The sequence below is a fragment of the Desmodus rotundus genome, chromosome 12 (assembly GCF_022682495.2).
Source record: "Desmodus rotundus isolate HL8 chromosome 12, HLdesRot8A.1, whole genome shotgun sequence".
NCBI lineage: Eukaryota > Metazoa > Chordata > Mammalia > Chiroptera > Phyllostomidae > Desmodus > Desmodus rotundus.
Genome location: NC_071398.1, coordinates 33,598,874 through 33,670,962, shown reverse-complemented (window position 1 = coordinate 33,670,962; position 72,089 = coordinate 33,598,874). Strand labels below are relative to the sequence as shown.

General features: G+C 40.9%; 1 protein-coding gene and 1 pseudogene across 1 annotated transcript; both read right to left on the bottom strand.

Annotated features, from left to right (window-relative positions):
• Positions 1-36,913: 36,913 nt before the first annotated feature.
• Positions 36,914-39,353, bottom strand: LOC139440425 (lysine-rich coiled-coil protein 1-like). Its single transcript, XM_071219946.1, is given in 3 exon segments — positions 36,914-36,981; positions 38,692-38,957; positions 38,959-39,353. Coding segments are annotated over 3 exon segments (729 nt in total).
• On the bottom strand, positions 37,117-38,546 carry LOC112320177 (tubulin alpha-1A chain-like; annotated as a pseudogene).
• Positions 39,354-72,089: the final 32,736 nt, after the last annotated feature.

Here is a 72,089-nt window from a genome sequence, read left to right as displayed (position 1 = left end):
TTTGGATGCCTTTTATTGCTTTTTCTTGTCTGATTGCTGTGGCTAGGACTTCCAATACTATGTTGAATAGGAGTGGTGAGAGAGGGCATCCTTGTCTAGTTCCTGATCTTAGTGGGAAAGCTCTAAGTTTTTGTCCATTGAGTGTGATGTTGGCTGTAGGTCTCTCATATATGGCCTTAATTATGTTGAGGACTGCTCCCTTTATTCCCACTTTGCTGAGTGTTTTTATCAGAAATGGGTGCTGTATCTTATCAAATGCTTTTTCCGCATCTATTGATATGATCATGTGATTTTTGTCTTTGCAGTTGTTGATGTGATGTATTATGTTTATTGATTTGCGAATATTGTACCATCCTTGCATCCCTGGGATGAATCCCACTTGGTCATGGTGGATGATCTTTTTAATATATTGCTGGATGCGGTTTGCTAATATTTTGTTGAGAATTTTAGCGTCTATGTTCATCAGCGATATTGGCCTGAAGTTTTCTTTCTTCGTTGTGTCTTTATCTGGTTTTGGGATTAGGATGATGTTGGCTTCATAAAAAGAGTTTGGGAGTCTTCCATCAGTTTGGATTTTTTCGAATAGTCTGTGAAGGATAGGGGTTAGTTCTTCCTTAAATGCTTTGTAGAAATCTCCTGTGAAACCATCTGGTCCAGGGCTTTTGTGTGATGGGAGTTTCTTGATGACTGCTTCAATTTCCTTTGCTGATATTGGTCTGTTCAGGTTTTCTGCTTCTTCTTCATTCAGTTTTGGAAGATTATATTTTTCTAGAAATGTGTCCATTTCATCTAGGTTTTCAAATTTCTTAGCATACAGGTCTTCATAGTAATTTCTTACGATCCTTTGTATTTCTGTGGTATCAGTTGTAATCTCTCCACTTTCATTTCTAATTCTGTTTATTTGGATCCTCTCTCTTTTCTTTTTGATGAGCCTACTTAAAGGCTTGTCGATTTTGTTTATCTTTTCAAAGAACCAGCTCCTGGATTCATTGATCTTTACAATTGTGCTTTTAGTCTCTATGTCATTTAGTTCTGCTCTGATCTTGGTTATCTCCTTCCTTCTGCTTGCTCTGGGCTGTCTTTGTTGTTCCTCCAGTTCTTGTAGGCATAGGGTTAGGTTGTTTGTTTGAACTGTTTCTAACTTCTTAAGGTAGGCCTGTATTGCTATGAACTTCCCTCTCAGGACTGCCTTTGCTGTGTCCCATAGGTTTTGGGTTGTTGTGAGTTCGTTTTCATTTGTTTCCAGGAAGTTTTTGATTTCTTCCCTAATCTCGTTCTTGACCCATTCATTGTTTAATAGCATGCTATTCAGTCTCCATGCTTTTGAGTGTTTTGGGTTTTTACCCTTGGCGTTGGTTTCTAGTTTCAGACCCTTGTGGTCAGAGAAGATGCTTGATATGATTTCAATTTTCTTGAATTTGTTGAGGCTTGCTTTGTGTCCTATCATGTGGTCTATCTTTGAAAAAGTTCCATGGACACTTGAAAAGAATGTGTATTTTGCTTCTTTGGGATGAAAAGCTCTGTATATATCAGTTAAGTCCATTTCCTCTAAGGTATTGTTAAGTGACACAATATCTTTGTTGATCTTTTGTTTGGAAGACCTGTCCATTTTTGATAGTGGGGTGTTAAAATCCCCTACTATAATTGTGTTGCTGTCAATATCTTTCTTGAAATCCTCCAAGATTTTCTTTATGTATTTGGGTGCTCCTATGTTGGGTGCATATATATTTACAATGTTTATGTCTTCTTGGTGGATTCTTCCTTTGAGTATTATGAAGTGACCTTCTGGGTCTCTCTTTATGGCCCTTCTTTGGAAGTCTATTTTGTCAGATATGAGTATTGCTACCCCTGCTTTTTTTTCCTGTCCGTTTGCTTGGAAAATTTGTTTCCAGCCCTTCACTTTCAGTCTGTGTAAGTCTTTTGTCCTGAGATGGGTCTCTTGTAGGCAGCATATGTGTGGGTCATGTTTTCTTATCCATTCAGCTGTTCTATGTCTTTTGATTGGAGCATTTAATCCATTTACGTTTAAGGTTATTATCGATAGGTAGTTATTCATTGCCATTATTTCCTACCTGTGTTCCTCTGTCTTTCTCTTTTCCTTCCTTTCCTTAAAGCAGTCCCTTTAGCATCTCTTGCAGAGCTGGTTTGATGGAGCTGTATTCTTTTAGACTTTTTTTGTCTGGGAAACTCTTTATTTGGTCTTCTATCTTGATTGAGAGCCTTGCTGGGTAAAGTAGTCTTGGTTGCAGGCCTCTGGTTCTCAGTACTTGGAATATTTTTTGCCATTCTCTTCTGGCTTGGAGCGTTTCCATTGAGAAGTCAGTTGCTAACCTTATTGGGGCTCCCTTGTATGTTACTTCCTTTTTCTCCCTTGCTGCCTTTAAGATCCTCTCTTTGTCTTGGAAATTTGCCATTTTAATTATGATGTGTCTTGCAGTGGGTCTCTTTGGGTTCCTCTTGCTTGGGACTCTCTGCGTTTCCTGGATTTGGGTGACTTTTTCTCTCCTCAGATTAGGGAAATTTTCCATCATTACTTTTTCAAACAGGTTTTCTATCCCTTGCTCTTCTTCTTCTCCTTCTGGTATTCCTATTATACGGATATTGTTACGTTTCATGTTGTCCTGCATTTCCCTTATTGCCTCTTCATTCTTTCTGAGCCTCTTTTCCTTTTCTTGCTCCTTCTGGGTGTTTTTTTCTACTTTATCCTCCAGCTCGCTGATCCGATCCTCTGCTTCATCAAGTCTGCTTTTAATTCCTTCTACTGTGTTCTTCAATTCAGAAATTGTATTCTTCATTTCCGCTTGGCTCTTGTTGATATTTTCTATTTCCTTTTTCATGTTGATATAGTTTGCAGTGAGTTCATTGTAGTTTCCTTGTAGTTTCTGGTAGTTCTCTTTGAGCTCAGAGAGCTCAGTGAGTTTCCTAATGACCATTGCTTTGAACTCAGTATCTGATAGTTGACTTGCCTCTTTTTCAGTTAGTATTCTTTCTGAGACTTCTTCCTTTCCTTTCATTTGGGAATTGTTTCTTTGTCTTCCCATTGTTTGTGAGGCTCTTCTTGTTGGTCTCTGCGTCTTAAATTGCTTTGTTCTGACTCCCTGGATTTATGATATGAACTTCTATGGTAGAATGCCAATGGGATTCGGTGGTGCTGTCTCCTTACTCTCCTGTGCTCACTGGTCTTGAGCTGACGTTTATGTGTTTAACACGGTCTAACTCTAGTCTTTTCAGCACTCCAGGTTTTGTTGTCTCACCTGTGGGAAAAAGAGAAAGGGGGGGCGAAAGAAAAGAAAAAAAAAAAACACACACACACACAAAACAAACCAAAACAAAGATGGGAAGGAGGGAAAAAGGAAATAGGAAAGGAGGAAAGGAAGGAAGGAGGGAAGAAGGAATAAAGAAAGATCGGAGGCAAGATAAGAAGGAATTTTAACAAAAATTAAAACATAGAAATAGATAAAAGAAGGCAGGAAGAAGACATAAAAATGGTAAAGGATGGGAGGAAGAAGGAGTGAAAAAAAAGAAAAAAAGAGAGAGGAAGAAGGAACTCAGGGGGAAAGGAAAAAAAAGAAAAAGGATAAAAAAAAAAAATCTTCTGTTGGCTTTAAACCGGTCAGGTTATTTCTTCTGGTGTCCAGTCTGTGCAACGGGAGGGGGTGGTTGGAAGGATTGGTTTCACTTTTCTCTCTTCCTGGGTCACACTCTTCGCTGTTTTGTAGGTGTGGTCCCTGGCAGTCAATCAGTCCGTTGATTAGCCAATCCAGCCGCTTTGGCTTGTGACGCGTGCGCGCGCAGCAGGGGAATCCAGCCGCTTTGGGTCTGTGACGTTATTTTGTGCCCTGAGCGCGCAGCCGGCGGACCAATCTAGCCGCCAGGGCTTGGAACGCTGGCGCGCAGGTGGCAGATTCAGCCGCCTTGGGGTTAGGACACTCGCCAGCAGCTTTGTATTTGGAAAACAGGCACCCAGCCGGCCCTGAGCTTGGTGAGCGCGCGCAGCCCGCTGAGCCACAGGCTCTGTGCTTGGGGGCCGATCCAGCCGCCCTGGGCTTGAGTCTCTCGGGCGGGCGGGGCCGCCCTGGGACCGAATCACGCGGCACTCGGTTCCGAGGTTTTGGGCCTGTGGGTGGAGCAGCTAGACTCTGCTCCAAATTATCTCGGAGGTTTCAGGTGTGGGCGCCCCTCCGGGGTTTCAAGTGTGGGTCCCGTTCGCTAATCTGCTCGCGCGCGCGACCGGACCTCAGGTGAGCGTAGCAGTCCAGGGGTGGAGGGGGAGGGGCGCCAGGGGCCTCGGCTACTACCGAGAGTTCTCTAATTAGCCCCTGAGTGTCTCTATTTTCTTTTTCTTTTTGAGAAATTCCTCCTTTTCAAGCCCCCCTGGTCTAATCAAGCACCTGGCTGCTCACAGCGCAGCCTGGCCCTCTCCCAATACTCCTGCTGCAGCCCCTGCGCCGGGGCTGGCGCTTCTGCCGCCCCTGTACCGCGCGGTCCTGGGTCCCGTGGACCTTATTGTCCTTGAGCACTCTTCTTACCGTCAGATCTTTCAGTGTCCTCTATCTTTGGTCTCTGATCTTCGTATATGCTGGAATACTGTTGGCTGTTCGCTCTGCTCCTCAGATCAGCTAGGTATTTCCCTGGCGTTGAGGGGAAGTGGACTCCGCTCCCACCTATGTTGCCGCCATCTTCCGAAGTCAGCCGGTAGTAAACTATTTTAAAGCCACAATTATTACCATTTCATTGAACCTAAGACCCTATCTATTTTAAGATGCATCATGAGCCCATGTTGCTAACAAAAGCACTGCCAATTAATTTATGACTTGTGAGATGCATCCTGACTCAAAAATCTTACACATGTGAAAAAACATGTGCCTTGGGATGGTATTGGTACATGGATTCACTGAAATTAACAAAACAATAAACACACCAGACACAGACCTAAAGACACACTTGATTTTAGTATTAGATTAGGAGCCAACCTCCAGGTCTGGATTGGAGCCTGAGCATCCCAGGCACTTGTGTCCCCAAAGGATGCCCATCAACCCTGCTGCCACCCCACACTGCCGGACAGAGAGGCCAGATATGCAGACATCTCATACTTGCACAACCACTTGTCCAGACCTAAATTTAAGTCCAGTCTCATATCAGGGTCAATAAATTGGAGCATGGCTATGATGTTCCATTGAAACAATGATTTTGTGGTTCTGAGCAATGACATCATTGCAACCAGTGTTACCAATTCCAGTCCCCTCACCCCTGTGATGGACCTTGCAGCCCTGTAGCTTATTCCCAAAGAAGTACCAAGAGCAAAATTGAGTCCAAATGGATGCCTGCAATTAAATGGCACAGTGAAATCATCCTTTCTGCCTTTAGACAACCAAAGAATGACTCAGATGTTATCTCAATGCTGCCATTCTTGCCTATGATTATTTAACTAGCCATAACAGTCACCAAAAGTGCCATTCTGAAGCTTGCTCTGAACTTCTTTGGCCTCATGTTGCATGCAGCCCCACTCAGAGTACTCTGCATTTCATTGTCCACACCATGCTCCTGCTTATCAGAAATGTAGGAAAATATAGAATACAAGCAACATTAACTAACCAATTATCCCTTTACATATTCAGATGAGCAAGCCAAAAGCCATAGGAGTAATAGATGGTCAGATTACAATTATGAAAAAAATATATAAGGTGACTAAAACTTGCACAACACAGCTTTTTCTGCACCATTCCAAGTGACCAATATTCCAGAGTATTATTTACTTCAGCTGAAGGGGAGATTATGGAATTACCAGCAATTAAATTGATGTGCAATGTAGATAATTCTAGGGGATGTAAAGAAAAACTGAAATAAGTTTAGCACAAATAATGTGATCTTTTTTATCATTTTTTATTTTCAATTACAGTTGATATATATTGTAATATTAGCTTTATGTGTACATCCAGTGATCAGACATCACATAACTTACTAAGTGATATCCTGATAAAACTCACACACATCTGACATCATAAATTATTAGAATATTATTGACTATTTTTCCTATGCTGTACTTGATACTCCCATAACTATTCTGTAACAACAAATTTGCACTTCTTAATATCTTCACTTTTTCACCCTTCCCCCAAACCCCCTCCCATATGTCAACTGTCAAAACATTCTCTGTATGATTCTGTTTCTGTTCTGCTTGTTTGTTTATTCTGTTTTTTAGATCCAATTGTTGATAGATATGTATTTATTGCCATTTACTGTTCATATTTTTTATCTTCTTAAAGTGGTGATAAACTCCTCTAGCTTTTTCTTGTCTAGTAAGCTCTTTATCTGTCCTTCAATTCTAAATGATAGCTTTGCTGAATAGAGTAATCTTGGTTGTAGGCCCTTGCTTTCCATCCTTTAAATATTTCTTGCCCTCCCTTCTAGCCTACATATTTTCTGTTGCAAAATCACCTGACAGTCTTATGGGAACTGTAGGTAACTAACTGTTTTTCTCTTGCTGATTTTAAGATTCTTTCTTTGTCTTTAACCTTTGGCATTTTAATTATAACATGTCTTGGTGTGGGCCTCTTTGTGTTCATCTTGTATGGAACACTCTGCACTTCTTAGACTTATATCATCTATTTTCTTCACCAGGTTAGGGAAGTTTTCTGTCACTTTGAAAATATTTTTCTTTGTATTTTTTAAAATAGGTTTTCAATTTCTTGCTTTCTTCTCCTTGTGGCACCACCATAATGCAAATGTTGGTATGCTTATGTTTTCCCAGAGGCTCCTAGCACTACCCTCATTTTTTAAAAATCTTTTTCCTTTTTTCTGGTCTTATTGGTTCTTTTTGCTTCCTTATATTCCAAATCGCTGACTTGATTCTCAGCTTCACCTATTCTGCTGTTGATACCCTGTAAATTGTTATTCATTTCAGTTAGTGTATCCTTCATTTCTGACTGGTTCTTTTTCTAAAACAAAGATTTTATTTATTTATTTATTTTTAGATACAGGGGAGGGGAGAGAGAGAGAAAGAAACGTCAGTGGGTGATTGCCTCTCATGCACCCCCTACTGGGGACCTGGCCTGCAACCCAGGCATGTGCCCCAACTGGGAATCGAACTGGCGACCCTTTGGTTCACAGGCCAGCACTCAATCCACTGAGCCACACCAGGCAGGTTGACTTATTCTTTTTTATGCCGTTCAGGTCTTTATGAAGTACATTGAGCATCCTTATAACCAGTGCATCTAGTGGATTGCTTGTCTCCATTTTGTTTAGTTCTTTGGTGGAGGGGAGGGGGGGAGTTTTGTTCTGTTCTTTCATTTAGGCCAAGTTTCTTTGTCTCCTCATTTTGGCATCCTCCCTGTTTGTGTCCATGTATTAGGTGGAGCTGCTATGTCTCTCAGACTCGGTAGTGTGGTATAATGTAGTAGGTGTCCTGTAGAGTCCAGTGGCACAGTCTCCCCTGTCATCCAAGCTGGGTACTCGAGATGTACCCACCATGTGGGCTGAGTACACCCTCCTCTTGTAGTTGAGCCTTGATTGCTGTTGGCAGGTCAATGGGAGGGATTTACTGAGATCGATCAGCAGCAAGGACTGGCTATGACCATTGATAACCAACCTTCAGCCACCATGGAAAATCAGCTGAGCAGGCGCCCACCCCACAGAGCAAGACTTACTTCAGCAGGGCTCTGGTGTTTGCTGAGTCTGCCCCTTGAGTGTCTTGCTTGCGGAGGTGGTTGGGTGTGAAACTTCAATGTGGTCTGTAGCTGTCCACTGGGTGCACTAGCTCTGGGGTTTCCTGGGAGGTTCAGGCCAAAGTCAGCCACCTGTGTGCTGCCTGGGGCCACCCAGCATAAGCTACAAAGCAATCTGTAGATGGCTGCTTCTAGTGCTGGGCTTGGAGGTGTCCCAGCAAGGCCAAGCTGTGAACCAATGCTGGCTCCTGCAAGTGTTAGGCCTGCGACTACTTAGCAAGAGGTATGGAGCTCACTGAGGCAAGATGCTGCTTATTTGAGAAAATTTAGGAACATGTGAAGCATGAGCCAAGACAAGCCATTCATATGGAAAAGTCACTGTAAACAGTTTGGTTGGATCAGGGCCTCATGAGTCACCAGGGTAGGGCAAACAGTACAAGCCAGGTTGATGGAGGCTCAGATATGGTGCCTGCCTGCTGACTCTGTGGTTGGAGGGCTCATCAAAGGAACAATGGCCTCTGCCCACACTTCCATCTGAGAGGAATCTGTCCCTCCAGCTCTTGCCCTGATGTCAAACAATTCACTTCCTCCTACATATATCTGGTGCCTTTCAAGCTTCTGCCCTATGCTAGAGTCCAGAGGGTGTGAGCCTGAATAAGTTCATGCATGGGCCCTTTAAGAGGAACTGCCTGGGAATCCCGAAGCCTCCATCATCCTTAGTCCCCACTGATTTAGCAACCAGAAATTATGGGGACTTCTTGGCACTGGAGCCCTGTGCTGGGGGCATGGTGTGGGGCTGGGACCCTTCACTCTACAGGTGGGATCTCCATAGCTGAGATATCCTTCCTGACTTTTATCTGCTACATGTGGGTGTGGGGCCAACCCATTCTGCACCCCTCTTTCCTGTCTCAATGTGGTTTCTTCTTCAATCCTTTAGTTGTAGAACTTCCATTCAGCTCAATTTAGGTATTTCTGAATGATGGTTGTTGTATAATTTAGTTGTGATTTTGAGATGAGTACTATGTTTCAAGGTGATGTTTTTGAAACTCCTCTTACTTCTGAGCTGGTGAAAATACTTACCAGGCTTACCTGCTGAGGAGTAAACACCAGCAGGCAAGCTTATCCGGCCCTGCAAAAGCTTTGCCTTATAGAGTAATCTTGGATATAGGTCCTTGCCTTTCATGAATTCAAATACTTCTTTCCAGTCCCTTCTTCCCTGCAAGGTTTCTTTTGAGAAATCACCTGATAATCTAATGGGAACTCCTTTGTAGGTAACTGTCCCCTTTTCTCTTGCTGCTTTTAGGATTTTCTCTTTGTCTTTCATCTTAATGATGAAAGGTAACTTAATGATGATGTGCCTTGGTGTGTTCCTCTTTGGGTCCAACTTCTTTGGGTCTCTCTGGGCTTCCTGGACTTCCTGGAAGTCTATTTCCTTTGCCACATTGGGGAAGTTTTCCTTCATTATTTTTTCAAATAAGTTTTCAATTTCTTGCTGTTGTTCTTCTCCTTCTGGCACCCCTATAATTCAGATATCGGAACATTCAGGTTGTCCCAGAGGTTTGTAAGACTCTCTTCACTTTTTTGAATTCTTGTTTCTTCATTATGTTCTGGTTGGATGTTTATTTTTTCCTTTTGTTCCAAATCATTGCTTTGAGTCCTGGTTTCCTTCCTGTCATGGTTGGTTCCCTGAATATTTTGCTTTATTTCATCTTGAGTATCTTTCATTTGTTTTTTTCATTTTTCGACCAAGCTCAATCAGATCTGTGAGCATTTTGATTACCAGGGCTTTAAATTCCATCAGATAGGTTGGCTATCTCCTCATCGCTTAGTTCTCTTTCTGAGGTTTTGCTCTGTTCTTTCATTTGAGCCATATTTCTTTGTCTTGGCACACCTGATAAGTTTAAGGGGGCGGGGCCTTAAGTATTCACCAGGGCAGGGCAACCCTCTTTGCTGTGCTGCAGTGCTGCCTGTGGGGAGGGGCCAGAGAGAGAACAATGCAGCTCACCTTCTCGTCTGCAGCGCACTTTCCAAGGGACTCTTGTGTGAGACTGGGAGTTTCTCATACCACAGCAACTGCCATAGTTCAAAGTCAACTCTGAGTCTCAGTTTCCGCTCAAGTAAGCCCCACCTGTGCAGCCTGCTGCCAGGCCACAGCCAGCCCCACTCACCCGCGTTTTTTCTGAGCCAGCCCAAATGGTCCTCCACCTTACCGGTTTGGTTGTTCTGGTTGATTTTTTATTTAATTCCTTGGTTGTCGGAGTTCCATGCAGTTTGATTTTCTGGTGCTTCTTGTTGTTTATTGATTTTAGATTGGTTGTTATCCTCCTTTTGGTCGTGTGGAAAGCAAAGGGTTTCTACCTATGCCTCCATTTTGGCCAGAACTCTCCCTGTTTGTTTTATTTACTCAGTTATCTATGTGCCCCTTCACTAATAGTTCCCAAATTCTCTACGTGCATATATTTCCATGCATATTGATATCACACTCTTTTTTTCTGCTTACTAGGTCTTGAAGATCTTTTCCTGTTACTACTGAAGATCTTCAACACCAAATGTCCTGTACTCCATTTGTGAATAATAGCCTGTCCTCTTCTGGTCTATAGGGTAAATACCCAGTGTTTCAGACCTGCCTTTTCTCCCATGGGATTCTAGCACATGGCATAAACTTGTGGGCCTTTATTCCTCCTGGTTAAAGAACTCTAAGCGAAAGAACCTATACACTCCAATGTTCATAGCAGCACAATTTACAATATACTGGAAGCAACCTAAGTGCCCATCAGCAAATGAGTGGATCAAAAAACTATGGTATATTTACACAATGGAATTCTATGCAGCAGAGAGAAAGAAGGAGCTTATACCATTTGCAAAGCATGGATGGAACTGGAGAGCATTATGCTAAGTGAAATAAGCCGGGCAGTGAGGGACAAATACCATATGATCTCACCTTTAACTAGAACATAATCAACAAAAGAAAAAAGCAAACAAAATATAACCAGAGACATTGAAGTTAAGAACAATCTAACAATAGCCAAAGGGGAGTGGGGAGGGGACAGTGAGGAGAGGGGATTACAAGAACTACTATAAAGGACACAAGGAAAAAATCAAGGGGGAGGGTGGAGCTGGGGGAGGGAGGTAGGATTGGCTGGGGTGGGGTGGAGGGATGGGGAGAAAAGGCACACAACTGTAATGGAATAATAATAAAAAATAAAATTTTTAAAAAATACAGACAATTGTAACTGAATAAAAATAAATTAATTAATTTAAAAATAAAAATAATAAAAAAAACAAAAAAGACATTATCCTGTAAATTATTTGTTCTTGTAGTCTTTTCTTTGGCTTTGGTATCAGGGAAACACAACATCACAGAATAAGTTAGGAAGTGTTCTCTCTTCAATTATTTTGGAAGAGTTTAAGTTGGATTTGTGTAAATTCTTTAAATATTTGGCAGATTCTACAACATGGTAGAACCCATCTATCTAGTCCTTGGCTTTTCTTTCTTAGAAGGTTTTTGATTGCTGCTTCAATCATCTTACTTGTTAAATTTCTTTTTTGACTTTCTATTTCTTTTTTATTCAGTTTTAGTACTCTGTGTTTCTAGAAATTTGTCTATATCACCTATGTTATCCAATCTGTTGACTTTAAAGAGTATGTGGTTTGACTTCTACAAATTTGTGAATTTTCTAGTTTTCCTTCACTTGTTGATTTCTAGTTTCACTCCATTGTGAACAGAATAGCTACTTTGTATGATCTCATTCTCTTTAAGTATATTAAGATTTGTTTTGTGTCCTAACACATCATCTTGTCCTCATGTTCATGAGAATGTTCCTCATAAATTTGAGAAGAATTGTATTCTGCTGTGCTAGAGTGGCATGTTCAGGAATATCTGTTCATTTTAACTGGTTTACAGCAGTGATTTGCAACCTTTTTCATTTCATGGCACAATTAACTAATTACCAAAACTCTGCAGCACACCAAAAAGTATATTTTTTGCCTATCTGACAAAAAATAGGTATAAATTTGATTCATTCACACCATACAGCTATTGTGTTTTTTTATTTGACTACCTAAGGGAAGAGAGATCAGTGCCTGATTAAATAGTCAGGTATTGCATGTTTTAAAAATTCTTTAAAAATTTTTTTAAATGGTAACATTTTATTATTTCTTTAATATATGTAAAAGACAGTAATTTTAGGAAAGTCAATAGCATAATCCTCATACAAATATAAACTTAACATATTTTAAAAATTATTTATCTCATTAATGAAGAATCCAATACAACGATAAAGTTGGTTCCAAGAACAATCAGAGAATTGGGTGTTTACCAGCATTAAAAAGAACTTTGGGACAAGATTACTAGATTAGATATACACCTGGCTGATAGCCTACAGCAGTGATTTTCAACTGGTGGTCTGCAAGAATTTTTGAAACATATAATACACCTGACTACTTAGTCAGGGGCACTGACCTCTGATTAAAAAATGACAACAGCCAACACAGCAATAGCTGTCCAGTGTGAATGAATCAAAATTGTACCTATTTTTTTGTCAGATTAGCAAAATATATATATATATATATATATATATATATATATATGTGTGTGTCATACAATTTTATTTTATTTTTTATTGTTATTCAGTTACAATTGTATGCATTTTCTTCCCATCCCCCCACCCCAGCCCAGCCAATCCCACCTCCCTCCCCCCACCTCTACCCTCCCCCTTGATTTTGTCCTTGTGTCCTTTATAGTAGCTCCTGTACACCCCCCTCCCCACTATCCCCTCCCCACTCCCCTCTGGCTATTGTTACATTGTTCTTAACTTCAATGTCTCTGGTTATATTTTGTTTGCTTTTTTCTGTTGTTGATTATGTTCCAGTTAAAGGTGAGATCATATGGTATTTGTTCCTCACTGCCTGGCTTATTTCACTTAGCATAATGCTCTCCAGTTCCATCCATGCCATTGCAAATGGTATAAGCTCCTTCTTTCTCTCTGCTGCATAGAATTCCATTGTGTAAATGTACCATTGTTTTTTGATCCACTCATTTGCTGATGGGCACTTAGGTTGCTTCCAGTACTTGGCTATTGTAAATTGTGCTGCTATGAACATTGGGTGCATAGGTTCTTTTGGATTGGTGTTTCAGGGCTCTTAGGGTGTAGACCCAGCAGCAGAATTGCTGGGGCAAAAGGCAGTTCCATTTTCAGTTTTCTGAGGAAAGTCCATACTGTTTTCCACAGTGGCCGCACCAGTCTGCATTCCCACCAACAATGTACTAGGGCTCCCTTTTCTCCACATCCTCTCCAACGTTTGTTTGTTGATTTGTTTATGTTGGCCACTCTGACCAGTGAGAGGTGGTACCTCATTGTGGTTTTAATTTGCATCTCTCTGATGGCTAGTGATGCTGAGCATCTTTTCATATGTCTCTGGGCCCTGTGTATGTCTTCCTTGGAGAAGTGTCTGTTCAAGTCCTTTGCCCATTTTTTAATTGGGTTGTTTGTCTTCCTGGAGTGGAGTCGTGTGAGTTCTTTATATATTTTGGAGATCAGGCCCTTGGCTGAGGTATCATTGGCAAATATGTTTTCCCATACTGTTCGTTCTCTTTGTAATTTGGTGCTGTTTTCTTTAGCCTTCAAGAAGCTTTTTATTTTGATGAGTTCCCATTTGTTTATTCCTTCCTTTATGTCCCTTGCTTTAGGGGATGTGTCTGTGAGGATGTTGCTGCATGGAATGTCTGAGATCTTCCTGCCAATGTTTTCCTCAAGGACTTTTATGGTGTTACGACTTATATTTAAGTCTTTTATCCATCTTGAATTTATTTTTGTGTATGGTGTAAGTTGGTGATCGAGTTTCATTTTTTTGCACGTAGCTGTCCAGATCTCCCAACACCATCTGTTGAAGAGGCTATTTTTGCTCCATTTTATGCTCCTGCCTCCTTTGTCAAATATTAATTGACTGTAAAGACTTGGGTTTATTTCTGGCTCTCTTTTCTATTCCATTGGTCTATGTGCCTGTTTTTATGCCAGTGCCAGGCTGTTTTGATTACAGTGGCCTTGTAATACAGTTTGATATCAGGTATTGTGATCCCTCCTGCTTTGTTCTTCTTTCTCAAAATTGCTGCAGCTATTCAGGGTCATTTATGCTTCCATATAAATTTCTGAAATGTTTGTTCTATATCTGTGAAATATGTCATAGGCACTTTAATAGGGATTGCATTGAATCTCTAAATCACTTTCGGTAGTTTGGCCATTTTGATGATGTTAATTCTTCCAATCCATGAGCATGGTACATGCTTCCATTTGTTTGTGTCTTCCTTAACTTCTCTCTTCAATGTTGTGTAGTTTTCTGAGTACAGGTCTTATACCTCCTTGGTTAGGTTTATTCCTAGGTACTTGATTTTTCTTGTTGCTATATCAAATGGGATTTTTTTCCTGATTTCTCTTTCTGCTGTTTCATTTTGGTATGCAGGAATGCCTTTGATTTCTGAGTATTGACTTTGTACCCAGTTGTTTTGCCAAATTCATTTATTAGGTGGAGTTGTTTTTTGGTGGAGTCTATAGGATTTTCCATGTACACTATCATATCATTAGCAAACAGTGACAGTTTCATTCCCTTCTTTCCAATTTGGATGCCTTTTATTTTCTGTCTTGTCTGATTGTTCTGGCTAGGACTTCCAATACTACGTTGAATAGGAGTGGTGAGAGAGGGCATCCTTGTCTTGTTCCTGATCTTAGTGGGAAAGCTCTAAGTTTTTGTCCATTGAGTATGATGTTGGCTGTAGGTCTCTCATATATGGCCTTTATTATGTTAAGGAATGCTCCCTCTATTCCCACATTGCTGAGTGTTTTTATCAGAAATGGGTGCTGTATCTTATCAAATGCTTTTTCCGCATCTATTGATATGATCATGTGATTTTTGTCTTTGCAGTTATTGATGTGATGTATTATGTTTATTGATTTGCGAATATTGTACCATCCTTGCATCCCTGGGATGAATCCCACTTGATCATGGTGTATGATCTTTTTAATGTATTGCTGGATGCAGTTTGCCAATATTTTGTTGATGATTTTAGCATCTATGTTCATCAGCAATATTGGGCTGAAGTTTTCTTTCTTCTTTATCTGGGTTTGGAATTATGATGAAGTTGTCTTCATAAAAAGAGTTTGGGAGTCTTCCACCTTCTTGAATTTTTTGAAATAATCTGTGGAGGGTGTGGGTTAGCTCCCCCTTAACTGCTCTGTAGAATTCTCCTGTGAAACCATCTGGTCCAGGGCTTTTGTGTGTTGGGATTTTTTGATTACTGCTTCAATTTCATCAGATGTTACTAGTCTGGTCAGGCTTTCTGCTTCTTCTTCATTGAGTTTTGGAAGGTTATATTTCTCTAGAAATTTGTCCATTTCATCTAGGTTTTCAAATTTCTTAGCATACAGTTTTTCATAGTAATTTCTTACAATCCTTTGTTTTTAGTGGTATCAGTTGTAGTCTCCCCTCTTTCATTTCTGATTGTGTTTATTTGGGTCCTGTCTCTTTTTTCTTGATGAGCCTGCTTAAGGGCTTGTCGATTTTGTTTATCTTTTCAAAGAACCAGCTCCTGGATTCATTGATCCTTTGAATTGTGCTTTTAGTCTCTATGTCATTTAATTCTGCTCTGATCTTGGTTATTTCCTTCCTTCTACTTGTTCTGGGCTGTCTTTGTTGTTGTTTCTCGAGTTCTTGTAGGTATACAGTTAGGTTGTTTATTTGAGCTGTTTCTATTCTTTTTAGGTAGACCTGTATCGCTATGAACTTCACTCTCAGGACTGCCTTTGCTATGTCCCATAGGTTTTGGATTGTTGTGAGTTCATTTTCATATGCTTCCAGAAAGTTTTTGATTTCTTCCCTAACCTCATTTTTCACTCATTCATTGTTTAATAGCATGCTATTCAATCTCCATGTTTTTTAGTGGTTTGGGGTTTTTTCCTTTAGATTTGTTTCTAGTTTCGGTCCCTTATGGTCAGAGAAAATGCTTGATATAATTTCAACTTTCTTGAACTTGTTGAGGCTTCCTTTGTGTCCTATCATGTGGTCTATCTTTGAAAATCTTCCATGTGCATTTGAAAAGAATGTGTATTTTGCTTCTTTGGGATGAAAGGCTCTCTATATATCAGTTAAGTCCATTTCATCTAGGGCATTGTTCAATGCCACAATATCTTTGTAGATATTTTGTTTAGAAGATCTGTCCATCTTTGACAGTGGGGTATTAAAATCCCCTACTATAATTGTGTTGCTGTCAATATCTTTCTTGAAGTCCTCCAAGATTTTCTTTATGTATTTGGGTGCTCCTATGTTGGGTGCATATATATTTACAATGTTTATGTCTTCTTGGTGGATTCTTCCTTTGAGTATTATGAAGTGACCGTCTGGATTTCTCTTTATGGCCCTTTTTTCTGAAGTCTATTTTGTCTGATATGAGTATTGCTACCCCTGCTTTTTTTTCCTGTCCGTTTGCTTGGAAAATTTGTTTCCATCCCTTCACTTTCAGTCTGTGTAGGTCTTTTGTCCTGAGATGGGTCTCTTGTAGGCAGCATATGTGTGGGTCATGCTTTCTTATCCATTCAGCTATTCTGTGTCTTTTGTTTGGAGAATTTAATCCATTTACATATAAGGTTATTATTGATAGGTACTTATTCATTGCTGATTCTTTGTACCTGTGTTTTTCTCTCTCTCTTTTCCTTCCATTCCTTACAGCAGCCCCTTTAGCATCTCTTGCAGAGCTGGTTTGGTGGAGGTATATTCTTTTAGACTTGTTTTGTCTGGGAAACTCCTTATTTGGCCTTCTATCTTGATTGAGAGCCTTGCTGGGTAAAGTAGTCTTGCTTGCAGGACTCTGTTTCTCATTACTTGGAATATTTCTTGCCATTCTCTTCTGGCTTGGAGCATTTCCATTGAGAAGTCAGTTGCTAACCTTATTGGGGCTCCCTTGTATGTTACTTCCTGTTTTTCCCTTGCTGCCTTTAAGGTTCTTTCTTTGTCTTGGAATTTTGCCACTTTAATTATGATGTGTCTTGAAGTGGGCCTCTTTGGGTCCCTCTTGCTTGGGACTCTCTGTGATTCCTGGATTTGTGTGACCTTTTCTCTCATCAGATTAGGGAAATTTTCCACCATTACTTTTTCAAACAGGTTTTCTATCCCTTGCTCTTCCTCTTCTCACTCTGGTATCCCCATTGTACGGATATTATTACATTTCATGTTGTCCTGCATTTCCCTTAACCCCTCTTCATTGTTTCTGAGTCTCTTTTCTTTTTCTTGCTCATTCTGGGTGTTTTTTTCTACCTTTTCCTGCAGTTCGCTGATCTGATCCTCTGCTTCATCGAGCCTGCTTTTGATTCCTTCTACTGTGTTCTTCAGTTCAGAAATTGTATTCTTCATTTCCTCTTGGCCCTTGTTGATAGTTTCTATTTCCTTTTTCATGTTGATATAGTTTGCAGTGAGTTCATTGTAGTTTCCCTGTAGTTTTTGGTAATTCTGTGTGAGCTCATGAAGCTTCTTTATAACCAATTCCTTGAACTCAGTATCTGATAGTTGACTTGCCTCTTTTTCATTTAGCTCTATTTCTGAGACTTCCCCCTTTCCTTTCATTTGGGGATTGTTTCTTTGTCTTCCCATTGTTTGTGAGACTCTTCCTGTTAGCCTCTTCTTCTTAAGTTGCTCTGTTCTGACCCCCTCAGTGTTTGGTGTAAACTTCTGTGATAGAATACCTGTGAGATTTAGTGGTACAGTCTCCTTGATCTCCCGATCTTACTGTCTTGGGCTGTGGTTTATGTTGACTCTGTGTATGTCTTTGGTTTTTGGTTCTTGTTGGGTCTTTCTTTGGTGGGTCTTTCCCATCAGCTGGTTATCTGAGGGTCAGTCTGTCCCCCACCTCTTGTTTTCTGTTGTACAGGTGTGGGCAGGTTGTGTTGGAGCTGGTTCTTCCGTGTGTACAAGGTTTTGAGGCTTTTCTCTTGCTCTTGTTAAGTTGTTTCTCCTTAGTAATTTCTTCACTATTTATTTGTGTTTTCAGAAAGGTCCTGGGTTGACTTAGTGTGGCTTCCACTCCCTCCTTCACCTTCTTCTCTTCTTATCTGTTGGTGTTTCCTTTGTTGGTGGGTTTCCTCTTTCAGGAGGTATCCTGGTGTTCCCAGCGTCTACCCACTCTATTTTTATGGTAGGCCTCCTCCGGGCTATGGGTGTGTGCACAGAGCCTTCCTTGATTTAGTCTCCCCGGTGCCTGTGGTCTCAGTTCCCTCCGAGATGAGATGCGGACACTCCCCGGTGGGTGGGCACACTCCTGGTTACTGGGCACACTCCCGTGGTTGGTGCCTGTAGCCCCAGCTCCCTCCAAGATGAGGTGCAGACACTCCCGGTCAATGCGCACAGCCCCGGATGGGTGGTGGGGCGGAGAGGAGACTGGAGCTGTTGCTGCAGGGGAATTCCCCAAAGTGCCCCCGGGGGGCTTTTTCTTTTGGGGAAAATCCTCCTGCTCAATCCTGTGGCTCCCTCTGTACAAGGAAGGGCCTGTCCTCTCACACAGCCCACCTCTCCAGCTAGGCCAGGGACTGTCCGGGCCAGGGTCACACAGGCCCAACTTTCAACTCTCCCAGCCAGTGCCCACGGTCTCCCTGGGTTTACCACTTTGTCCTTATTCCCCTCCCTGCGACTTCAGGCAACCAGGTCTCTCACAGTGTTGCTTGGGCCTTGTTTGGCAGGGGAGGGGGCCGTTAACCCGGCTCTCTCCCAGGAGTCTTGCAGCAGGCCGGGCAGGGGCAGGCCTGGGCTGCAGCTGCCCTGGTCCTTGTGCTGGTCCCAGGGACCTTTTTGTCCTGAAGCAATCCCCTTACCTTCTGTTTTCTCAGTGTCCTTTGTACTTTTTGGTCTCCTATCTTCATAAACGCTGGGCTGCTTTTGGCTGTTTGCTTTGTTCCTCAATAGAATGGGTAGGTGTTTCACCCAAGTGCAGAGGGAAGTTAACTCTGCTCCCACCTATCTTGCTGCCATCTTCCTCTTTTGCCTTAAATTTTTTAATCAAGTATTTATTGATACCTATAGATCTTGTTTTACAATAATATTAACTGAAGAGAGAATCTTTATGTATGTATTTATTTATTTATTGTTCAAGTATAGTTTTCTCCTTTTCCCTCCTACTATTCCCCCCCACCTCACCCATCCCCACCTTCCACCCTCAATCCTATCCCCCTTTGGCTTTGTCCAGGGTCCTTTATACATGTTCCTTGATGACCCTTCCCCTTTTTCTCCTTGTTATCCCCTCTCTCTGTGTACACTCCCCCCATTACTCCCCCTCCCCTGAAAGTTTGTTCTTTATTTCAATATCTCTGGTTATATTTTGCTTGTTTGTTTTGTTAATCAGGTTCCTGTCATAGGTGAGGTCATATGGTATTTGTCTTTCATCACCTGGCTTATTTCACTTAGCATAATGTTCTCCAGATCCATCCATGCTGTCTTGAAGGGTAGGAGCTCCTTCTTTCTTTCTGCTGCATAGTATCCCATTGTGTAAATGTACCAGTTTTCTGATCCACTCATTTACAGATGGACATTTAGGTTGCTTCCAACAATTGGCTGTTATAAATTGTGCTTCTATGAACATTGAGGTGCATAGGTTCTTTTGAATTGGTGTTTCAGGATTCTTAGGGTATAATCCCAGCAGGGGAATTGCTGGATCAAAAGACAGTTCCATTTGTAGTTTTTTGAGGAATTTCCATACTGTTTTCCACATTGACTGCACCAGTCTGCATTCTCACCAACAGTACACTAGGATTCCATTTTCTCCACAACCTTACCAGCACTTGTTGTTTCTTGATTAAAAAAAAAAAATTTTAGGAGTCCCAGCCGTGATAGAGGCACAGGTAGAAACCCTTCTCTTCCTTGCACAACCAAAAGGAGGGTAACAACCAATCTAAAATCAATAAACAAGAAGCGCGAGAAAATCAAACTGCATGGAACTCCAACAACCAAGGAATTAAAAAATCAACCAAATCAACCAGTCCAGTGAGGCGGCAGCCCATGCCAGCAGGGCTGGCTGAAGGCAAAACTGAGCCTCAAAGCTGACTGTGGACTATGGTGGGGGTTGCCACCGTGGGAGAATCTCCCAGTCTCACACAAGAGTCCCTTGGAAAGTGCGCTGCAGACGAGAAGGTGAGCTGCATTGTTCTCTCTCTGGCCCCTCCCCACAGGCAGCACTGCAGCACAGCAAAGAGGGTTGCCCTGCCCTGGTGAATACTTAAGGCCCCGCCCCCTTAAACATATCAGGTGTGCCAAGACAAAGAAATATGGCTCAAATGAAAGAACAGAGCAAAACCTCAGAAAGAGAACTAAGCGATGAGGAGATAGCCAACCTATCTGATGGAATTTAAAGCCCTGGTAATCAAAATGCTCACAGATCTGATTGAGCTTGGTCGAAAAATGAAAAAACAAATGAAAGATACTCAAGATGAAATAAAGCAAAATATTCAGGGAACCAACCATGACAGGAAGGAAACCAGGACTCAAAGCAATGATTTGGAACAAAAGGAAAAAATAAACATCCAACCAGAACAGAATGAAGAAACAAGAATTCAAAAAAGTGAAGACAGTCTTACTCTGGGACAACCTGAATGTTCCAATATCTGAATTATAGGGGTGCCAGAAGGAGAAGAACAACAGCAAGAAATTGAAAACTTATTTGAACAAATAATGATGGAGAACTTCCCCAGTCTGGCAAAGGAAATAGACTTCAGGAAGTCCAGGAAACCCAGAGAGTCCCAAAGAAGTTGGAAACAATGAGGAACACACCAAGGCACATCATCATTAACTTACCTTTCATCACTGAGATGAAAGATAAGGAGAGAATCCTAAAAGCAGAAAGAGGAAAGGACAGAGTTACCTACATAGGAGTACCCATAAGGCTATTAGCTGTTTTCTCAAGACAAACCTTGCAGGCAAGAAGGGGCTGGAAATAATTATTTGAAGTCATGAAAGGCAAGGACCAGAGAACCAAGACGGCGGCGGAGTAGGTAGACACACTGCGCCTCCTCGCACAACCAGAACTGACAGAAAATCGAATGGCAAGGAAGTCTGAAACATACATCAAGACCGGTAGGAGGGGTGGAGATGGGCACCGGGGCGGAGAGGACTCACGTGGCCATGGCGGGACCGAGACTGGCAGAGTGTGGGACGAAAAGGGCAGGCAGTCTGATCACTTGCAGACCCTACGGCCCCACATTTGTGCACAGATAAACCCAGAGGGCTGGACTCAGAGTGGTGGAGAACTGGGCAGGCAAAGCGGCGGGTAGCAGACGCTGCAGCCCGACACTCGCGCACAGATAAACCTGGACGAAAGGCGGGGAGTGAAGCAGACTGCGTAACCCAGGGCTCCAGCGTGGGGAAATAAAGCCTCAAACCTCTGATTGAAAATGGCCATGGGGGTTGGGGTGGCAGCAGGAGAGACTCACAGCCTCACAGGAGAGGTCATTGAGGAGACCCACAGGGGCCTAAGGCGTGCACAAGCCCACCCACTCGGGAACCAGCACCAGAAGGGCCCAATTTGATTGTGGGTAGTGGAGGGAGTGACGAAATCCGGTGGAGAGTGGAGCGGGCACCATTGCTCCCTCTCAGCCCCTTCCCCACATGCAGCATCACAGCACAGCGACCAGCGTTACCCCACCCGGGGGAACACCTAAGGCTCCGCCCCTTTAAGTAACAGACTTGCCAAGACAAAAAAAAAAAAAAGGCCCAAATGACAGAACACTTCAAAGCTCCAGAAAAAATAAAACTAAGCGAGGAAGAGATAGCCTACCTATCAATGCACAGTTCAAAACACTGGTTATTAAGACGCTCACAGAATTGGTTGAATTTGGTCGAAAACTACATGAAAAAATGAAGGCTATGCTAAGAGAAACAAAGGAAAATGTACAGGGAACCAATAGTGATGCGAAGGGAACCAATAGTGATGCGAAGGAAACTGGGACTCAAATCAATGGTGTGGACCAGAAGGAAGAAAGAAACATCCAACCAGAAAAGAATGAAGAAACAAGAATTCGGAAAAATGAGGAGAGGCTTAGGAACCTCCAGGACATCTCGAAACGTTCCAACATCCGAATTATAGGGGTGCCAGAAGGGGAAGAGGAAGAACAAAAAATTGAAAACTTATTTGAACAAATAATGAAGGAGGACTTCCCCAGTCTGGCAAAGGAAAGACTTCCAGGAAGTCCAGGAAGCTCAGAGAGTCCCAGAGTCCCAAAGAAGCTGGACCCAAGGAGGAACACACCAAGGCACATCATAATTACATTCCCCAAGATTAAAGAGAAGAAGAGAATCTTAAAAGCAGCAAGAGAAAAGGACACAGTTACCTACAAAGGGGTTCCCATAAGACTGTCAGCTGATTTCTCCAAAGAGACCTTACAGGCAAGAAGGGACTGGCGAGAAGTATTCCAAGTCATGAAAGGCAAGGGCCTACATCCAAGATTACTCTATCTGGCAAAGCTTTCATTTAGAATGGAAGGGCAGATAAAGTGCTCCCAGATAAGGTCACGTTAAAAGAGTTCATCATCACAAAGCCATTATTATATGAAATGTTAAAGGGACTTATGTAAGAAAAAGAAGATCAAAAATATGAACAGTAAAATGACAACAAACTCACAATTATCAACAAATGAACCTAAAAGAAAAGAAAAGCAATGAAAACAAAAACTAAGCAAACAACTAGAACAAGAACAGTATCAGAGAAATGGACATCACATGGAGGGATTTCAGTGGGAAGAAGGAAGGGAGGAATGTGGGGGAAAGGTACAGGGAATAAGAAGCATAATTAGTAGGCATAAAGTAGACAGGGAGAGACAAAAAATGGTACAGGAAATGGAGAAGTCAAAGAACATATATGTACAACCCATGAACATGAACTAAGTGGGAGGAATGCTGGATTGTAGGGAGGCAGGGTGGAGGGGGGATAAAGGAGGAAAAATTGGGAAAACTGTAATAGCATAATCAATGAAAAATACTTTAAAAAAATTCTTTACTGTTGTTCAAGTACAGTTGTCTCCATTTTCCCCCCACCAGTCCCCACGACCCTAGCCATCCTCATGTTGATTTGTCTGTGATGGCCATTCTGACTGGTGTGAAGTGGTATCTCATTGTGGTTTTAATTTGCATCTCTCTCATGGCTAGTGATACTGAATGAAACTCGAACACCAACTTATACCATATACAGAAATAAACTCAAGATGCATAAAAGACTTAAATATAAGTTGTGACACCATAAAAGTTCTATAGGAGAACATAGGCAGGGAAATCTCAGATATTCCACACAGCAATATTTTCACCAATATGTCCCCTAGAGCAAGGGACATAAAAGAAAGAATAAACAAATGGGGTTTCATCAAAATAAAAAGTTTCTGCATGGCTAAAGAAAACATCAGCAAAATGAAAAGGGAACCAACCGTATGGGAAAATATATTTGTAAATGATACCTCAGACAAGGGTTTGATCTCCAAAATATATAAAGAACTCACACGATTCCACTCCAGGAAGACAAACAATCCAATTTAAAAAATGGGCAAAGTATCTGAACAGTTCTTCAAGGAGGCCATACAGAGGGCCCAGAGACTTATGAAAGGATGCTCAGCATCACTAGCATGTTTTAAAATTTCTTGCATCACGGTTGTTGAAAATTGCTGGTTTACAGTGTTGTTCAAGACCTCTATTTTCTTATTGATCTTACTCTATCCATTTTTTGATATATTTATTGATTATGCTATTACAGTTGTCCCATTTCCACCCCTTCACTCAACTCCATCCTGCCCACCCCCTTCCTCCCACATTCCCCCCCTATAGTTCATGTCCATGGGTCATACTTATAAGTTCTTTGGCTTCTACGTTTCCTACACTATTCTTACCCTCCCCCTGTCTATTTTCCACCTATCATTTATGCTATTTGTTCTCTGTACCTTTCCCCCCCCTCCCCCTCCCAATCCCCTATTGATAACCCTCCATGTGATCTCCATTTCTGTGGTTCTGTTTATGTTCTAGTTGTTGGCTTAGTTTTCTTTTGTTTTGGTTTTAGGTGTGGTTGTTAATAACTGTGAGTTTGCTGTCATTTTTACTGTTCATATTTTTTATCTTCTTTTTCTTAGATAAGTCCCTTTAACATTTCATATAATAATGGCTTGGTGATGATGAACTCCTTTAAGTTGACCTTATCTGAGAAGCACTTTATCTGCCCTTCCATTCTAAATGAAAGCTTTGCCAGATAGAGTAATCTTGGATGTAGGCCCTTGCCTTTCATGACTTGGAATACTTCTCGCCAGTCCCTTCTTGCCTGTAAGGTCTCTTTGGAGAAATCAGCTGACAGTCTTATGGGAACCCCTTTGTAGGTAACTGTGTCCTTTTCTCTTGCTGCTTTTAAGATTCTCTTCTTCTCTTTAATCTTGGGGAATGTAATTATGATGTGCCTTGGTGTGTTCCTCCTTGGGTCCAGCTTCTTTGGGACTCTGGGACTCTCTGAGCTTCCTGGACTTCCTGGAAGTCTTTCCTTTGCCAGACTGGGGAAGTCCTCCTTCATTATTTGTTCAAATAAGTTTTCAATTTTTTGTTCTTCCTCTTCTCCTTCTGGCACCCCTATAATTCGGATGTTGGAACGTTTCGAGATGTCCTGGAGGTTCCTAAGCCTCTCCTCATTTTTCCGAATTCTTGTTTCTTCATTCTTTTCTGGTTGGATGTTTCTTTCTTCCTTCTGGTCCACACCATTGATTTGAGTCCCAGTTTCCTTCGCATCACTATTGGTTCCCTGTACATTTTCCTTTGTTTCTCTTAGCATAGCCTTCATTTTTTCATGTAGTTTTCGACCAAATTCAACCAATTCTGTGAGCGTCTTAATAACCAGTGCTTTGAACTGTGCATTGATAGGCTATCTCTTCCTCGCTTAGTTGTATTTTTTCTGGAGCTTTGAAGTGTTCTGTCATTTGGGCCTTTTTTTTTTTTTTTTGTCTTGGCAAGTCTGTTACTTAAAGGGGCGGAGCCTTAGGTGTTCCCCCGGGCAGGGTAACGCCGGTCGCTGTGCTGTGACGCTTCATGGGGGGAGGGGCTGAGAGGGAGCAATGGTGCCCGCTCCACTCTCCACCGGATTTCGTCACTCCCTCCACTACCCACAATCAAATTGGGCCCCTCTGGTGCTGGCTCCCAAGTGGGTGGGCTTGTGCACACTCTAGGCCCCTGTGGGTCTCTCCAGCAACCTCTCCTGTGAGGCTGGGAGTCTCTCCTGCTGCTGCCTCAACCCCCATGGGCGTTTTCATTCAGAGGTTTGAGGCTTTATTCCCGCCCCCCCCCCCCCCCCCCCCGCGCTGGAGCCCTGGGTTAAGCGGTCTGCTTCGCTCCCCACCGTTCGTCCTGGTTTATCTGTGCGTGAGTGTGGGACCGCAGGGTCTGCTAGTGGTCAGACTGCCTGCCCCTTTCGTCCCACACTCTGCCAGTCTCGGTCCTGCCACGCAACTGGAGTCCTCTCTGCCCCGGCTGCCTGTCTCTGCCCCTCCTACTGGTCTGGATGAATGTTTATTTTTTATTTCCTTGGTGTCAGACTTCCTTGCCGTTCAATTTTCTGTCAGTTCTGGTTGTGCGAGGAGGCGCAGTGTGTCTACCTACGCCGCCATCTTGGTTCTCCTCTGTTTAATTTTCTTGTCTCAGGTTCCCTTTTCCACTTGCCCAGGGATTTTCCTAGCTTCTTACTATCCTGTAATAATATAACAATATGATTTTGATTGTTCATTTTGCTTATGTGGTGTATCATGTTACTGGACTTGTTTTAGTACCAACCTTGCATCCCAGGAATAGATCCCCCTTATTTATGGTGTGTGATCTATTTAATGTATTGCTGAATTTGGTTTGCTAATATTTTGTTAACCATTTCGCATCTATGTTGTGAAATTCCATTTAATCAGGAACGTTGTATAATTTTTTGTGTGTGTGTGGTGTCTTTATCTGGTTTTTGAATTAGGATATTGGTGGCCTCTTAAAATGAACTTGGCAGTCTTCCCTCTTCTTAAATTTTTTGTTCCAATTTGAGAAGGAGAGGTGTTCTTTCTTGAATGTTTAGTAAAATTCATCTGTGAAGTCATGTGGTTCAGGACTTTTGTTTGCTGGGAGATTTTTGATTACTGCTTCAATTTAATTAGTTGTAATGGGATCAGATTTTCTGTTTCTTCTTTTTTTTATTGTTGTTCAACTTCAGTTGTCCCCATTTCCCCCTATTACTCTCCCCTGCCTTATCCACCCCCACCTCCCACATTCAATCCTCCCTGCCCCCTGTTGTCTTTGTCCATAGGTCCTTTGTACATGTTCTTTGACAACCCTTCCTCTTTCCGCTGTTATCCTTCTCCTCTCTCCCTTCTAGTTACTGTCAGTTTGTTCTTTATTTCCATGTCTCTGGTTCTATTTTGCCCACTTGTTTGTTTTATTGATTAGGTTCCACTTATAGGTGAGATCATATGGTATTTGTCTTTCATCACCTGGCTTATTTTACTTAGCACAATGCTCTCCAGTTCCATCCATGCTGTTGTGAAGGGTAGGAGTTCCTTCTTTCTTTCTGCTATGTAGTATTCCATGGTGGAAATGTACCACAGTTTTTTGATCCACACATTTACTGATGGGCACTTAGGCTGTTTCTGTCTCACTTGACCTTGTAAATTGTACTGCTATGAACACTGAAGTGCATAGGTTCTTATGAGGTGCATAGGTGTTTCAGGATTCTTAGGGTATAATCCCAGCAGTGGAATTGCCAGGTCAAAAGACAGTTCCATTTTTAGTTTTTTGAGGAATTTCCATATTGTTTTCTACAGTGGCTATACAAGTCTGCATTCCCACCAACAGTGTACTAGGGTTCCCTTTTCTTCACAACCTCACCAGGACTTGTTTGTTGATTTGTTTATGATGGCCATTCTGACCTGTGTGAAGTGGCATCTCATGGTGGTTTTAATTTGCATCTCTCTGATGGCTAGTGACACTGAACATTCTTTCATAGATCTCTAGGTCCTCTGTATGTCCTTCTTGGAGAAGTATCTGCTCAGGTCCTTTGCCCATTTTTTAATTGGATAGTTTGTCTTCCTGGAGTGGAATCATGTGAGTTCTTTATATATTTTGGAGATCAACCTTCATCCAAGGTATCACTGGCAAATATGTTTTCCTATACAGTGGGTTCAATTTTCATTTTGATGATGTTTTCTTTAGCCATGCAGAAAATTCTTGATTTGATGTAATCTTATTTGTTTATTCTTTCCTTTATTTCCCTTGCCCTAGAGGTTGTATCAGAAACAATATTGCTGTGTGGGATATCTGATTTTACTGCCTGTGTTTTCCTCTAGGACCTTTATGGTGTCACAGCTTATGTTTAAGTCTTTTATCCACTTTAAGTTTATTCTGGTTTATGGTATAAGTTGGTGGTCATGTTTCATTTTTTTGCATGTAGCTGTCCTGATCTCCCAACACCATTTATTGAAGAGGTTATTTTTACCCCATTTTATGTTCCTGCCCCCTTTATCAAATATTAATTGACCATAGAGACATGGGTTTATTTTTAGGCTCTCTATTCTGTTCCATTGATCTATGTGTCTGTTCTTATTCCAGTACCTCACTGTTTTGATTACAGTGGCCTTTAATATAGTTTGATATCAGGTATTGTGATCCCTCCTACTTTGTTCGTCTTTATCAAAATTGCTGAGGCTATTCGGGCTATTCCACATACATTTTTAAAATGTTTGTTCTATATCAGTGAAATTTGTCATTGGTATTTTAATAGGGATTGTGTTGAATCTATATATTGCTTTGGGTAGTATGGACATTTTGATGACATTAATTCTCCCAATCATGAACATGGTATATGCTTCCATTTATTTATGTCTTTCTTACTTTCTTTCTTCAGCATTCTATAGTTTTCTTACTACAAATCTTTTACCTCCTTGGGTAGGTTTATTCCTGGGTACTTTATTTTTCTTGTTGTTATTAGTAAGTGGGATTTTTTTTCTGGATTTCTGTTTCTGATATTTTGTTGTTGGTGTACAAAAATGCCTTTGATTTCTGAATATTGACTTTGTATCCTGCTCTTTTGCCAAATTCACTCATTAGGTTGAGTAGTTATTTTGGTGGAGTCTATAGGGTTTTCTATGTACACTATCACATAATCTGCAAACAATGACAGCTTTACTTCCTCCTTTCCAATTTGGATACCTTTTATTTCTTTTTCTTGTCTGATTGTTGTGGCTAGAAGTTCCAAAACTATGTTGAATAGAACTGGTGAAAGCAGACATCCTTGTGTTGTTCCTTATCTTAGAGGTAAAGCTTTTAGTTTTTGCCCATTGAGTATGATGTTGGCTGTAGGTTTCTCATATAGTCTGTTTATTCTTGATTCAGTTTTGGAAAATTGTGTGTTTCTAGGAATGTATCCATTTCATTCAGACTTTCCAATTTGATAGCATATATTTGTTTATAATAATTTCTTATAAACCTTTGTATTTCTGTGGTGTCAGTTGTTAATTCTTATCTTCTATTCTGAATTTATTTATTTGGGTCCTCTCTCTTTTTGTTAATGAGTCTGGTTAATGGTTTGTTAACATTATTTATGCTTTCAGAGAACCAGCTCTTGGTTTTACCGACCTTTTGTGTTGTTTTTTTAGACTCTATTTTGTTTATTTCTGCTCTGATCTTTACTATTTTTTTCTTATACTCACTTTGGGGTTTCTTTGTTGTTCTGTTTCTAGTTCCTCTGGGCATAGGTTAGATGGTTTCTTTGAAGTTTTTCTTATTTCTTGAGGTTGGCTTGTAATACTGTGAATTTCCCTCTGACAACTGCTTTCTCTGTGTGCCATAGATTTTTCCTGTTGTGTTCCTATTTTCATTTGTCTCAAGATATCTTTTGACTAACTACAGAAATGATCCCTGAAAGAATAGGAGGTGGGACTGGCTGGGTTGGGGTGGACGGATGGGGAGAAAATGCAGACAATTGTAACTGAATAAAAATAAAAAAAATTAAAAGAAATAAATGATAAGGTTCCAAGCACGAAATGAGTTCGTTTCCCAAAGTTTTATAACCCTTTAGCTAACTGACCCTGACTCAGAATAAGCCCTCATAGTTCTTAGTATGTTATCTATTGTTTGATCATTACTGTCTGACAATGATTGATGAGCTTTATGTATATGCCCTGTATTCCTATGCAAATAAACCCAATAAAAGCCCATTGAGGGGAAAAAAAAGATACCTTTTGAATTCTCTCTTGATATCATTTTTAACCCATTCGCTGTTTAGTAATGTGTTATTTAGCCTCATGCATTTGTATGTTTTTTAGTACGTTTTCTTGTAATTGATTTCTAGTTTTATTTTTTTAGAATATATTTTATTGATTATGCTATTACAGTTGTCCCATTCCCCCCCCTTTATTCCCCTCCACCCTTCACACCCCTTCCCACCTGCATTTTACCCCTGTAGTTTATGTCCATGGATGGTACATATAAGTTCTTTGGCTTCTACATTTCCTATACTATTCTTAACCTCCCCCTGTCTATTTTTCTGCCTACCATTTATGGTACTTATTCTCTGTACCTTTTTCTCACTCCCCCTTCTCCTCCCACACTGGTAACCCTCCATGGGATCTCCATTTCTGTTCCTGTTCCAGTTGTTTGCTTAGGTGTTTTGTTTGGTTGGTTGGTTGGTTAATAGCTGTGAGTTTGTTTTACTGTTCATATTTTTGATCTTCTTTTTCTTAGATAAGTCCCTTTAACATTTCATATAATAAGGTCTGGGTAATGATGAGCTCCTTTAACTTGACCTTATCTGGGAAGCACTTTATCTGCCCTTCTATTTTAAATGATAGCTTTGCTGGATAGAGTAATCTGGATGTAGGTCCTTGCCTTTCATGACTTCAAATACTTCTTTCCAGCTCCTTTTTGCCTGCAAGGGTTTTTTGTTTTTTGTTTGTTTTTTGTTTGTTTGTTTGTTTTTGAGAAATCAGCTGATAGTCTAATGGGAACTCCTTTGTGGGTAACTGTCTCCTTGTCTCTGCTGCTTTTAAGATTCTCTTCTTATCTTTAATCTTGGGTAACTTAATGATGATGTGCCTTGGTGTGTGCTTCCTTGGGTCCAACTTCTTTGGGACTCTCTGAACTTCCTGGACTTCCTGGAAGTCTATTTCCTTTGCCAGATTGGGAAAGTTTCCCTTCATTATTTGTTCAAATAAGTTTTCCATTTCTTGGTCTTCCTCTTCTCCTTCTGGCACCCCTATGATTCGGATGTTGGGACATTTAAAGATGTTCTGGAGGTTCCTGAGCCTCTTCTCATTTTTTTTGAATTCTTGTTCCTGTTCTGGTTGAATGTTTCTTTCTTCCTTCTGTTCCAAACCATCAATTTGAGTCCTGGTTTCCTTCCCTTCAGTGTTGGTTCCCTGTAGATTTTTCTCAATTTCACATAATGCAACCTTTAATGCTGCCTAGGTCATTTTTATCTTGTTGAAGTACCCAGTGAGTTCCTGGAGCATCCTGATAACCAGTGTTTTGAACTGTGCATCTTATAGGTTGGCTATCTCTTCATCACCTAGTTGTGTTTTTTTCTGGAGCTTTGAACTGTTCTTTGGACCTTTTTTTTTTTTTTTTGTCTGAGTGCGCCTGTTATGTAGTAAGGGGAGGAGCCTTAGGTGTTCACCAGGGCGTGGCAAGTCGCTGGCTGTGATGCTGCATGTAGGGGAGGGGTCCAAGAGGGAACAGAGCCACTGCTCAGCTCTCTACCAGTTTTCAGTCACTTTCTTGGCTACCCAAAATCAAATTGGGCCCTTCTGGTACTGATTCTTGGGTGGGTGCTTTTGTGTATGTTCTAGGATCCTGTGGGTCTCTCCAACAAACTCTCCTGTGAGGCTGAGAGTTTCTCCCACTGCTGCCTCAATCCGCACAGGTGTTTTCAGTCAGGGATTTTGAGACTTTATTTCCCCACACTGGAACCATAGGTTGTGTGGTCTGTCTTGCTCCCCAGTTGTTCTTCCCAGTTTATCTGCACTCGAATGTGGGACTGCCGAGTCTGCAGTCTGCCACCTTGCTGGGTCCTCCAGCCGCTGCCTTGGCATAAGTCCTCTCCACCCAGCTGCCTGTCTCCGCTCCTCCTGCTGGTCTGGATGAATGTTTCTTCTTTAACTCCTTGGTTGTTGGACTTCCATACAGTTGATTTTCTGTCAGTTCCGGTTGTTTTTTTGTTTGTTTGTTTTTACATTTGTTGTTGTCCTTCTTTTGTTTGTGTGAAGGGGCACAGTGTGTCTACCTATGCCTCCATCTTGGCTGGAAGTGATTTCTAGTTTTATACATAACATTTTGTCTGAGAAGATGCTTAATATTATTTCAATCTTCTTATATTTATTGAGACTTGTTTTGTGCCCTAACATGTAGTCTATATCTGAAAATGTTTTGTGTGCATTTGAAAAGAATGTATATTCTGGTGCCTGTGGTGAAATGCTCTGAAATATCAAGTAAATTTTTCTGATCTGGTGTTTTATTTAGGTCACTGTTTTCTTTTTGATTTTCTGTCTGGAACATCTATTTATTGATGTCAGTGGTGTGTTAAAATCCCCTCCTATGACTATTACTGTCGATTTCTTCCTTTATGCCTGTCAAGATTTTATTTACATGTTTGGGTGTTCCTATAGCAGGTACATAAATGTTTATAAGGTTTATAGCCTCTTGTTGGGTCCATCCCTTTATCATTATGTAATGTCCTTCTTTGTTTTTTTATTGAAGTCCTTGGTTTAAAGTCAATTTTGTCTCATATAAGTGTTGCTACACCAGGGTTTTTTGTTTTTATTTGCATGAAATAGTTTTTTTCCATCTCTTAACTTTCAGTCTGTATGTGTCTTTCATTTTGAGATGGGTCTCTTATAGACAGCATATATACGGGTATTGTTTTATTACCCATTCATTTATTACCATTTATTACCCTATCTTTTGACAGGAACATTTAACAATTTACATTTAAAATGATTATTGTTTTCCCATACTGTTGGTTCTCTTTTAATTTTAATGCTGTTTCCTTTTTAAAATTTTTTTTATTGTTATTCAATTACAGTTGTATGCCTTTTCTCCTCATCCCTCCACCCCACCCCAGCCAAACCCCCCTCCCTCCCCTCCCTCCACCCTCCCCCTTAATGCTGTTTTCTTTAGCCATGCAGAAGCTTTTTATTTTGTTGAGGTTCCATTTGTTTATTCTTTCCTTTATGTCCCTCGCTTTAGGGGACGTGTCTGTGAGGGTGTTGCTGCATGAAACATCTGAGATTTTCCTGCCAATGTTTTCCTCTAGGACTTTTATGGTGTTACGACTTATACTTAAGTCTTTTATCCACCTTGAATTTATTTTTGTGTATGGTGTAAGTTGGTGATCGAGTTTCATTTTTTTGCACATAGCTGTCCAGATCTCCCAACACCATTTGCTGAAGAGGCTATTTTTGCTCCATTTTATGCTCCTGCCTCCTTTGTCAAATATTAATTGACTGTAGAGACACCAGTAATAAACTAAGAGAAAGGGAAACTAAGAAAACAATCCCATTTACAATTGCAACAAAAAAATACAACACACCTAGGAATAAATTGAACAAAGGAGATAAAAAGACCTATACTCAGAAAATTATAGGATACTGAAGAAAGAAACTTGAGAAGATACAAATAAATGGAAGCATATATCGCGTTCATGGATCGAAAGAATTAATATCATTAAAACGTCTATACTACCCAGAGAAATCCACAGATTCAACACAATTCCTATTAAATACCAATGGCATTATCCTACAAAACTGGAAGAAATATACCAAAAATTTATATGGAACCACAGCAAACTCTAGAAAGGGTAAAGTTGGCGGTATTATAATACAACCAACTTGTATTGTGATACAATGTGATGTATTGTATCACAATACATAATATGTTAAGTGAAATAAGCCAGGTGGTGAGGGACAAATACCATATGATCTCACCTTTAACTGGAACATAATCAACAAAAGAAAGAAGCAAATAAAATATAACCAGAGACATTGAAGTTAAGAACAATCTAACAATAGCCAGAGGGGAGGGGGGAAGGGATAGTAGGGTGAAGGGTTTTCAGGAACAGTAGTTCCTGGCACATGGACAAAACCAAGGGGGAGGGTGGAAGCAGGGGAGGGAGGTGGGTTTGGCTGGGGTGGGGTAGAGAGGTGGGGAGAAAATGCAGACAACTGTAATTGAACAACAATAAAATAATTTAAAAATTGAAAAAAATTAATAAACATTTATATGTTAAAAATAAATAAAGTGATTATTGTTAGGTATGTATTTATTACCATTTTATTCTTTATATCACTTTTTTCCCTCTCTTCTTCACAAAGAAGTTCCTTTAACTTTTCTTGTAATTCTGGTCTGGTGGTAATGAACTCCTTCAGTTTTTAATTATTTTATTTTATTTTTGTCTGGGAAGCTCTTTATTTCTCATTTAAATTTAGTTGATAGCCTTGCGGGGCAGAGTAGTCTTTGTTTTAGGTCTTGCTTTTCATCACTTTGAATATTTAATTTTGTCTGGCCTGAAATGTTTCTGTTGAGAAATCAGCTGACAGTTTTTTGGGACCTCTCTTGTACGTAATTAACTGTTTTCCTCTTGCTGCTTTTAAGATTTTCTCTTTGTCTTTAACCTTTGGCATTTTTATTATGATGTGTCTTGGTGTGGGCCTCTTTGGGTTCATCCTACTTAGGACTCTCTGTTTCCTGGATATGTGTGCTTATTTCCTTTACCAGATAGGGAAATTAGCAGTCATTATTTCTTCAAATAGGTTCTCAGTACTTGTTCTCATTTTCTTCTTCTCATGGTACCCTTATGATGGGGATGTTGTTATACTTCATGCTTTTCCAGAGGTCCTTAAATTGTCTTTATTTCTTTGTATTCTTTTTTTGTTTGTTTTTGACATTCTGATTGTGAATTTTCTCCTACCTTGCCTTCCAAATTGTTGAATCTATTCTTTGTTTCACCTAACCTACTGTTGATTCCTTCTAGTGTATTCTTCATTTCAGATATTATATTCTTTTTTAAAAGATTTTGTCTACTTATTTTTAGAGAGAAGGGAAGGGAGGCAGAGAGGGAGAGATACATCAATGTGTGGTTGCCTCTCACACACCTCCCCATTGGGGACCTGACTTGCAACCCAGGCATGTGCCCTAACTGGGAGTTGAACTGGTGACCCTTTGGTTCTCAGGCCAGCACTCAATCCACTGAGCCACACCAGCCAAGGCTCAGATATTATATTTTTTATTTCTGACTTTTTAAATGGTTTCTATGTTCTCTTTTATGCTTGATATCTCTTTAAGTTCTGAGTTCATCCATTTCCCCCGCCATGTCACAGGTGGGAAACACAAGGCCTGTGGGCTGAATCTGGCCCTCTACCTTGTTCTGTTGGGCCCAGCATCTTGTTTCTACCAGGCAGCAGTGCTGAGCTCTCACTTAACTATTAAGGAGTAGTTACATTTATACAATCCTAAATTACATTCAGCCCTTTGAAGGCAACTGTGAGGCTGATGTGGCCCCCGGTGAAAATGAGTTTGACTCCCCAAATAACTTAGGGTCTAAGTTATTTGACCATTATCATTGTTTTGAGCTCTGTATCTGGTGTGATGCTGCCTCCATTTCATTTGGTTCTTTTTCTGGGGGATTCATTTTATTCCTTTATTTGGGGAATGTTTCTTTGTTTTCACATGTTGGTGGCCTCTGTATTTTTTTTTCTGTATATTTGCTATGTCTCTCAGTCTTGGTATGATGGCCTTATATAATTCTTGTCCTTTATGGCTCAGTAGTGCATTCTCCCTTATGACCCAAGCAAATTACTCCAGTAATGTCTCTTGTGTGGGTTATGTGAGCCCTCTAGTTGTGTGTCTTGATTGCTGTTGTCCTATCCATGAATGGAGTTGACCCCTAGCTTGTTGACTAGGAGGATTGACCCCAGCCATGGTATATAACCTGCTGTGTGAGTGATGATCCCATGAAGAAGAATTTGTACCTGCAAGGTCTAATGCCTGCTGAGATCTCCCTTAGGATGTGCTTCTCGTGGAGCTAACTGGGTTGTGCTGTGATATGGTCTGAAGCCTGCCACTAGATGTATTGGTTCTGGGACCTTTTGGGAGGACTCTGGTGCAGGTCAATGTCAGATGCTACCTCTGAATAACCTTGGCCTACCTGTTTGGAGCTACCAGTTTGTGGCTGCCTCTGCTAGGCCTGAATGTGTATGGGAGGGGCCAAATTGTGCCCTAATGCTGGCTTCCACCAGCACTGTACCTACAGGCATGTCAGCAAAAGGTTAAAGGCACTTTGAGATCCACCTCCAACTGTGTTGTGTGAGGTGTGTTCTCAGTGAGTCACCACGTAGGGGTGAATAGTGTTCACCAGATTGGTACAGATTCAAACTCAGTGCCAGTGTTGTGTCTGATGCCTCTCAGCAAAAGCCACAGAATACCCCAAGGCAAGCCACCATCTGCTGGGTACCCATGGACCTTAATGTGGGGTGGGGTCTCAGGGACTCATCAGGATGAAGCCAGCAGAGTTCATCAGGCCCAAGGAGACCAAGATTTGGATGTGCGAAGGGAGGGCACTGACCAGAATGCTATCTTGTGTGAGGGAAAAAATGGCTTCCTTCCTAGAGCCACACAACTCAGTCTTTCCCTGATTCTTCCCAAACCTCCTTGAGAGCCTTCTTAGAAATTCTGCACCACAAACCCAATGGCCACAACCAGTTGATAATTATGCAGGGCATGAGCTCCTCTTTGTGTGGGCACTAGGAGTCTGGAGAGTGGAGCTAGTGGATGGGGTGGGGAAGAGACAGGCATGCTTAGGGGGGATTTCAGTGGATTTTTCACTATAGCCATGGTTCCTAGATGTCCAGTACTTTGCCCTGGGGTGTCCTAATGGTAACTGTGGGGAGCTCAATAAAGGAAGTGGTGGGAGTATGGACTGGTTTTAGCTGGTTGACATATCAAAGGTGTGCACACAGACAAGTTATTTACTATTTCTATGAATTAGCTGAGGCCCAGATTCCAGAGCTTCAATAATATAGTAAATAAAGAAAATACAGTTAATATACTATATGATTTAATAAGCAAACACATAAGACAATCATAAATTTGTTAAAGAGCAAACAATGTATGAAAAGTAATCTAACTGATAACAGTTTAATGGGGGAAGGGAAGGTATATATGATATAGGAGCAGATTATTTATAAACTATTAAAATTAAGTTGTTATTATTTAAACTAGGATATTATCAGTTGAAGATGTTGATGGCTATACATGAAACAACCACTGAGAAAAATAACCTAAAAAATATACTGAAGAGGAAAGAAAGAATAAAAATTGTACAAAACACTAAATACAAAAATGGCAGAAATACACGGCAAAGATGGTGGCCTAGGTAAATATGGATCACCTCCTTGCACAACCACATCAAAATTACAACTAAATATACAACAACCATCACTCAGAACCACCAGAAATTGAGTTGAATGGAAGTTAGACAACTATGGATTTAAAGAAACCATATCCATCCAGGTGGTAGGAGCGACAGAAACATGGAACAGGCTGGCCCCATATCCACGTGTAGTGGGTAAAAATTCAGGAGGGATATATCAAGAATGAGGAGTCCCAGTGCCACACCGGGGCCCCCAGCCCAGGGTTCCAGTGCCAGGGAGATAAGTCCCCATTACTTTTGGCTGCAAAACCCAGGGAGGATCGAGCCAGTGGGAGAAACTTCGGGAGTCTATAGGAGTCTACTATAAAGGACACAAGGACAAAATCAAGGGGGAGGGTAGAGATGGGGAAGGGAGGTGGGACTGGCTGGGGTGGGGTGGAGGGATGGAGAGAAAATGCAGACAATTGTAACTGAATAAAAATTAATTAATTAAAAAAAATAAAAATAAAATAAATAAAATAAATGACTTCCCAAGGGAAAAATATTTCCATCAGCATAGCAATTTGATGAATAAAAGCAAAGCCACTCTCATTCAGGGAAGTTACATTATGTATAAGAAAAATGTAATAATGCTTTTAGAAAATGAGGAAAAGTAACTTCCATGTTGGAGATCAAGCATACTAAATACTTTCTGTTCATTTGGCCTTTGTTAGAAGTTAAAGTACCTGTTTACATGAGAAAAATGCTATGAACATGAACATCATAAAACTGAGCTCCTCGATGATTTTTTCAGTTTAACCTCAGGAGAACCAACTCAAGAGCTTCAAAACCCAAGGATAGACTGGTCCCAAAGCATTTTCTCCTTGGTTCTTTCTTTACCTTGTTCCTTTCATTTTCTCTCTTTTTTTCATTTAAGACAGGGAATACTTTATTCAAACCCATCAGAAATGAAATGGTTGGGTCTGTGACAAAGCGTCATGTTTTAAAGCACAGGCCAGTAATTGTATATGAGTATACACTGCTACATATAGATTAACAGATCAGAGCACAGCTTTTCAATGTTTAAAACAGGACAAGCTTCCCTGTAAAAGCCACACCATTATGACCTTTTAACTTTAGTATTCCTCTCCTTCTTCCTCACCCTCTCCTTCAACAGAATCCACACCAACCTCCTCATAATCCTTCTCTAGGCCAGCCATGTCCTCATGGGCTTTAGAAAACTCTCCTTCCTCCACGTCCTCACCCATGTATCAGTGGACAAAAGCACACTTGGTGTACATCAGGTCAAACTTGTGGTCCAGGCGAGCCCAGGCCTCAGCAATAGCTGTGGTGTTGCTCAGCATGCACACAGCTTGCTGTACTTTGGCTGGGTCTCCACCAGGCACCACAGTAGGAGGCTGGTAATTAATGCTAACTTTGAAGCCAGTGGGGCACCAGTCCAAAAACTGGATGGTATGCTTGGTCTTGATTGTGGCAATGGCAGCATTGACATGTTTGGGAACCATGTCACCACGGTACAAAAGGCAGCAAGTCATTCATTTACCATGGCGAGGGTCACATTTCACTATCTGGTTTGCTGGCTCAAAGCACGCATTGGTGATCTCTGCTGCAAAAAGCTGTTCATGGCAGGCTTTCTCAGCAGAGATGACAGGGGCATATGTGGCCAGAAGGAAGTGGATGCAGGGATAGGGCACCAGGTTGGTCTGGAATTCACTCAGATTGACATTCAGGGGTCCATCAAACCTGAGGGAAGCAGTGGTGGAAGACACAATTTGACCTATTAACCTATTCAGGTTAGTGTAGGTTGGGCATTCAATATCGAGGTTTCTATGACAGATGTCATAGATGGCCTTGTCAACCATGAAGGCAAAATCAGAGTGCTCCAGGGTGTTGTGGGTGGTAAGGATGGGGTTGTAGGGCTCCACTATAGCTGTGGAAACCTGGGGGGCCAGAAAATGGAGAACTCCAGCTTGGCTTCTTGCCATAATTGACAGAGAGATGCTCCATCAGCAGGGAGGTGAACCCAGAACCAGTCGCCCAACCAAAGCTGTGGAAAACCAAGAAGCCCTGAAAACTTGTCAGCCAGTTTCCAAATTTGGTCCAGGACAAGGTCAATGATCTCCATGCCAATGGTGTAGTGTCCACGGGCATAGTTCTTGGCAGCATCTTCCTTGCCTGTGATCTGCTCAGGGTGGAAGAGCTGGCAGTAGGTACCACTGTGAACTTCAACAATGACTGTGGTTTCCAGGTCTACAAACACTGCCCTGGGCACATGCTTGTGAGCGCCTGTCTCACTGAAGAAGGTGTTGAAGGTGTCATTTCCCCACCCAATAGTCTTATCACTTGGCAACTGGCCATCGGGCTGGAGGCCAATGTTCCAGGCAGTAGAGCTCCCAGCAGGCATTGCCAATCTGGACACCCGCCTGCCTAATGTGGATGCAGATGCACTCACGCATGGTTGCTGTTTTGAGGCTGCCAAGCTAATGGCGGAGAGGAAGAAGAGAAGTTGTTGCTTCTTACAGTGTGACTCTTAGGGGGTCGACGTAATAGAACCTGCTCCTTTTTCTCTTTCCTACACTTATGATCCTCTTTCTTGAAGGCTACATCTCATCTTTTTCTCCTTGTGATTCTTAAGCTTTTCTGTACTGACCCTGACTGTTTCCACCTCTGTTTTGTTTTTCTGGTTGCTCTTGTGTTTATCTAAATCTATTTCCTCACAGCTTTTTTCCTTCTTATGCTTGGGCTGGTTCTCCTCTGATTTTTCTCTGCTTTCTTCTGGATACCTTTTTCTCTTGTAATGCATCTGTTTATGACTGGCTTTAGGAGCACAGGTACTGTTTTCTGAGAGGTGCTTGTAAACTCTAGACTACGTTGTATGTACTATAATTATACTCTTACCGACTAAGCTTCAGGGGAACTGGCTTTTCTGAGAAATAGTCCCAGGTGAACTGGCAGTAGCTCAGGGAGTCTACTCTTAGCCTGCTGTCATGAGCCGGTAGCCACTGAGGTAACTGGTTTTCTACAGTTTGTGAAATACTGCATACTCTTTGGTAGGTCTGGATGGTTTCAGATGGGAGTCTCTGATTAAACATTCTATACCTGGGTCTGAAATCAGCCTCTTCTTTGTACCTACAGGTTTCCAAATAGTCCTTGCTCATGTGTCTGAAACAAGCCTTTGGTTCTGAGCCTCTGGCTTTCTGTACTTTGATATAATCTTCAAGTTCATCTTGAAAAGAGTCATATGTCTTCTTTGAATGCTTCATTAGGTTAACAAGGGAATTCTTATCAGGCTGAGAACTTGGTGGAGAAATCTGATCACATTCACCCATTAATTGCTTAGTTTCCTAGCATAAATTTTCCCCAAATAGTGAAATGGTGCAACAATTGGGGAGCTTCTTTGTGGCAGGGGTGGGTGTCTACAACTAGTGTCCCCCTCCCTGCCAATGCTGCTGACTGGGGGATAATCCAAGGTGGAAATGGCAGAGAGGCAAGGATAACCGCTGCTGCCACCACTACCTCAGCTGCCTCAGCTGCTGAGGAGGCAGGATGGGAGGAGGAGGCAGAGACTAGGACTCATGAGGGGAAGTTGACGCCACCACCGGTGGCTAATTGGCTGGCACTGGTGCCATGATGGAAAGCTAAAAGCACTTATTTAAGAAAAAGAAGATCAAAACTATGAACAATAAAATGGCAATAAATACATATCTATCAACAATTGAATCTAAAAAACAAACTAAGCTAACAAGAACAGAGTCAGAATCATGGATACACAGAGTATTTTGATGTTGCCAGATGGGTGGGGGCTGGGGAAGAATGGGGGAAGAAATGAGGGGATTAAGAAGTACAAATAGGTAGTTTCAGAATAGCCATGGGGATGAAAAAAGTACAGTATAGGAAATGGAGTAGTCAAAGAACTTACAAGCATGACCCATGGACATGAACAGTGGTGTGGGGATTACCTGAGGGAGTGGCAGGTGCTGGGTAGAGGGGGCCCTTGGGGAAAAATTGGGACAATTGTAATAGCATAATCAATAAACTATAATAAAAAAGGCAGTAATAGAGGAAATAATGAGATACGTATTATATAGGACATAGAGAAAAAATAACTAGCAGGAGTAAATCCTTCCTAATGAGCAACCACATTAAATATAATTGAATTAAATCTATTAAAAGGCAGAGAATGGCAGATTGGATTAAAAAACATAGTGCATCTATATGATGTCCATTTTAGACACAGATATGAAGAGTCTGAAAGTAAGAGGATTGAAAAAGTACTCCCATGCAAATTGTAGCCAGCAGAGTTGGGATGACTATATTAATGTCAGACAAAATAGACTTGAAGTAAAAAATGTTACAAGATATATTGGCAAAAGATTCACTTCACTAAACAGATATAATGTTATAAATATGCATACACCATAACAACAGAGGCCTAAAACACATGAAGCAAAAATAGAGTTGAGGGGAAAATAGTTCTACAATAATAGTTGGAGATTGAAACATGCCATGTTTTTAAAGTTAATTTTTATTGTTGACACTATTACACACGTCTCCATTCCCCCCAACCTTTGCTCACCTCCACCCAGCCTCCACCCCCTTCCCTCTGGCAATCACCACACTGTGGTCTGTGTCTATGGGTTATGCATACATGTTCTTTGGCTAATCTCTTCACCTTCTTTTATCCAGCCCCTCCACCCTCTCGCCTTTGACAGCTGTCAGTCTATTACATGTATCGATGGATTCTATCTATTTTAAAAATAGATAGGAGGAGAACCAAGATGGCGGCGTAGGTAGGCACACTGTGCCTCCTCGCACAACCAGAACTGACAGAAAATTAAACGGCAAGGAAGTCCAAAACATATATCAAGACCGGTAGGAGGGGTGGAGATGGGCACCGGGGTGGAGAGGACTCACGTGGCCGTGGCGGGACCAAGACTGGTGGAGTGTGGGACAAGCGGGGCAGGCAGTCTGATCACTAGCAGACCCTGTGGCCCCACATTTGCTCACAGATAAACCCAGAGGGCTGAACTCAGAGTGGCAGAGAACTGGGCAGGGAGAGCGGCGGGTAGCAGACCTGGCAGCCCGACACTCGCACACAGATAAATCGGGATGAACGGCTGAGAGCGAAGTAGACTGCGTAACCCAGGGCTCCAGCACAGGAAAATAAAGCCTCAAACCTATGATTGAAAACACCCATGGGGGTTGGGGCGGCAGCAGGAGAGACTCCCAGCCTCACAGGAGAGGTCGTTGAAGAGACCCACAGGGGCCTAGAGTGTGCACAAGCCCACCCACTTGAGAACCAGCACCAGAGGGGCCCAATTTGATTGTGGGTAGTGGAGGGAGTGACTGAAATCCGGTGGAGAGTGGAACAAGTGCCATTGCTCCCTCTCGACCCCTCCCCCCATGCAGCATCACAGCCCAGCGACCAGGGTTACCCCACCCCGGGGAACACCTAAGGCTCTGCCCCTTTAAGTAATAGACTTGCCAAGACAAAAAAAAAAGGCCCAAATGACAGAATACTTCAAAGCTCCAGAAAAAAATACAACTAAGCGAGGAAGAGATAGCCAACCTATTGGATGCACAGTTCAAAACACTGGTTATAAAGAACTCACACGACTCCACTCCAAGAAGACAAACAACCCAATTAAAAAATGGGCAAAGGACTTGAACAGACACTTCTCCAAGGAAGACATACACAGGGCCCAGAGACATATGAAAAGATGCTCAGCATCACTACCCATCAGAGAGATGCAAATTAAAACCACAATGAGGTACCATCTCACACCAGTCAGAGTGGCCAACATAAACAAATCCACAAACAAATGTTGGAGAGGATGCGGAGAAAAGGGAACCCTAGTGCACTGTTGGTGGGAATGCAGACTGGTGAGGCCACTGTGGAAAACAATATGGAATTTCCTCAGAAAACTAAAAATGGAACTGCCCTTTGACCCAGCAATTCCACTGCTGGGATTATACCCTAAGAACCCTGAAACACCAATCCAAAAGAACCTGTGCACCCCAATGTTCATAGCAGCACAATTTACAATAGCCACGTACTGGAAGCAACCTAAGTGCCCATCAGCAAATGAGTGGATCCAAAAACAATGGTACATTTACACAATGGAATTCTATGCAGCAGAGAGAAACAAGGAGCTTATACCCTTTGCTACAGCATGGATGGAACTGGAGAGCATTATGCTAAGTGAAATAAGCCAGGTGATGAGGGACAAGTACCATATGATCTCACCTTTAACTGGAACATAATCAACAGAAGAAAAAAAGCAAACAAAATATAACCAGAGACATTGAAGTTAAGAACAATCTAACAATAGCCGGGGGGGGGGGGGCAGTGGGAAGAGGGGATTACAGGAACTACTATAAAGGACACATGGACAAAACCAAGGGGGAGGGTGGAGGTGGGGAAGGGAGGTGGGTTCAGCTGGGGTAGGGTGGAGGGATGGGGAGAAAAGGCATACAACTGTAATTGAATAACAATAAAAAAAATTTTAATTAAAAAAAAACACTGGTTATTAAGACGCTCACAGAATTGGTTGAATTTGGTCGAAAACTAGATGAAAAAATGGAAGCTATGCTAAGAGATACAAAGGAAAATGTACAGGGAACCAATAGTGATGCGAAGGAAACTGGGACTCAAATCAATGGTGTGGACCAGAAGAAATAAAGAAACATCCAACCAGAAAAGAATGAAGAAACAAGAATTCAGGAAAATGAGGAGAGGCTTAGGAACCTCCAGGACATCTTGAAACGTTCCAACATCCAAATTATAGGGGTGCCAGAAGGAGAAGAGGAAGAACAAAAAATTGAAAATTTATTTGAACAAATAATGAAGGAGAACTTCCCCAGTCTGGCAAAGGAAATAGACTTCCAGAAGTCCAGGAAGCTCAGAGAGTCCCAAAGAAGCTGGACCCAAGGAGGAACACACCAAGGCACATCATAATTACATTAGCCAAGATGAAACAAAAGGAGAGAATCTTCGAAGCAGCAAGAGAAAGGACACAGTTACCTACAAAGGGGTTCCCATAAGACTGTCAGCTGATTTCTCAAAAGAGACCTTATAGGCAAGAAGGGGCTGGCAAGAAGTATTCCAAGTCATGAAAGGCAAGGGCCTACATCCAAGATTACTGTATCCAGTAAAGCTATCATTTAGAATGAAAGGGCAGACAAAGTGTTTCTCAGATAAGGTCAACTTAAAGGAGTTCATCATCACCAAGCCATTATTATATGAAATGTTAAAGGGACTTATCTAAGAAAAAGAAGATAAAAATATGAACAGTAAAAATGACAGCAAACTCACAGTTATAAACAACCACACCTAAAACCAAAACAAAAGAAAACTAAGCCAACAACTAGAACATAAACAGAACCACAGAAATGGAGATCACATGGAGGGTTATCAATAGGGGATTGGGAGGGGGAGAGAGTGGGGAAAGGTACAGAGAATAAATAGCATAAATGATAGGTGGAAAATAGACAGGGGGAGGGTAAGAATAGTGTAGGAAATGTAGAAGCCAAAGAACTTATAAGTATGACCCATGGACATGAACTATAGGGGGGGAATGTGGGAGGAAGGGGGTGGGCAGGATGGAGTTGAATGAAGGGTTGGAAATGGGACAACTGTAGTAGCATAATCAATAAATATATCAAAAAATAAAAATTAAAAAAAAAGAAAATTAAACAAAGCCAGTTTTAGCAACTTATAGCCAGCTGGTGAATCACAAGGCCTTATGTCCTTTAACCAAGGACATTTGAGAAAAAATGGTTTATACTTCTCCCTAACCAAAGATTACATAGCTTAAATCACCCTGGTCTGGGAAATAGAGGTCAGAGACCCAATTAATGCCATTTGTGCCAGCTAAACCTTTGGACAGATGAAGTTAGGGAATAAATAACAAAACCCATTACAAGACAGATCCAAGATAAAAGTAAAACAGCATAGCAAACCAAAGAATAATCCCAAACTTCCATATATGCTCATTTTAAAACATCAGCATAACCAAAATGCACCTGGAAAGTTGATGAATATGCTACTGAAACCTTCCCTAAGTTCTCAGCTGCAGAAGAAAGATTAAAAGCCCTCAGGACAAAGATTCAGAGTGGGCTCGCTCTAGAGCAAGCCCATGCCCTTTCCCAGGCATGAACTTTTTACTTCATCCTAAACTCTAAGGTTCCCCACAAGAATTGCAGGCAGGAAAGCAGTGGGCAGCAGCATCTCAACCAGGGTTTACCCCCTAATCCTGCCTCCGAGGCCCCCGTTTTCTCTTGCCTTGCCTCACTACTTTCCTATAACATATCTAGGGAGCCAGCACAGAACACCACCTAAGCCCTCCCCTGTTATTTCTTCTACCCTAAGTCCTTCCTTTGTTTCCCCAGCTTTACTAAGTGTATTCTCAAAATCATTCAGATTCATGTTGTGAAATCTTTCTTACACAAAGTCAAGAACCTACACACTACAGGCTGGCCTAAGGCAGAACTGTTCCAGGCCAGTCCCTGTCTGATAACAATATCAATAGATGCAGAAAAAGCATTTGACAAAATCCAGTATCCATTTATAATAAAAACTCTCAGCAGTGGAAATATGAGAAACATGTCTCAACATAATAAAGGCCATATGTGACAAACTTGTACCTGACATTATACTCAAAGCGAAAAACTAAAAACATTTCCCTTAAGATCAGTAGTAAGACAGGGATGTTCACTATCACCACTCTTTTTTAACACAGTACTTGAAGTCCTAACCACAGCAATCAGATAAGAAGAAGAAGTAAAAGGCACCCAAATTGGAAAGAAAGATGTAAAACTGTCATTATTTGCATATGATACAATACTGTGTATAGGAAACCCTAAAGATTCCACAAAAAACTACTAGAACTGATAAATTAATTTAGTAAAGTAGCAGGGCACAAAACTAATATTCAGAAATCAGTTGCAAAGAAGCAATTGCATTTTTATACACCAATAATAATCTATCAGAAAGTGAAACTAAGAAAACAATTCCATGTACAATTGCTCAAAAAAAAAAAAAAAAACCCTAAGAATAAAACCAACCAAAAAGGTAAAAGACCTAAATTTGAAGAAATTACAAGACATTGAAGAAGACACAAATAAATGGAAGCATATACCATGCTCATGTATAAGAAGAATTAACATTGTTAATATGTCCATATTACCAAAAATAATCTAAGATTCAATATAATTACTATTACAATACCTTTGGCATTCTTCAGAGAACTAGAACAAATAATCCAAAAGTGTATATGGAAACCCAAAGACTCCCCTATAGACACAGCAATCTTTTTTTAAAAAGGAACAAAGTGAAGATATCACACTACATGATATTAAACTATACTATAAAGATATAGTCATCAAACAGCATGGTACTGGCATAAAAACAGACATATACATCAATGGAGCAGAACAGAGGGCCCAGAAATAAACCCACACCTATATGGTCAATAAATACTTGTCAAAGGAGGCAAAAAATACAATAGGATAACCATGGTTTATTCAATGGACAGTGTTGGAAAAGTAGGACATATATATGCAAAAAATGAAATTAGACACCCTTCTTACACCCTACACAAGAATAAACTCAAAATGGACTAATAAATTAAATGTGAGGCTCAAAACCATAAAACTCCTAGAAGAAAACATATGCAAAAAAAATCTGACATTTTTTTAGTGATATTTTTCTATATATTTCTTCAGGCAAGGGAAACAAACAAAAAATAAACAAATGGGACTACATCAAAATAAAAATGTTTTGCACACCAAAGGAAACCATCAACAAAATGAAAAGACAACCTACTGAATGGGAGAAAATATTTGCCAATGATACATCTAATAAGGGGTTAGTATCCTAAATTTATAAAGAACTTAAACAACTCAAAACCAAAAAGAAAATTAAAAATGGGCAGAGGACCTGAACTGACACTTCTCCAAAGAGGTCATACAGATGTCCAACAGATGTATGAAAAGATACTCAACATCACTAATAGTATGTGAAATTAAAATCAAAACAACACCTCACACCTGTCAGAATGGCTATCACCCATAACTTAAAAAACGACAAATGTTGGCAGGAATGTGGAGAAAAGGGAACCCTCTTGTGCTGTTAATGGCAATGCAAATTGTTGTAGCCACTATGGAAAGCACTATGGAGTGTCCTCAAAAAATTAAAAATGGAACTGCCTTATGACCCATCAATTCCACTTCTGAGCATATTCAAAGGAACCCAAAACACTAATTCAAAAGAATATATGCACCCCTATGTTCATTGCAGCATTATTTACAATAGACAATATATGGATGCAACCCAAGTGCCTATCAATAGATGTGTGGATAAAGAAGTGGTGGTACATATATACAATGGAATATTACTTGGCTATATAAAGGAAATTTTACCATTTGAGACAGCAGAAATGGACTTAGAAGGTACTATGCTAAATAAAATATGTCAGTCAGAGAAAGACCAATACCACATAATTTCACTTATATGTGGCATCTAAAGAACTACAAATAAACAAACAAAACAGAAGCAAATTCATAGATACAGAGAACAGACTGATAATTGCCAGAGGGGAGGGGCCATGGGGGACTGGGTAAAACCGGTGAAAAGATTGAGAAGTACAAATTGGTAGTTACAAAATAGTCATGGGGATGTAAAGTACAGCATAGAAAATATAGCCAAAAACATTGTAATAAGTATGTATGGTACCAGATGGGTCCTGAAAATATCAGGGGGAACACCTTATAAATTATATGATTGTCTAACCACTATGCTTTACACTAATACAAAATAATATTGAATGTAAGTTGTAATTGACAAAAAAATTAAAATGATACTATCATGTCTCTTATCTAGAACTTTCCTGGTTTATAAGCCTTGGATTCAATTCCAGAGTTCAGAATTAGTTTATTCAAGTTTCTTTTTCCAACTCAATGGTTTCTTTGATGAGTACTGAACCCTATACCTTTTTATTGTGCCATTTTTATGACATCCTACCCAATTAATTTTTGACAAAAGATCAAAAGCAATTCAATGGAAGAGAGCTGGCCTTTTCAATTAATTGCTGGAGCAATTGGACATTCATCAGTGAAAGATAAACATCAATTTAAACCTCATAGTGCATATATAAATTAACTTGAAATCAACCATATACATAAATGCAAAACTTACAAGCATAAAACTTCTAGAAAAATACATAGCAGAAAATATTAGGAGCCTAGGACTCCAGAAGCACAACAGATAAGAGGAAAATGGATAAATTAGACTTCATCAAATTAACATTTTTGCTCTACAAAATACCCTGTTACAAGAATAGTCAAATTATTTTAAATTTTTTATTATACTTTTTCATTACCATTTATCCCCATATACACTCTTCCCCACTGCAATCACTATACTGTTGTCCATATCCATGAGTCTCTTTTTCTTTTTTGCTCAATCCCTTCTCTCCCTAATAGCCCCCAATAGCTGTTGTCCTGCACTCTATGAGTCTATCTCTATTTTGCTTGATATTTCAGTTTGCTCACTGGATTCCACATATAAATGAAATCATATGGTATTTGTCTTTCTCTGACTGGCTTATTTCACTTAGCATAATGTTTTCTAGGTCACTCCATGCTGTCACAAAGAGTAAAATTTTCTTATACAGTCCAGTAGTATTCCATAGTGTAAATGTCCCAAAGTCGTTTTATCCACTCACCTACTGATGGACACTTGGGCTGCTTCCAAATCTGGGCTACTATAAATAACACTCAATGAACATAGGGGTGCTTATATTCTTCAATTTAGTGCTTTGGATTTCTTTGGATATATTCCCAGAAGTAGGATTACTGGGTCAAAAGGCAGATCCATTTTAAATTTTTTGATGTATCTCCTCCATACTGCTTTCCACAGTGGCTGCACCAATCTGCATTCCCACCAACAGTGCAAAAGGGTTCCCTTTTCTCCAATTCTTGCCAGTGCTTGTTGTTTGTTGATTTATTGATGATAGCCATTGTCACCAGTGTGAGGTGATATCTCATTATGGTTTTTAATTTGCATTTCTCTAATAATTAGCAAGATTAGTGAGATTGAACATCTTTTCATATGCCTGTTGGCCACGTGTATGTCCTCTTTGGAGAAGTGTTTATTTAGGTCCTTTGCCCATTTTTTAATTGGATTGTTTGGTTTTTTGGTGTTGAGCTTTATAAGTTCTTTATAAATTTTGGCTATTAACCCCTTATCAGATGTATTGGTGAATAAATGTCCATGCTACCCAAAGCAATCTATAGATTCAATGCAATTCCTATCAAGATTCCAATGATGTATTTCACACAACTAGAACAAATATTTCAAAAATTTATATGGAACCACAAAAGGCCCCACATAGCACCACTGATCCTGAGAAAGAAGAACAAAATTGGAGGAATCACACTACCCAATATCAAACTACACTATAAGGCCATAGTAGTCAAAATAGCATGGTAATAGCATAAAAACAGACACATGGATCAATGGAAGAGAATAGAGAGCCCAGAAATAAACCCACACTTTTACATTCAATTAATATTTGACAGAGGAAGCAAGCACATACAATGGGCTAAAGATAGTTTATTCAAAAAATGGTGTTGGGAAAAATGGACAGATATGTGCAGAAAAATAAAACTAGACCACCTACTTATACCACACACAAGAATAAATTCAAAAAATGGATTAAAGACTTAAATGTTAGACCCAAAACCATGAAAAGAAGAAAACATAAGCAGTAAAATCTCACACATTGCTTGCAGCAATAGTTTATCTGACATATCTCCTAAGGCAAGGGAAACAAGAAAAAAAAATGGGACTATATCATAAACTAAAAGTTTTTGCACATGAAAGGAAACCATCAACAAAATAAAAAGACAAGCCTCAGAAGAGTCAAATTATAAAAAAGGAGAAAATAGGAGAACCAAGATGGAGGTGTAGGTAGACACACTGCACCTTCTCACACAACCAGAACTGACAGAAAATCGAACGGCAAGGAAGTCTGACACCAAGTAGATAAAAAAAGAAACATTCATCCAGACTGGTAGGAGGGGCAGAGATGGGAAGCTGGGGCAGAGAGGACTTGCCTTGCCGTGGGGGGACTGAGACTGGAAAAGTGTGGGAAGAACGGGGCAGGCAGTCTGACCACTAGCAGACCCTGTGGCCCTACATTCGCACACAGATAAACCAAGAGGGCCAGACTCAGAGTGGTGGAGAACGGGGCAGGCAGAGCAGTGGGTAGCACCCCGCGGCCCCACATTTGCGCATAGATAAACCTGGACGAACAGCAGGGGGGAGCGAAGCAGACTGCACAACCCAAGGCTCCAGCACGGGGAAATAAAGCCTCAAAACTCTGATTGAAAGCACCTGTGGGGATTGGGGCGACAGCAGGAGAAACTCCCAGCCTCACAGGAGAGTTTGTTGGAGAGACCCACAGGGGCCTAGAGCATGCACAAGCCCACCCACTCGGGAAACAGCACCAGAGGGGCCCAATTTGATTGTGGGTACCCGAGGGAGTGACTGAAATCTGGCACAGAGTGGAGTAAGCGCCATTGCTCCCTCTCAGCCCCTCCCCCATGTACAGTGTCACAGGGCAGAGACCAGCGTTACTGCCCTGGTGAACACCTAAGGCTCCGCCCCTTTATGTAACAGGTGCACCAAGACAAAAAGAAAATGATCCAAATGAAAGAACAGATCAAAGCTCCAGAAAAAATACAACTAAGCAACGAAGAGATAGCCAACCTATCAGATGCACAGTTCAAAACGCTGGTAATCAGGAAGCTCACAGAATTGGTTGAATTTGGTCACAAATTAGATGAAAAAATGAAGGCTCTGCTAAGAGAAACAAAGGAAAATGTACAGGGAACCAATAGTGACAGGAAGGAAACCGGGACTCAAATCAACAGTGTAGACCAGAAGGAAGGAAGAAAGAAACATCCAACCAGAAAAGAATGAAGAAACAAGAATTTAAAAAAAATGAGGAGAGGCTTAGGAACCTCCAGGACACCTTTAAACATCCCAACATCCGAATTATAGGGGTGCCAGAAGGAGAAGAGGAAGAGCAAGAAATTGAAATTTTAAGAGCAAGAACTTGAACAAATAATGAAGGAGAACTTCCCCAATCTGGCAAAGGAAATAGACTTCCAGGAAGTCAAGGAAGCTCAGAGAGTCCCAAAGAAGTTGGACCCCAGGAAGCACGCACCAAGGCACATCATAATCACATTAGCCAAGATTAAAGATAAGGAGAGAGTCCACCAGTTGCTGCATTCATGCCTATCTGCCCTGGCTGCTCGTCTCTGCCCCTCCTACTGGTCTGGATGAATGTTTCTTCTTTATCTCCTTGGTGTCAGACTTCCATACAGTTCGATTTTCTGTCAGTTCTGGTTGTTTTTTGTTTTTAAATTCTTGTTGTCCTTCTTTTGGTTGTGCATAGGTTGTGTCTACCTATGCCTCCATCTTGGCCGGAAGCTCACAAAGAAAATTTTTATAAACATTCAAGTTTTTGTTTGTGAATATTAGTTACATTTTCCTGGAATAAATACACAAGAGAGAAATTGTTGGGTTACATATTTGGTTTTATAAGTAACTGCCAAATTGTTTTCCAGACTGGGTGTACCACCTTCCATTGCCAGGAGCAAGAGAAAAGGAGAGAGTTACCTAAAAAGGAGTTCTCATTAGACTATCAGCTGATTTCTCAAAAGAAACCTTTCAGGAAAGAAGTATTCCAAGTAATGAAAGGCAAGGGCTTACATACAAGATTACTGTATCCAGCAAAGCTATTATTTAGAATGAAGGGCAGATTAACTGCTTCCCAGATAAGGTCAAGTTAAAAAGAGTTCATCATCACCAAGCTCTTATTATATGAAATGTTAAACAGACTTATCTAAGAAATAGAAGAAGATCAAAAACTGTGAAGAGTAAAATGACAACAAAACTGTGAAGAGTAAAATGACAACAAACTCATAACTATCAACAACTGAACCTAAACAACAATAATAAAAACTAAGCAAACAACTAGAAACGGAACAGAACTAGAGAAATGGAGATCACATGGAGGGTTTTCATGTGGGAGGGGGAGGGCAAAAATGGGGGGAAGTTACAGAGAATAAGAAACATAAATGTTAGGCACAAAATAGATGGAGAGAGGTTAAGAATGGTATAGGAAACAGAGAAGCCAAAGAACTTATATGTACAACCTATAGACATGAACTAAAGGGATGGGGAAGGCTAGAGGGCTGGGGGATGCAGAGTGAAAGGGGGATAAAGAGGAGAAAAAATTGGTAAAATTGTGATAGCATAATCAATAAAATATGCTTTAAAAAAAGAAATGAAGGATATACTAATTGAAATTGAGAACAATTTATAGGGAATGAACAGTGGAGTGCATGAAGCCAAGAATCAAATCAATGATTTGGAACATAAGGAAACAAAAGACATCCAATGAGAAAGCAAGAAAAAAGAATCCAAAAAAATGAGGATAGGGTAAGGAGCCCCTGGGACTTCAAGCATACAAAATTGACATCATAGGGGTGCGTGAAGGAGAAGAGAAAGAATAAAGAATTGGAAATCTATTTGAAAAAATTAATGAAAGAAAATTTCCCTAATTTGGTGAAGGAAATAGACATACAAGTCCAGGAAGCACAGAGAGTCCCAAACAAGATAGACACAAAGAGGATCGCACCAAGAAACATCATAATTAAATTGGCAAAGGTTATAAATGAAGAATCTTAAAAGCAGCAAGAGAAAAGCAGATAGTTACCTACAAAGGAGTTCTCATAAGACTGTCAGCTGATTTCTGAAAGGAAACTTTGCAGGCTAGAAAGATTTGGCAAAAAGTATTCAAAGTGATAAAAAGCAAAGATCTACTACACCCTAGATTACTGTCTCTAGCAAAGCTATCATTTAGAATGGAAGAGCAGATAAAGTGCTTCCCAGACAATGTAAAGCTAAAGGAGTTCATCATCACTAAACCATTATTATATGAAATGTTTAAGAGACTTATTTTTTTAATTTATTTTTTATTGTTATTCAATTACAGTTGTATGCCTTTTCTCCCCTTCCCTCCCCCCACCCCAGCTGAACCCACCTCCCTCCCCCACCCCCACCCTCCCCCTTGGTTTTGTCCATGTGTCCTTTATAGTAGTTCCTGCAATCCCCTCTTCCCACTGTCCTCACCCCACTCCGCCCTGGCCACTGCTAGACTGTTCCCCCCCTCAATGTCTCTGGTTGTATTTTGTTTGCTTTTTTCTTTTGTTGATTATGTTCCAGTTAAAGGTGAGATCATGTGGTATTTGTCCCTCACCGCCTGGCTTATTTCACTTAGCATAATGCTCTCCAGTTTCATCCATGCTGTTGCAAAGGGTATAAGCTCCTTCTTTCTCTCTGCTGCGTAGAATTCCATTGTATAAATATACCATAGTTTTTGGATCCACTCATTTGCTGATGGGCACTTAGGTTGCTTCCAGTACGTGGCTATTGTAAATTGTGCTGCTATGAACATTGGGGTGCACAGGTTCTTTTGGATTGGTGTTTCAGGGTTCTTAGGGTATAATCCCAGCAGCGGAATTGCTGGGTAAAAGGGCAGTTCCATTTTTAGTTTTCTGAGGAAATTCCATACTGTTTTCCACAGTGGCCTCACCAGTCTGCATTCCCACCAACAGTGCACTAGGGTTCCCTTTTCTCCGCATCCTCTCCAACATTTGTTTGTGGATTTGTTTATGTTGGCCACTCTGACTGGTGTGAGATGGTACCCCCTTGTGGTTTTAATTTGCATCTCTCTGATGGCTAGTGATGCTGAGCATCTTTTCATATGTCTCTGGGCCCTGTGTATGTCTTCCTTGGAGAAGTGTCTGTTCAAGTCCTTTGCCCATTTTTTAATTGGGTTGTTTGTCTTCCTGGAGTGGAGTCGTGTGAGTTCTTTATATATTTTGGAGATCAGGCCCTTGGCTGAGGTATCATTGGCAAATATGTTTTCCCATACTGTTCGTTCTCTTTGTAATTTGGTGCTATTTTCTTTAGCCTTCAAGAAGCTTTTTATTTTGATGAGGTCCCATTTGTTTATTCTTTCCTTTATGTCCCTTGCTTTAGGGAACATGTCTGTGAGGATGTTGCTGCGTGGAATGTCTGAGATCTTCCTGCCAATGTTTTCCTCAAGGACTTTTATGGTGTTACGACTTATATTTAAGTCTTTATCCATCTTGAGTTTATTTTTGTGTATGGCGTAAATTGGTGATCAAGTTTCATTTTTTTGCACGTAGCTGTCCAGATCTCCCAACACCATCTGTTGAAGAGGCTGTTTTTGCTCCATTTTATGCTCCTGCCTCCTTTGTCAAATATTAATTGACCGTAAAGACTTGAGTTTATTTCTGGGCTCTCTGTTCTGTTCCATTGGTCTATGTGCCTGTTTTTATGCCAGTACCAGGCTGTTTTGATTACAGTGGCCTTGTAATACAGTTTGATATCAGGTATTGTGATCCCTCCTGCTTTGTTCTTCTTTCTCAAAACTGCTGCAGCTATTCAGGGTCGTTTATGGTTCCCTATGAATTTCTGCAATGTTTGTTCTATATCTGTGAAATATGTCATGGGTACTCTAATAGGGATTGCATTGAATCTATAAATTGCTGTGGGTAATATGGCCATTTTGATGATGTTAATTCTTCCAATCCATGAGCATGGTACATGCTTCCACTTGTTTGTGTCTTCCTTGATTTCTTTCTTCATTGTTGTGTGGTTTCCTGAGTACAGGTCTTTTACTTCCTTGGTTAGGTTTATTCCTAGGTACTTGATTTTTCTTGTTGCTATATCAAATGGGATTTTTTTCCTGATTTCTGTTTCTGCAGTTTCGTTGTTGGTGTACTGGAATGCCTTTGATTTCTGAGTATTGACTTTGTATCCAGGTGTTTTGCCAAATTCATTTATTAGGTTGAGTAGTTTTTTGGTGGAGTCTATAGGATTTTCCATGTACACTATCATATCATCTGCAAACAGTGACAGTTTCATTTCCTCCTTTCCAATTTGGATGCCTTTTATTGCTTTTTCTTGTCTCATTGCTGTGGCTAGGACTTCCAATACTATGTTGAATAGGAGTGGTGAGAGAGGGCATCCTTGTCTTGTTCCTGATCTTAGTGGGAAAGCTCTAAGTTTTTGTCCATTGAGTGTGATGTTGGCTGTAGGTCTCTCATATATGGCCTTTATTATATTGAGGAATGCTCCCTCTATTCCCACTTTGCTGAGTGTTTTTTATCAGAAATGGGTGCTGTACCTTATCAAATGCTTTTTCTGCATCTATTGATATGATCATGTGATTTTTGTCTTTGCAGTTGTTGATGTGATGTATTATGTTTATTGATTTGCAAATATTGTACCATCCTTGCATCCCTGGGATGAATCCCACTTGGTCATGGTGGATGATCTTTTTAATGTATTGCTGGATGCGGTTTGCCAATATTTTGTTGAGAATTTTAGCGTCTATGTTCATCAGAGATATTGGCCTGAAGTTTTCTTTCTTCGTTGTGTCTTTGTCTGGTTTTGGGATTAGGATGATGCTGGCTTCATAAAAAGAGTTTGGGAGTCTTCCATCAGTTCGGATTTTTTCGAATAGCCTGTGAAGGATAGGGGTTAGCTCTTCCTTGAATGCTTTGTAGAATTCTCCTGTAAAACCATCTGGTCCAGGGCTTTTGTGTGTTGGGAGTTTTTTGATGACTGCTTCAATTTCCTCTGCTGTTATTGGTCTGTTCAGGTTTTCTGCTTCTTCTTCATTCAGTTTTGGAAGATTATATTTTTCTAGAAATGTGTCCATTTCATCTAGGTTTTCAGATTTCTTGGCATACAGTTCTTCGTAGTAATTTCTTACAATCCTTTGTATTTCTGTGGTATCAGTTGTCATCTCTCCTCTTTCATTTTTAATTGTGTTTATTTGGATCCTCTCTCTTTTTTCTTGATGAGCCTACTTAAAGGTTTATCGATTTTGTTTATCTTTTCAAAGAACCAGCTCCTGGATTCATTGATCCTTAGAATTGTGCTTTTAGTCTCTATGTCATTTACCTCTGCTCTGATCTTGGTTATTTCCTTCCTTCTGCTTGCTCTGGGCTGTCTTTGTTGTTGTTCCTCCAGTTCTTGTAGGCGTAGGGTTAGGTTGTTTGTTTGAAATGTTTCTATCTTTTTAAGGTAGGCCTGTATTGTTATGAACTTCCCTCTCAGGACTGTCTTTGCTGTGTCCCATAGGTTTTGGTTTGTTGTGAGTTCATTTTCATTTGCTTCCAGAAAGTTTTTGATTTCTTCCCTAATCTCGTTCTTGACCCATTCATTGCTTAATAGCATGCTATTCAGTCTCCATGATTTTGAGTGTTTGGGGTTTTTTCCTTTCGGGTTGGTTTCTAGTTTCAGCCCCTTGTGGTCAGAGAAAATGCTTGATATGATTTCAATTGCCTTGAATTTGTTGAGGCTTGCTTTGTGTCCTATCATGTGGTCTATCTTTGAGAAAGTTCCATGTACACTTGAAAAGAATGTGCATTTTGCTTCTTTGGGATGAAAAGCTCTATATATATCAGTTAAGTCCATTTCCTCTAGGGTATTGTTAAGTGACACAATATCCTTGTTGATATTTTGTCTGGAAGACCTGTCCATTTTTGATAGTGGGGTGTTAAAGTCCCCTACTATAATTGTGTTGCAGTCAATATCTTTCTTGAAGTCCTCCAAGATTTTCTTAATGTATTTGGGTGCTCCTATGTTGGGTGCATATATATTTACAATGTTTATGTCTTCTTGGTGGATTCTTCCTTTGAGTATTATGAAGTGACCTTCTGGGTCTCTCTTTATGGCCCTTCTTTAGAAGTCTGTTTTGTCTGATATGAGTATTGCTACTCCTGCTTTTTTTCCTGTCTGTTTGCTTGGAAAATTTGTTTCCAGCCCTTCACTTTCAGTCTGTGTAAGTCTTTTGTCCTGAGATGGGTCTCTTGTAGGCAGCATATGTGTGGGTCATGTTTTCTTATCCATTCAGCTATTCTATGTCTTTTGATTGGAGCATTTAATCCATTTACATTTAAGGTTATTATCGATAGGAAGTTATTCATTGCCTTTATTCCTACCTGTGTTCCTCTGTCTTTCTCTTTTCCTTCCTTTCCTTAAAGCAGTCTCTTTACCATCTCTTGCAGAGCTGGTTTGGTGGAAGTGTATTCTTTTAGACTTGTTTTGTCTGGGAAACTCCTTATTTGGCCTTCTATCTTGATTGAGAGCCTTGCTGGGTAAAGTAGCCTTGGTTGCAGGCCTCTGTTTCTCATTACTTGGAATATTTTTTGCCATTCTCTTCTGGCTTGGAGCATTTCCATTGAGAAGTCAGTTGCTAACCTCATTGGGGCTCCCTTGTACGTTACTTCCTTTTTCTCCCTTGCTGCTTTTAAGATCCTCTCTTTGTCTTGGAGATTTGCCATTTTAATTATGATGTGTCTTGCAGTGGGTCTATTTGGGTTCCTCTTGCTTGGGACTCTCTGTGTTTCCTGGATTTGGGTGACTTTTTCTCTCATCAGATTAGGGAAATTTTCCATCATTACTTTTTCAAACAGGTTTTCTATCCCTTGCTCTTCTTCTTCTCCTTCTGGTATTCCTATTATACGGATATTGTTACATTTCATGTTGTCCTGCATTTCCCTTAACCCCTCTTCATTCTTTCTGAGCCTCTTTTCCTTTTCTTGCTCTTTCTGCATGTTTTTTTCTACTTTGTCCTCCAGCTCGCTGATCCAATCTTCTGCTTCATCAAGTCTGCTTTTCATTCCTTCTACTGTGTTCTTCAATTCAGAAATTGTATTCTTCATTTCCTCTTGGCTCTTGTTGATAGTTTCGATTTCCTTTTTCATGTTGATATAGTTTGCAGTGAGTTCATTGTAGTTTCCCTGTAGTTTCTGGTAGTTCTCTGTGAGCTCAGAGAGCTCAGTGAGCTTCCTGATAACCATTGCTTTGAACTCAGTATCTGATAGTTGACTTGCCTCTTTTTCAGTTAGCATTCTTTCTGAGGCTTCCTCCTTTCCTTTCATTTGGGAATTGTTTCTTTGTCTTCCCATTGTTTGTGAGACTCTTCTTGTTGGCCTCTGCTTCTTAAATTGATCTAATCTTACTCCCTGGATTTATGGTATGAACTTCTATGGTAGAATGCCAATGGGATTCGGTGGTGCTGTCTCCTTAATCTCCTGTGCTCCCTGGTCTTGAGCTGACGTTTATGGGTGTAACACGGTCTAACTCTGGTCTTTTCAGCACTCCAGGTTTTATTGTCTCATCTGTGGGTAAAAGAGAAAGGGGGGAAGAAAAAAAAATGAAGGGAAGGAGGGAAAAAGGAAATAGAAAAGGAGGAATGGAAGGAAGGAAGGAAGAAGGAATAAAGAAAGATTGGAGGCAAGATAAGAAGGAATTTTAACAAAAATTAAAAGATAGAAATAGAGAAAAGAAGGCAGGAAGAAGGCATAAAACAGGTAAAGGATGGGAGGAAGAAGGAATGAAAAAAAAAAAGAAAGGAAGGAGGAATTCAGGGGGAAAGGAGGAAAGGAAAAAAAAAAATCTTCTGCTGGCTTTAAGCCAGTCAAGTTAGTTCTGCTGGTCGTCCTGTCTGTGCAACAGGAGGGGGTGGTTGGAAGGATTGGTTTCACTTTTCTCCCTTCCTGGGCCACACTCTTCACTGTTGTTTGGCCTGCATTCTCCCCTAGCCCTGCAGCTCCCCTCTGCTGGGTGTTCTGCCTTTGTCCTAGAGAGCTAGTAGTCCCTGCAGGGCTCTATGCGCAGGTGTTAGGTAGGCGTTGTAGGTGTGGTCCCTGGCAGGCAGTCAGGCCGTCAATCAGCCAATCCAGCCGCTTTGTGCTTGGGACGCACGCAGCCGGCAGATCAGGCCGCCTTGGGCTGGAGTCTCTGGGGCGTGCGGGGCCGCCCTGGGACTGAGTCATGTGGCACTCGGGTCCCCTCTTTTGGGCCTGTGGGTGGAGCAGCTAGCCTCTGCTCCAGATGCTCTCCCACCTGAGGTTTCAGGTGTCGGCGCCCCTCCGGGGTTTCATGTGTGGGCCCCCAGTTCGCTAATCTGCCTGCGCGCAACCGGGCCTCAGGTGAGCACCGGGGCTGTTTATCCCGCATTCGCAGTCCAGGGGCGGAGGGGGGAGGGGTGCCAGGGGCCGAGGCTGCTGCCCAGAGTTCTCTAACTAGCCCCTGAGTGCCTCTATTTTCTTTTTCTTTTTGAGAAATTCTTCCTGCTCAAGCCCCCCTGGTCCAAACAAGCACCTGGCTGCTCACAGCTCAGCCTGGCCCTCTCCCAAGACTCCTGCAGCAGCCCCTGTGCCTGGGCTGGGGCTTCTGCCACCCTTGTCCCGCGCGGGTCCGGGTCCGGGTCCCGGGTCCGGGTCCCAGGGACCTTACTGTCCTTAAGCACTCTTCTTACCATCAGATCTTTCAATGTCCTCTATCTTTGGTCTCTGATCTTCATATATGCTGGAATACTGTTGGCTGTTCGCTCTGCTCCTCAGATCAGTTAGGTATTTCCCTGGCGTTGAGGGGAAGTGGACTCCACTCCCACCTATGTTTCCGCCATCTTCCTCCGGTCTCCCGAGACTTATTTTTAAAAAAGAAGAAAATCAAAACTATGAACATTAAAATGGCAATAAATACATAACTATCAACAACTGAATCTAAAAAAACAAACTTCTAGCATAAGCAGAACAGAGACAGATTCATAGATAGGGAGAACATTTGGATGGTTGCCAGGTGGGAGGGTGGTTTGGGGGAATGGGAGAAAGAAGTAAAATGGGCCTTGGCTAGTGTGGCTCAGTGGACTGAGTGCTGGACTGCCAAGCAAAGGGCCAATGGTTCAATTCCCCATCAGGGCATATGCCTGGGTGCTGGGCCAGATCCCCAATAGAGGGCCTCTGAGTGGCAACCACACATTGATATTTCTCTGTCTCTCTCTTTCTCCCTCCCTTCCCCTCTCTCTAGAAATAAGTAAATAAAATCATTTTAAAAATAATTTTTTAAAATAAGAAGTACAAATGGTAGTTACAGAATAGGCAGGGAGATGTTAAGAACAGTATAAAAAATGGAGTTGCAAAAAAAACTTTTATGCACAACCCATGGACATGAACAAAGGAGAGAATTGCCAGGGGAAGTAAGGGGTGCTGGGTGGAGGGGGCAAAGGGAGAAAATTGGGATAACTGTAATAGCATAATCAAAATATAATTTAAAAATAAAATAAACAGAACAAATTTCACAGGATATTAGACACACTTCTGAGGTAATATAATGTACTTTAAACGATCATGTTATTAAAACTTAGTATAAAGAGAAAAAAGAATATTTTAAAAATGTTCATACTACTCAAAGCCACCTGTAGATTTAATGTAATCTCTATTAAAATTTCAATGGCATTTTACAGAAATAGAAAAAAATCCAAAAATTTAGATGGAAACACAAAAGAACACAAATAGGCAAAGCAAACATGAAAAACTAAAAAGCTGGAGACATCACACATCCTCACTTCAAACTATACTATTGTACAAAGCTATAGTAATCCAAACAGTATGGTATTGGCATAAAAATAAGCATATACCAATGGAACAGAACTGAGAGCTCAGAAGTAAAGTCCTGTACATATGGTTAAGTAATATTTAACAAAGGATCCAACAAAACTCAATAAGGAAAGAATAATCTCTTCAGTAAATGATGCTGGGAAAACTGCATAATCACATGCAAAAAAATAAATTGGACCCCTATCTTACATCATTCAAAAAACTTAAAATATATAAACTTAAACACGAGAATTGAAACTATAAGTCTCCTAAAAGAAAACATAAGGAGAAAGATCCTTGATATTGATCTTGGCAATAATTTTTTTTTAATATGACCCCAAAAGCACAAGCGACAAAGGGTAAATGAAGAAAAGCAGTCAGTTACCTACAAGGGAGCTCCCATAAAAGTTTTAGCTGATTTCTCAACAGAAGTGATGAAAAGCAAGGTCCTACAACCAAGATTTCTCTACCCAGCAAAGCTATCATTTGGATTCAAAGAATAGGTAAAGAGCTTCCAAGATGCACCCTGCCAAAAAAAAATCTAGAGGAATTTATCACCACCAAATCAGTATTACAAGAAATACTGATTTGAAGAAACAGGTATTTTCTTCAAGGACTTCTTGAAGAAAAAGAAGGAAGAAGAGAAGGGATAGAGAGAAGTGGGGAGAGAATGAGAAGGAGATCAAATACATGAATAATAAAGTGGCAATAACTATATATTAATCAACAATTACTTAAATGTAAATAGATTAAATGATCCAATCAAAAGACATAGGTGGCTAATTAGATATGAAAACAAAACATGTACATATGCTATCTACAAGAGACTCACTTCAGATTAAAAGGCACACACATACTGAAAGTAAAGGGATGGAAAAATATATTTCATGAAAATGGAAATGTAAAAAGAGCATCAGTAGCAACATTTATACCAGACAAAGTAGACTTTAGAACAAAGGCTATAACAATGCACAAAGGACTCAGCAATTTCACTACTATTTATTTTTTTAAATCACTAATTTGAAAAGATATATGCATCCATATGTTCATTTCAGCATTATTTACAATAGCCAAGATATGGAAGCAACCTAATGTCCATCAGTAGATGAATGGATAAAGAAGTGGTGCATATATGAAGTCCATCCATGCATGCGTGCACAATGATGACTTTGCTGTCCTAGTCAGTGGAGGCACCTTGAGTGAGCATGTGTACTGTGTAGCTATCACATTCAAAATGACTGAGTAGAGCAACAAATCCACATGAAATTTTGCATTAAATTTGAACATTCCTCCATGGAAACTATTCGGATGATTCAGAAGCCCACAGCTATGGGTAACTGGTGATTGGCAGCTTCATCACAACAATGTGCCCACTCATGCATTATGTGTTATGAAGGGTTTTTTAGCAAAACATCAAATTACCCAGGCGACCCAGCCCCCCTACAGCCCAGATTTGGCACCCTGCAACTTCTGGCTTTTTCCAAAACGAAAATCACCTTTGAAAGGGAAGAAATTTCAGAACATTAATGAGATTCAAGAAAATACAACAGGGCATCTGATTGTGATTGGGAGAATTGTGTGAGGTCCCAAGGTGCCTACTTTGAAGGGGACTGAGGCATCATTGTCCTACATACAATGTTTCTTGTATCTTATATCTTCTTCAATAATTTTCTCTATTTTTCATATTACATGGCTGGATACCTTCTGGACAGACCTCATATACAAAGGGATATGGTATTGGCATAAAAATAAGCCATAAAAAGAATTTTGCCATCTGCAACAACATGGATGGACCTAGAGGCCATTATGCTAAGTAAAAATAAATCAAACAGAGAAATATGAATGCCATATGATTTCACTTATGTGGATTTTATACAACAAAATAAATAAAACAGAAACAAGCTCATAGATACAGAGAACATTTTCATGGTTGTCAGATGGAGGGGGTTGGGGGAATGGTTGAAAATGGGAAAGGATTAAGAAGTACAAATTGGTAGTTACAAAATAGTCTTGAGAATATAAATTATAACATAGGAAATATAGTCAATAATATTGTAAAAACTATGCATGATGTCAGACAGGTACTAGATTTATCAGGGTGATCACTTTGTAAGTTATATAAATGTCTAATCACTATATTACACACTTGAAACATATAATATTGTACATAAACTCTAATTGACAAATTTTTAATATTTTTAAAAATCAAAGGGTAAAATAAATAAGGAGACTATATCAAACTAAAAATCTTCTCCATGGCAAAAGAAACAATCAACACAATAAAAAGTCAATCTATGTGATGCGGACTCCGTGTCTGCGGCGTTGTGGATGCAATGAACAAATTCATGTGGACTACAGAAGTCCTGTGGAGAAAAAAGGATGGCACAGCCACTCTCTGAGAGAGAGAGCACCTTGACCCTTGCCTGGACAGGCTTTTATTGCCTTCTTTGCATGCATCAAAGAAGGTTTTCATTCACTATGCTCAGGCTTGCTTTAGGTGATTACTTTTTACAGAATACAAAGGAAAAGATGTTACTGATTACTTCTTACAGATTAACAAGGAAAAAATGTTGCAAATGGAAGGGAACGATAAGAGTGATTGGTCTGGTTACACGCCATCCTTGGAAGGATTAGCACAGACTTTAGGAAGTTACTTTAAAGATATGCAGTAAATGCTGCTTCAACTCAGGGTGAGGGAGTTTTAGCAAGAGCAAGCCTCAAAGCAGCCTAGGTATAATGCAGGCCTGGTTTGCCACAGGAAAGCTGATCAGTGGGTTTGGCTCCTGTGTGCTGACTTGCACCTGCCAGTTTTCCAGTAGGGCTGTGCTACATTTGCCATTGCCAAGTGGACCGGTTCCCTATATCTAATAGAAGGGGAGAACGAACTTGGAAACCATGTACATGAGAAGGGGTTCTATTGAAAATATAACAAAGAACACATACAACTCAATAACAAAACAACAAAGAATTCAATTTTAAAATGGGCAGAGAAACTGAATAGACGTTTTCCCAAAGAAGACATCTAAATTGCCAACAGGTAAATTGAAAGATGTTCAGCATCACTAATCATCAGGGAAATTGAAATCAAAACCACAATAAGATACCATCTTACACTTGTTAGAATGGCTATCATCAAAAAGACTAAATATAAAAAGTGTTGGCAAGGATATGGAGAAAAGGGAATCTTTGTGCACTCTTGGTGGAAATAGTTGGTACAGCCACTAAGTAAAACAGTATGGAGGTTCCTCAAAAAATTAATATGATCAAGCAATCCACTTCTGGGTACAGCCAAAGAAAATGAACAGGATCTCAAAGACACAGCTGCACTACCATGTTTATTGCAGCATTATTACAATGGCCAAGATATAGAAACAATGTGACTGTTAATGGATGAATGGATAATAAAGATGTGACACACACACACAGAATATTATTTATCCATTAGAAAGGTTAAAATTCTTCCATTTGCAATGTTATGCTGTGTGAGATAAATCAGACAAAGACAAAATACCAGATGATATAAATAATACATAGAATCTTAAAAAGTCAAATTCATTAAAAAAGTGTAGAATTGTGGTTGCCAGGGGTTGTGGGGTGGGAATTATGGGAAGATGTTGTTCAAAGGGTACAAACTTCCAGTTAGAAGATATATAAGTTCTGGACATTTGATGCATAGTTGTGATTATAGATAACAATACTGTTATGTGAGTAAAGTTGCTAATTGAGAAGATCTTAAATGTCCTCACCATGAGAAAGGAATGGTAATTACCTGTAGTGATGGAGGTTCTAGCTAACACTACAGTGCCAATAACATTGCATATATAAAAGCGAACCAAATTAACACTGTGTACACCTAAAGTGACACAATGTTGCCATTTTGTAAGATAAAACAAAAGATGTTATCTTTTGTAAGATAATGTCCTTTATATGTCAATAAAGCTGGAGGAGAAAAGTGGTGCCAAAGCCTACAGAAAAGGGAAAATGGGGAGTTATTTTTTGTCAACTGGTATAGAGTTTCATTTAAGACCATTTAAATTTTCTGGTGAAGGATGGTGGTGATGGTTGCACAGCAGTGTGAATGTACTTAATGCCAATGAAAAATGGTTAAATGGTAAATTTTATGTGTATTTTGCCACAATAAAAAAGGCAAATAACTTGTAATGATTTTTCTTAGCTCATGATGATTTGACAGATATTACCAATACTGCTCAGCTGTTATTTCTTAAAGAAGGCAATTCTGAGTTTTCAGTGACTTGATAATCAGCCTCTGTAAATAGTTTGCTTGGAGCAACTAACCACAAGTGAGAATATTTTTTAAAAAGTTGAGAAAACACTAGTGTAGGGGAAATGGAGTCAGTCAGGCTCCCTCACCATGCTGATAAGCAGTATTCCCATAACCTTGAGAATGGGCCCACATGCACAAAATCACGCTTTATCATATATCTGGGATTCTTCTGGCTTTGTGTGCATTTAGTATATAAGGGAGTTGGGACTTCCTGTGATGTGACACGGCTGGCAGCATGCATGAATCGCCCCACCCCAAAATAAAGGCATGTCAGGCATCCCTATGGCTCTGTGTATATTCTTCCGTCTGCCCAAATCTCGAATCCCGTGTGAACCTGTCCGGCATTGTAAGACTATTGGCACCATCAGCAAGATTTGTCACAGTATGGTATGAATATGGAGGAGCCCTAGGAAACCCCAGAGAGGGGCCTGGAAAGGTGCCGGGTCACCAGTATATGGTATCCAATGGCAAGTCTCCTGGCAGCATGGGCTCCCCCCTAAAATTTGCCTGATGTTAGTGGTGCACCCAGCACAGTAGAGAAGGCCCTGGGGGTGTAGGAGAGACCATAGAGAAGCCAAGCTCTCGGGTGGACACAGGGGCTGTGGGCTGGGTGTTTCTTTCTGCTTTGCGAGCTGAGACAGAGACTGTACTTTGCGAAGCAGAGAAGTTAACGTGAACTCCTAAGAAGAGAGGAAGCCCTGGAGACTCAGGTCCATGCCCTAGAGGAAGACCTCCAAATGGCAGAGCAGCAGCCATCCCCCTCCCAGATTGCAGTGAATGACTGGGGAAGAGGGAGAGGGAAGGAACTGAGATCCCTGCATGCTTGGCCAGTAGTGATACAGAAGATGAAATCACAGCAGCCTATGGCTCCTGGGGTCCGGATCTGGGCCGCTTGTGGTCCCCTTCCCCTCCACGCCCTGCACATATCTGGAAAAAAGTTGCCAAGAGTGACTTGGCCAGAGGAGTGCTCTGGTGGCAGTGGAGCAGGCAGAGGCTGGAGCCCCATAGGGCCCAGTGGACCCCACTCAACGAAGAAATGCAGCAGCCACAGGGAGGGATGAGAGACAGTGTCTTAAGTTCCCACTGTCTCACAGTTAAAGAGTGACCCCGTGTGGCTGCAAACTGAACAACGTTTCCTGTGGATCCAGAAAAAGAAGGCGGTAAAAACCCAGGAGTGTGAACTCGGAGGCCCATCCTGTTTCTCGAGGACTATATAGCTGTGCCAACCTCCCAAGAAGAGGGAGGAGATATCCTTCGGACATTTGAATGGGGGAGGGCCAAGGAACCTATCTGCAGGGGATGGATGGGGATCCGAAAAGGTGAAGGACAGGTGGCTTTCCTTGGGTATTGGGCGACTGCCCGCCCCGCCCCCCAACACCATGAATATGCTGTTTATGTGTCCCTCATTATTAAGTATACCCTGGGCATTAATGTGCTCCAAGAATTGTGGCTGCAGACCACTGTGGGGAAAAGCAGTATTTGCAGGGGCATGCTGAGCATGCCACAGCTCAGTTGCTGTCCCTACAAAGGGTGACAGCAGTTAAACAGACACAATCTGGCTTAATACTGGAGCAGGTCAGAGTAGCCAGTGGGCAGAACTGTGAACCATGTGGCTGGTGGCTGCAAATGAAGCACTGCCCCTGACTATTTGCACAGACAGTTGGGCGGTGTACTGGGAACTAATGTTCTGGATCTCTACATAGCATGCAAATAAATAGATGGTTATGCATAGGCCATTATAGGGGCAGGCCTTGTGGTAAGACCTCTGGGAATTAGGCTACCAGAAGCTAATCACTGTATAAGATGTGACTGGGCATCCACCCCTTGCTTCCCCTGGGAATGATGAGGCTGACACTCTAGCCAAAGTGTGGTGGCTAGAAATGGTACCTGCTGGTCCCTCGGGAAGGGAAGTAGCCCAGGGGCTACACAGTGGCCTCTCACCTGCTGGGCAAAAGACCATGTGGTCTATTATAAAAGCTTAAGGGTTACCTGTCACCCTAGCAGAGGTATAGGAAGCTTGTGAGGCCTGTTTTGCCTGTTCACAAGAGCATCCCCGGAGGCCTGTGGGAACTACTGGACAGGTGGTACAGGGACAAATACTGCTGATCCAATGGGAGGTTGATAGGGTCGGGCCCCTGCCTACTTCAAAGGGTCATGCATGTGGGCATGCACTAGATCAAGGGGTGGTGGTTACTGTGCTAGAGCACCTGTGCACTGCCTACGGGTGACCCTTAACCATTGAAAATGGTCAAGGGATACACTTTGCTAAAACAAGACAATGGGAAAACAAGGAAATATTCTCTTGCCTGTACCCAAGGGCCTGGAGCAAGGGCAAACAGTTGTTTGGACATGATCTTGGGAGATAAAGGCCCCCCACATGTGTTGGGTGGCTCTTGTTGCCCTTTGGGAACAAGGCGTGGAGAGAAACTTGCAAATAGTGCCCTGGGCAATTGGGACATGGACCCCAATATTGCAAGATACCCAGGGTCAGCAGACCATGAAATGCTTCTCTGTGGCATCACATGATCATATCAATAGATGCTGAAAAAACATTTGATAAAGTACAGCACCCACTTATGATAAAAACGCTCAGCAACTGGGAATAGAAGTATACCTCAACATAACAGAGGCCATATTCAAGAAATTTACAGCCAACATCATACTCAATGGGTAAAAACTAAAAGTTTTCCCCCTAAGATCAGGAACAAGACAAGATGTCCACTTTCACCACTTATATTCAACATAGTATTGGAAGTTCTAGCCACAGCAATCAGACAAAAGAAAAAGAAATATAAGGCATCCAAATTGGAAAGGAGGAAGTGAACTGTCATTTGCAGCTGACATGATAGTGTACATAGAAAACTCTATAGGCTCCACCAAACAACTACTCAACCTAATAAGTGAATTTGGCAAAACAGCAGGATACAAAGTCAATATTCAGAAATCAAAGGCATTTTTGTACACCAACATTGAAACATTAGAAACAGAAACTAGGGGGAAATCCCATTTACTATACAACAAGAAAAATAAAGTTCCTAGGAATAAACTTAACCAAAGAGGTAAAAGTCCTGTACTCAGAAAACTACATCACACCGAAAAAAGAAATTAAGGAAGACACAAACAAATGGAAGCATATATTGTGTTCATGGACTGGAAAAATCAACATCATTAAAATGTCTGTACTACCCAAAGCAATCTATAGATTCAATGCAAAACCTATTAAAATGCCAATGACATATTTCACAGATCTAGAACAAATATTTCAAAATGTATATGGAACCAAAAATGACCCCAAATAGCCATAGCAATCTTGAGAAAGAACAAAGTAGGAGGGATCACAATACCTGATATCAAATACTAAAAGGCCACTGTAATCAGAACAGTGTGGTATGGCATAAGAACAGCCACATAGATCAATGGAACAGAATAGAGAGCCCACAAATAAACTCATGTCTCTATGGTCAATTAATATTTGACAGAGGGGGCAGGAGCATAAAATGGAGTAAAAATAGCCTCTTCAACATTTGGTGCTAGGAGACCTGGAATGGTACGTGCAAAACAATGGAACTCAACCACCAACTTACACCATAAACTAGAATAAACTCAAAATGGATAAAAGACTTAAACATAAGCTGTGATACCATAAAAGTCCTGGATGGAAAACATAAGCAATAAAATTTCAGATATCCCACACAGCAATATTGTTGCTGACAACCTCTAGGGCAAAGGAAATAAAGGAAAGAATAAACAAATGGGGTTATATCAAATTTAAAAAGCTTCTGCATGGCTAAAGAAAACATCATCAAAATGAAGAGGGACCCAACCGTATGGGAAAACATATTTGCCAGTGATACATTGGACAAGGGTTGATCTCCAAAATATATAAGGAACTCACATGACTCCACTCTAGGAAGACAAAGAATCCCATTTAAAAAATGGGCAAAGGACTTGAACAGACATTTTCTCCAAGGAGGACATACAGAGGACACAGAGACATATGAAAGAATGCTGTGTCACTAGCCATCAGAGAGATGCAAATTAATGAGATACCACTTCACACAGGTCAGAATGGCCATCATTAACAAATCAACAAACACAAGTGCTGGCAAGGATGTGGAGAAAAGGAAACCCTAGTTCACTGTTTGTGGGAATGCAGACTGGTGCAGCCATCGTGGAAAACAGTATGGAATTTCTTTAAAGAACTAAAAATGGAACTACCTTTTGATCCAGCATTCCACTGCTTGGATTATACCCTAAGAAACCTGAAACACCAAATCAAAAGGACCTATGTGCCCCAATGTTCATAGCAGCCTTATTTACAATAGCTAAGTGTTGGAAGCAACCTAAGTACCCATCAGTAAATGAGTGAATCAAAAACCTATGGTTTGTTTACACAATGAAATACTATGCAGCAGAAAAAAAGATCTCCTACCTTTTCAAAAACCGCATGGACAGAACTGGAGAATATTATGCAGGGAGCAAAAGACAAATACCATATGATCTCACCTATGACATGAACCTAATGAACAAAACAAACAAACAAAATAGAACCGGAGGAATAGAAACAAGGGACAAACTGACAGGGACCAGAGGGGAAGGAATAGGGGAATAAGGGAGGAAAGAAGAGAAAGGGCCTAGTTAAAAAACAAGTATAAATGACCCATGGACAAGGACAGCGGGTTGGGGATTGACTGGGTGGAGGGGAGGGAGGCAGGGCAGGGGAAAGCAACAGGGAAAATTGGGACAACTGTAATAGAACAACAATAAAAAATATATATCATTCCCCTCAAATGCCCAGGCAGAGAGATAATTCATCAAGTACCATGAATAACCAAGGTAACAAGGTAGTTCAGAAAGAAAATGAAAAATCTCCAGAAAATAAACTTAAATGACAGAGAATTCAAGATTGCATTTCTGAAAAAAGAAAACCTTGGTGAGATACAAACAAAAACTTAGAAAGGTAGTCCAATGAGCTCAGAAGTAAAAAATCAATGAACAAAAGGAGTACTTGATCAAAGAGATTGAAACATAAAAAAGAAATAAACAGAAATTCTATCATGAAAATGGACAACAGTGTGGTGATTGCAGGGCCAGGAGTGGGTGGAGATGGAGGTGAAAGAAGGTATAAGGAGGACAAATGGTAATGGAAAAATACAATAAAAATGAGAAAATAAGAAATTCTGGAGCTGAAGGGCTCAATAAATAAGATGCAAAATAAATTAGAGAGCTTAATAAATAGGGCATACCAGATGGAGGAAATAGTGACATAAAAGATAGAAATCTAGCCCAGCAGGCTGTGCGACATGCCAGGCCTCATCTCCTCTGTACCATCTGGTCTGTCACCTGAGCCATTTGCACTGTTGTGAAGCCTTAGGGCAACCTGTAGTATTTAGATCAGCAAGTAGAAGTGCCACCTTAGCGGCCAGGACTCTGGACTATGGCAGCTAGTGATACAGAACGAGATGGACTAGTCACAGAAAAGACATCCCCAGATAGAGATAAGAAGAGCAGTCAGATGTACCTGTTTCTTCTCAAGCCTCAAAACATGATTATTCAAGATCACAAGCAAGGTGAAGAGAAACAAAATGAAAGTTAGATAATGAAGGAAGAAAACACAGGAACCAAAGCAGAAGCAAAGAGGCAAGAAGACATGAATCCAAAGATAAATTTGCAAAGAGACATTATGTGCCTCTTAGCAAGTTATGTCTGAGGAACATAATGACAAAGAACATTTTTCTGATAAAGGAAGAGAGTGACTAGATTCATCTGAAAACACTGAAGGCAGATATAAACACAAAGAAAGAAGGTCATCAAGAGGCAGAAGTCACTCAAAATCTAGGTTTGTGAAAAGCATCATGTAGTTAAAGCAGGAAGCAGAAGAAGTAAAGATCCAGAAGCAGAGAAAGTAAGAAATCATGATCCAGAAGCAGGGAAAGACAATGTCACCTCCAATCTCTTCCCACTCAAGATCAAGACACAGGCATAGAAGTAGAAGCAGAAGTAGGACAAGGAATAGAAGTCAAAATAGAAATAAGAGAATTGAGTGACTTCCAGCCGAGACGGAGATGTAGCTAGGACTTCCAATACTACATTGAATAGAAGTGGACACCTATTCGTGTGAAAGCAGACATCCTTGCTCACTGGAGAGCATTATGCTAAGTGAAATAAGCCAGGTGGTGAAAGACTAATACCATATGATCTCACCTATAAGTGAAACCTAATCAACAAAACAAACAAGCAAGCATAATACAGCCAGAGACATTGAAATAAAGAGCAAACTGACAGTAACCAGAGAGGAGGGGAGAGAGAAATAATGGGGGGATAACGGTCATCAAGGAACATGTGTAAAGGACACATGGGCAAAGCCAAAAGGGATAGGTTCAAGGGTGGGAGGCAGGGATGGGTGGGGCAGGGGGCATGGTCGAGTGAAAATGGAGACAACTGTACATGAACAACAATTAAAAAAAAAAACAGCATGGTATTGGCAGAAAAACAGACACACAGATCAATGGGACAGAATTGAGACCCCAGAAATAAACCCACATATATATGGGCAAATAATTTTCAACCAAGAAGCCAAAAACATACAGTGGAGAAAAGAAAGTCTCTTCAACAAATGGTGTTTGGAAAATTGGAAAACCAAGTGAAAAAGAATGAAATTATATTGTTCTTTGTGACTAATCACAAAAATTAACTCAAAATGGGTCAAAGACCTAAATATAAGGCCTGAAACCATAAAATACACAGAAGAAAACAAAGACACAACACATGTGGACCTTGGTCTTAGGGAGGATTTTATGAATTTGACCCCAAAGTCAAGGGAAGTAAAAGTAAAAATAAATGAATGGGACTATATCAAGCTAAAAAGCTTCTGTACAGCAAAAGAAATCATCAACAAAACACAAAGACAACCAACGGAATGGGAGAAGATATTTGTAAACAATACCTCCAATGAGGGGCTAATATTCAAAACATAAAGAACTCACCCTAGTAATGTGGCTCAGGGGACTGAGTGCCGACCTGCAAACCAAAGGGTCACCAGTTTGACTCCCAGTTGGGGCACATGCCTGGGTTGTGGGCCAGGTCCCCAGTGGGGGGTTCGAGAGGCAACCACACATTGATGTTTCTCTGCCTCTCTTTCTCCCACCCTTCCCTTCTCTCTAAAAAATAAATAAATAAAATCTTTCTTAAAAAATGTCAAGAACTCACACATATCAACAACAACAACAACAAAAAAAAAACCCCAAACAATCCACTTTAAAAATGGATAGAAGACCTAAACAGACCCTTCACCCTAGAAGGTATACAAAAGGCCAACAGATATATGAAAAGATGCTCAACTTCACTAGCTTTAGTGAAATACAAAGCAAAACCACAACGAGATACCACCTCATACCTGTTAGAATGGCTATGACCAACAAGACAAGAAATAACAAGTGTTGGAGAGGTTGTGAAGAAAAAGAAACCCTCATTCACTGCTAGTAGAACTGTAAATAGGTATGTCTACTGTGGAAATCTCCAACAGTATGGAGATTCCTCCAAAAATTGTGAATAGAGTTACTATATGACCCGGCAATACCTCCTCTGGGTATCTACCCCCAAAATTTGAAAACATTTATTTATAAAGATGTACGTACCCCTATATTCATTACAGCACTATTCATGGTGACCGAGATATGGGAAAAATAAAAGTGTCTTTCGATTAGGGGAGAACCAAGATGGCGGCGTAGGTAGACACACTGCGCCTCCTCGCACAACCAGAACCGACAGAGAATCGAACAGCAAGGGGGACCAACACCAAGGAAACAGAAAATAATCATTCATCCAGACTGGTAGGAGGGGCGGAGACGGCACTGGGGTGGAGAGGACTCGCGTGGCTGTGGCGGGACTGAGACTGGCGGAGTGTGGGACAAACGGCGCAGGCAGTCCGAGCACTAGCAGACCCTGCGGTCCCACATTTGCACAGATAAACCCAGAGGGCCGGACTCAGAGTGGCGGAGAATGGGGCAGGCAGAGTGGCGGATAGCACATTGCGGCACCACATTCGCCCACAGATAAACCGGACGAACGGCGGGCAGAGAAGCAGACCGCTGCGCAACCCAGGGCTCCAGCTCGGGGAAATAAAGCCTCAAACCTCTGATTGAAAGCGCCC